We start from the raw sequence: 72,089 nt of genomic DNA, 5'->3' as shown, positions 1-72,089 counted from the left end.
TGGCCTCAGCTAATGCAGCAGAGATCTTGGGCCGTGTCCCTTCTTTAAGGCACAAGTCCCCATTCGAGAACCAGCCTGTTTCCTTCATCAACTTTATATCCACACCCCAGAGTTAGAACAGAATGTTTATCCACTGAGAACTGGAGAAGCAGAGTCTTGTCTTTTTAAAAGTTTTTTCTAATTGTGGTAAATACATACATTAAAATTTATCTTAACCAGTTGTAAGTATAGAGCTCACTGGTGTTAAGTGTATCAACATTCTAGTGCAATAGATCTCTGAAACTTTTTCATCTTGCAAAACTGGAACTCTGTACTCATTGGACAAAATTTCTCCATTACTCCACCCCCAACCCCTAGCAACTGCCATTCTGATTTCCATCTCTGAGCTTGATTTCCCAAAGGTGTCTCATATAAGTGGGATCATACAGTATCTGTCCTTTTTGTGACTGGCATATTTCCCTCAGCATACTGACCTCGAGGTTCATCCACGTTGTAGCCTAAGTCAGAATTTCCCTCTTTTTAAAGGCTGTATAATATCCCATTGTATGTCATGTGTCTACTCCATTTTGTTTATCTGTTCCTCTATTGATGGACACTTGGATTCCATCCACCTGCTGACTATTGTGAATAATGCTACAAAAAAGGTGTGAGTGCAATGTCTCTTCAAGATGATACTTTCAATTCTTTTGCTAAGATGCTCAGAATTGAAATTGCTAGATTACATGGTGATTATATTTTTAAGTATTTGAGGAAATTTCATACTCTTTTCCATATTTTACAATCTCACCAATAGGTTCCAGTTTCTCCACATCCTTACCAACACAAGCCAGTTATTTTCTGGGTTATTTATTTTTATAGTGGCTATCCTAATGGATGTGAGGTGATATCTCACTATGGCTTTGGTTTGCATTTCTCTGATGATTAGTGATGCTGAATATCGTTTTGTATGCTTCCCGGGTATCTGTATATCATCTTTAGAGAAATGTCTATCAAGTCCTTTGCCCATTTTTTAATGGGGTTGTTTTGTTGTTGTTGAGTTGTGGTAGGTCTTTATATATTGTGGGAGTTCTTTATATATTAATCCCTTATTATATATATGGCTTGCAAATATTTTCTCCCATCTTGTATGTTGTCTTTTTGCTCTATTGATTGTTCTCTTTGATGTGCAGAATTTTTCCTTTTTCTTTGGTCTGTCCTTTTGGTGACATGGCCAAGAACTCATTACCTAGTCTAATGTCATTAAGTTTTCTCTCTGTGTATTTTTCTTAGGCAGTTTTAAAGTTTTAGGTCTTAATTTTTGGTCTTTTTATGAGTTAATTTTTGTATATTGTGTAAGGTATGGGTCTAACACCTGCATTCTACTGCATACAGATATTCAGTTTTCCCATTACCATGTTTTTGAGGAGATTGTCCTTTCCCCTTGGTGTGTTCTTGCTATCCTCACCGTCAGGTAGGGGCTCTTGTTTGAGTCTAACATTCATTATTTTTGTTGTCAGGGGGAAAAGTCCTACCCTCTCAGGATGCATTTACTTTGCTGATTTGGCTGTTCTGCTGGTATTCCTAGGCCTCTGTCTATAGAAATATTTGATACATGTTTTTTTTGAGAGAGAGTTATAACATGTCACCCTCGGTAGAGTGCTGTGGTGTCAAAGCACACAGCAACCTTGAACTCTTGGGCTTAAGAGATTCTCTTGTCTCAGGCTCCCAAGTAGCTAGGACTGCAGGCACCTACCTCAATGCCCAGCTATTTTTTGTTGCAGTTATCACTGTTGTTCAGCTGGCCCAGGCTGGGTTCAAACCTGCCAGCCTTGGTCTCTGTGGCTGGCGCCATAACCACTGTGCTACGGGCGCCGAGCCATATTTGATACATGTTTCTCATGGTTTCTTACCTGAGATTCAGTTACTGTTCACTCATCTTTTTGTCTTCTGGTCTTTTTAAACCTACATATTTTGAAAATCTTTTCCTATGGATCAATTTATCTTTCCTTATCTAAGCTAATGTCTAAGCAATTGTTCTTTGAAAAAGACAAAACACAGTATTTTAAAGCTCTTAGTTTATTGTAATTTGCATCTTCTTCACCATATTACTTTTACTTCTTTGGAGACAGCCAGCGATCCAATCGGCACTTTTCTGGGATCCTGTAAGTCAGAAAGCACATCATATACTTGCATGAATAGGCGGCTCTAGCTAACCTAGTTAAGTCTCGCATTCTTTCAATGTGTTTAAAATGTCCAGGATAGAGATTGCTAGCAGTTCACCAAAATTAGTTTTCTCTTTCCATAGTAGAGAACTGTTGTCATGTCTTTTGTTGGGGGGGTGCTGTGCAGGTTGGCCAATGGAATGTAAAAGGAATGCAGTGTATCTTTTCCAGGGCCTTTTAGGAGAGCAGGTGTGTCTCTTTCTTGCTTTCTTTGCTGTGCTCAGCATCCAGCTGGCAATAATGTCCACACCTCCTTGTTACTCCAGTATGGTCCCCAGACCAGAGGTTTCAGCACCACCTTGGGGTTTGTTAGCAATGTACTATCTCAGGTCCCATCCAGACCTACAAAGTCATTATCTGCATTTTAACAAGACGCACATTAAAGTTTGGAAAGAAAGGCCAGGTGCAGTGGCTCATGCCTGTAATCCTAGCACTCTGGGAGGCCAAGGCGGGTGGATTGCCTGAGCTTATGAGTTTGAGACCAGCCAGAGCCAGAGCAAGACCCCGTCTGTAAAAAATAGCTGGGTATTGTAGTGGGTGCTTGTAGTCCCAGCTACTTGGGAGGCTGAGGCCAGAGTTTGAGGTTGCTAGGAGCTATGATACCATGACACTCTAGCCAGGGAGTGAAAGTGAGACTCTGTCTCAAAAAAAAAAAAAAAATGTTTTGAAAGAAGTGCTACAATGCTGGTGTCACCAAAAGGAGGGATTTGGATTCCTGAATGACCACAGTGGGAACTGCCCTGCCAACCCAAACACCTCCTCAGGGCTGTTAGATGAGCAGGAACTGGCATTGTATTGCACTGAGCCACCAAAGCATGGGGGTTTGTTACTCAGCCTAGCCAACCCTACCTGATACATCCAGATATTTGTATTTGTTTGTGTCAATTCTCTTGTGAAGTTGCCCCCTGACTCCTCCTTGGATAGGCTGCATTTGTCCCAGGACAGAAATTGGAGAAAACATGATAATGCCATCAAACGCAGGATCATTCTTTATAAACTTTTCCTTCTAAATGATGATTATTATTTTTTTTGTTGAGACAGAGTCTTACTTTGTTGTCCTTGGCAGAGTGCCATGGCGTCACAGCTCACAGCAACCTCCAGCTCTTGGGCTCAGGCGATTCTCTTGCCTCAGCCTCCCAAGTAGCTGGGACTACACAGGAGCCTGGCTATTTTTTTGTTGCAGTTTGGCCAGGGGCCGGGTTTGAACCTGCCACCCTCAGTATATGGGGCTGGCACCCTACTCACTGAGCCACAGGCGCCGCCTTCTAAATTGTTTTTTATTTTAGTATTTCATTTATTCTATAAATCAGGTTTGTCAAAGCATGGCCCAACGGCCAAATTTGGAGCTCTGCCTTTTTTTTTTTTTTCAAAGATTGAGGTGAATGAATCTTTTTTCTTTCTTTTCTTTTTCTTTTGAGACAGAGTCTTAAGCTGTCACCCTAGGTAGAGTGCCGTGGCATCATAGCTCACAGCAACTTCCAACTCCTGGGCTCAAGCAATTCTCCTGCCTCTGCCTCCCAAGTAGCAGGGACCACAGGTGCCTACCACAACACCCAGGTATTTTTTGGTTGCAGCCATCAATCAAAAAATTGGTTGTTTGGTGGGCCCAGGCTGGATTCGAACCCTCCAGTTCAGGTGTATGTGGCTGGTGCCTTAGTTGCTTGATCCACAGGTGCCGAGCCAAGGTGAATTTCATACAACATAAAATTAATCACTTAAAGGTGTCCTGTTAGTGATACATTCACAATGATGTGTAATCACCACCTCTCTCTTTTTTCAAGCACCCCATACTCGTTAAGTAATTATTTCTTGTCCCCTCTCCCCCTCCAGCCAGTGGCAATCATTATCTGCATTTTAACAAGATGCACATTAAAGTTTGGAAAGAAAGGCCAGGTGCAGTGGCTTTCTTTCTGTCCATGTTTACCGAGTCAGGATATAACATATAAATGGAATCATAGAACACGTGACCTTTTGCGTCTAGCTTCTTTCACATCACGTAATGTTTTTGAGATTTGTTCACATTTGTACTAGTACTTCATTTCTTCTTACGGCCGAGTAATATGCTGAGTAATCTCGTTTTTGTAAATAAAGTTTCCTTGGCCATAGCTCATTAATTTACATACCATCTCTGGCTGCTTTGTGCACTTCAGTGACAGAGTTGGGTCTTTGTGACAAAGAATGTAGAGCCTGCAAAAAACAAAATATTCACTGTGTGGTCCTTCACAGAAAAAGTTTGCTTATCCCTGCTGTAAGTAATATTTCTGGGATCTTGATTATAATACTATGCGTGGAAGTTCTAAAGTTTCAGTGAAATTTATTTTCTTATCATGATAGAATTTTAAGGTTCAGTTGGATGAACAAATACGATAGAAAGCCTACACAAATTTTTACAGTAAGAGTAGTTGTGAAAGATTTACCCTGTGACATATTACAATGTGTCATGGAGCTTTAGAAACTAAAGGAGTTGGTGCTAGTGAAGCAGGCAGGTCACAGAACAGAGTGGAAAGCTGGGAAAGGCCCGGTAACATAGGCTAGAGGTGATTTTCCCGACCAGCTGGGAGGAAATGGATTACTCATTGGAGAATGAGGGACAACTCTTATGGAGATGAGCCATGTAGGACACACGAAGCTGGGGGTCCTCCTACTCCTTCGAAATACATTCCAGAAGAATAAAATATGTGAATGTGTAAAGGAAAAATTGTGAATATGTCAAAAGAAAACACTGACAAGTATCCTATTAACTGTGCATAGAGAGATGCTTCTAAGCTCAACAGAAAAACAAATCTAAAGCAAAAAATTGATTCATGTGGCTAAAATGGGACAGAATTGCCTAAAACTTTTGCATGGCAAGAGCGCTACCAGTAAAATTTTAAAAAGATAGAACAAAATGAACTGAAGAAGAATATTTTTTTTTTGTTATGGGCAAAGAGTTAATGTCTCCACCATAATAACCTCTTTCCAGTGAATGTGACTCTGAATAGTGCCAAATAAAGAGGAAATGTAAAAATGGGCTATAATGCAGTGGCTGTAAATGATGGAGCATGGTGGGATGGACTGTCAACCCTGCAATTAATTGATGCAAATGTACTGTAAATTTAAACATGATGTCACTTTGTTGTTGTTGTTTATTTAACTGACAAGATAAAAAAATTGGGAATCTGGGCCTGGCACAGTGGCTCACACCTGTTATCCTAGTACTCTGGGAGGCTGAGGTAGGGGGATTGCTTGAGTTCAGGAGTTTGAGACCAGCCTGAGCAAGTGGGAGACCCTGTCTTTACTAAAATTAAAAAAATTAGCCAGGGGTTGTGGCAGGTACCTGTAGTCCCAGCTACTAGGGAAGCTGAGGCAAGAGGATCTTTTGAGCTTAAGAGTTTGAGGTTGCTGTGAGCTATGACACCATGGCACATGACTGGGGGCAACAGAATCAGAATCTGTCTCAAAAAAGAAAGAAAAAATGGGAATCCCTGGTAGTGGTAAGGTGGTATAGAGGGGGGCTCTTTAATATTGTTGGCATCAATATTTTTGAAAGGAAATCTGGCAACAGAGATCACATTTTAAAATTTACACACATTTTGACCCTGTATCTTTCATATCCTGGACATTTATCCTACAGAAAACTAATGTAAAGATGTTCCTTGCTGCAGCAAAAACCTGGAAACCAGCTCAAGGTCCATCAGTAGGTTTGACAAAACAAGTAGCGGTCTACCCCTACAATGGATCCCTAAGATTCCGTTGCAAAGGAGGTAGAATTTTCAACACCAGTAGAATAGGTTAGAGCAGTGATTACCAAACTTTTTTTGGTCGTTCATCTTTATGAATAAAATATTCCCAATATATACATATTTAGATGCTTATATACTTATACATGCTATTGCATTACTAGATTATACTGGTTCTGACAATTAAGTTTGTGAATTCATCCTAGAAAAAGTGCTACATACCTCATTGTGAATATCACTATAGTCACCTTCTAAGTACTTCCTGGGGGAAGCTCTGCACCCACACCACTGCCTAGTCCACACTTCAAAGCAATTTTGGCACTCTTTTTCTGGAAGGAAACACCATTGGAGCTGTCATTGTATGGCACACAAAACCACACAACAGCAATAATAAATGCCATTCAACAAGATACCACCACATGTTGACATGAAAACAGTTCCTATAGGTACATCTGATATACCAAAGTTATGAAACCTGACCAAGTTGTTTGTACAGTGCTGCCAATGTAAGCACATGGTGGCAAGTTTGAGAACTTAATTGTTGGCCTTGGTATGATGAGAGCTCTGATGGTCATTCGGGAAAAAGCGTTCCAAAATTTATTTCAAGGGTGGACTAGGAGCTGGTGTGGGTACAGAGCTTTCCAAGGGGAGTATTTAGACTATAGTGATATTCAGTGATGGGGTATGCAGCATTTTTTTCTAGGACGAGTTCACAAACTTGTCAGTCCCTTGTATACATTTTAAAATATACGAAAAGGTGAAAACTCAAAGGGATGAGATTTTTAAAAATGTAGAAGTTTTAATATTTTCTTCCCACATCTCACAGAGGTCCTTTGGTGACTGATAGAGTGGAAGTGGAGAGGGAGGGTTTTCTAAGTCTAACTTTGGGTTTCAAAGGCATTATAAACTCTTTGTCTCTCCTCAAAGGTAAGGCTTCTTTCCATAGTGATATGCTAGGTCCAGCTGCCCACTGGGTCCCTGTGAATCATAGGACATTTGCAAATTTACAAATAATTCAAAAAATTTCTCTCTCTCTCTCTTTTTTTTTTTTTGGTAGAGACAGAGTCTCACTTTATTGCCCTCGGTAGAGTGCCGTGGCATCACACAGCTCACAGCAACCTCCAACTCCTGGGCTTAGGCGATTCTCTTGCCTCAGACTCCCGAGTAGCTAGGACTACAGGTGCCCACCACAATGCCCGGCTATTTTTTTTGTTGTTGCAATTTGGCCTGGGTGGGTTTGAACCCACCACCCTTGGTATATGGGGCCAGCGCCCTACTCACCCAGCCACAGGCACTGCCCAATTTTTTTCTCTTGTGGTTTCTTTCACTCCTTCCCTCACTGGCAGGCTTTGCTGTTGCTCTCTGAGCTACCCTTATGTTTATCCGTGTGTGTTCCATGTTTCTTGATTAGGACTTTTACTCAGCTGACCAAGTCCTAAATTACACATGTTAGTTCCAATCCCTCTCCTCTCTCTTGTGGTTCGAGCCTCTGCTTGGATGTCCACCAATTCTGCAGCCATTGGGGCTTGGACTTCTTTGTCCCCAACTGTACAAACACCAGTTTTTTATTGCCAAGGGTGAGTGGTCATGATAGGATGGGCCCAAAGGCATCAGGAATTTACCTTTTATTTTTGCAGACAAAGTCTCACTCTGTTGCCTGGGTAGAGTGCAGTGTCATCATCATTGCTCACTGCAGTCTCAAACTCCTGGGCTGCAGGGAGCCTCCTACCTCAGCCTCCTTCATAGGTAGAACTACAGGCAGGTGATACCACACCTGGACCGACCTTCCTTCCTTCCTTCCTTCCTTCCTTCCTTCCTTCCTTCCTTCCTTCCTTCCTTCCTTCCTTCCTTCCTTCCTTCCTTCCTTCCCTCCCTCCCTCCCTCCCTCCCTCCCTTCCTTCCTTCCTTCCTTCTTTCTTTTTGGACAAGTGGGGTCTCACTCTTGCTCAGGCTGGCCTTGAACTCCTGGCCTCAAGCAATTCTGTGAGGCTGACTTGGCCTCACAAAGTGCTGGGATTATAGGTGTGAGCCACTGCGCCCAGCCAGTTTACCAGTTTTTATAAGTCATGGAAAAGCAAGTAGGTAGAGATACACAAACTACATGGTACCTGTATACCAGAAATGTGTTACAGAACAGAATGCACCTGACGGTGCCTCTAACATGCAATTCCCATGGGGCCAAAGAGTTTTTTAACTAGTCCCTTATTCCCAGCACCCATAGCAGTGCCTGGCAAAGAAGAAAGGTTTGTTGAATGAATGAATGATACACATTTTATCATGGATTGGTACCAATCAGATCTTTTGATTGCTTGCTCTGGTTTGGGGTTGAAAATCGCACATTCTTGCACACTCAAGCTGTTTTTCTTGCAAATTAGAAGAAGTGATGCAGAAAAGCCAAGGCTCAGCTTTTGTGTATAGTTTCATGGACTTATTCAAATTGAAAACTGGAACTCTTGAGCAGGAAACATCTGTATGCCATTTTTAGCAGTTTCTCCATCTAGTGCACTTAGGGTCTTGCTAGTCCCCTATGGGAGGCCTTGTCCTCCTGAGAGGTGATTTCATTTTTGTGCTCCTTCATTGCAGTTTTCCCCCTTTTTTCCATTGCCTCAAAAAAATCTTAGTTCCCCTGACCCCCTGTCCCCTTCCTCCCAACAAATGAACATTCACTTGCCCTGGGCTTCTCTCAACCAACTTTTTCAAAAGAAATTCAAAAATTAAAAAAACAATTATGTGTTCAAAAGCATTTAATGTAAAATTCACCATCTTAACCATTTTTCAGGGTACGGTTTAGTAGTGTTAGTTATATCCACACTACTACGGAATAGACCTCCATCTCGCAAATTTGGAGTCCTGCACTCATCATACAATAACCATCTTTTCCTTACTCCCTCTGGGCTCCAGGAACCACCACTCTACTTTCTGTTCAATGAGTTTGACTACTCTTGGGACCTCACGTAAGTAGAATCATACAGTATTTGTCCTTTAGTGACTGGCTTACTTTAGCATAATGTCTTCAAGGTTTACCCATGTTGAAGCATGTGGGAGGATTCCTTTCCTTTTTAAAGCTGACTAATATCATATGTATATGCCATATTTTCTTTATCCATTCATCTTTCGATGAACATCCGGGATGCTTCCACTTCTTGGCTATTGTGAATAATGGTTCAGTGAATATGGGTGTGCAACTCTCTATTCAAATCTTCCTTTTACCGAAATGTTTTGGATGTATACTCAGAAGTGGTAATTATTATTTTTAAATTTTTGATGAATCTCCATTCTGTTTTTCATGTCTGTTGTACCATTTCATAATCTTACCAATTGTACACAAGAGTTTCTTGCCAACACTTATTTCCTGCCTTCCTCCCTCCTTCCCTCCCTCCCCCCTTCCTGCCTCCTCTCTTTCTCTCTCTCTCTTCTTTCTTCTTTGTAATGGCTATCCTAATGGGTGTGAAGTGAAATTTCATTGTATTTTTAATTTTTCAAGGAACTGCCATATCATTTTTTATAGAAGCTGCACTTTTTTGCACTCCCACTGATGGCACATAAAGTTTCTAATTTCTCCACCCCCTTGCCCATATTTCTTATTGTTTATTTATTTATTTGTAATGGCCATCCTAATGGGTGTGAAGTAGTATCTCATTGTGGTTTTGATTTGCAATTCTTTGATGATTAGTAATGTTGAAAATATTTTCAAATACTTGTTGGCTGTTTGTATATCATCAATGCAGAAATGTCTATTTGAGTCCTTTGTTTTGCAAGTACCATACTCTTTTGATTTCTTTAGCTTTGTAATATGTTTTGAAATCAGGAAATGTGAGTCCACCAACTTTGTCCTTCATTTTCAAAACTGTTTTGGTTTCTTAGGGTCCCTTAGATTCCACTTTAGAATGCTTTTTCCCACTTATGCAAAAAATGTCTTTGGGATTTTGGTAAGGATTATATTGAATATGTAGATTTCTTTGGGTAGCAATGACATTTTCCAATCCATGGACATGCAATGTCTTTTCATCTGTTTGTGTCTTCTTTGATTTTTTTTTTTTTTTTTTAGCAATGTTTTTGGTTTTTCGTGTATAAGTCTTTCACCTTCTTGTTTAGGTTCTTTCCTAAATATTTTATCCTTTTTAATATTGTAAATACAATTGTTTTCTTAATTTTTTTCAGATTTTATATTGTTAGTGTACAAGAAATATAACTGATTTTTGTGTGTTGATTTTGAATCCTGAAATTTTGCTGAAACTGTTTATTAGATATTTCTAACAATATTTTTTTTGGGGGGGTTATGCATAAAATAATATCATCTATGAACAGAGATAATATTGATTCTTCCTTTTCAGTTTGGATGCTTTTAGTTTATTTTTCTTGCTTAATTGCTCTGGCTAGGACGTTTGGTACTATCTTGCACAGAAGTGGCAATAGTAGGCATCCTTGTCTCATTCCTGATCTTAGAGGAAAAGGCTTAAGTTTTTTACCATTGAGATACTATTAGCTATGGGCATTTCAAATATGGCTTTTATTATGTTGAGGTAGTTTCCTTCTATTCCTAGTTTGTTGAATATTTTTTTTTAACCAGAAGCCACTGTGCCCAGCCAGTCTTATCTTCTCTAATACATGTGACCTCTAAGTGCTGCTTTCTAGAAGGCTGTGTGTGAGCAAAGAGAGTGGGAGTAGCCCACAGTCCACCAAAAGATGCTATCTCACAAGTATTTTCTAAACACTGTCATAATTATACTTCACTATTATTAGTTATGTATCACAGTGGTATTAATGAAAATGCCATGTCTAAAAGTAAAAATTCACATAAATCTTTCTATTGGAGGGTCATAAAAGCTAGTTGAAAAAATTCAAAACTCTAGTTTGGACATTTTCTTTTTTTTTTTCTTTTTTTTGTAGAGACAGAGTCTCACTGTACCACCCTTGGGTAGAGTGCCGTGGCGTCACACGGCTCACAGCAACCTCTAACTCTTGGGCTTACGCGATTCTGTTGCCTCAGCCTCCCGAGCAGCTGGGACTACAGGCGCCCGCCACAATGCCCGGCTATTTTTTGTTGCAGTTTGGCCGGGGCTGGGTTTGAACTCGCCACCCTCGGCATATGGGGCTGGCGCCCTACTCACTGAGCCACAGGCACTGCCCTAGTTTGGACATTTTCTAATTAAATATATTGGCAGTTGGATCTTGTTCTACCTTTTGCTTTAGAAGAGTGGGGGTTTTTTTTTTTGATCAAAAGCCTTTTCCTCCTCATTAATATCAAAGTACATAAATAAGTGTCTGCCTACAACTCTTACTTTATGGGTAAAATAGTTTAGTCTTTGTACTAGTATTATGAAATGTTGGTTTTAATAATTCAATGTTATGGGGCTTACATAGAATTTCTTATGAGAAACACACAACAGAAATCTGGTATCTTAGAAAATGATTTATATTTCATTCATGTTTTAATTCCATTTTTAGTAAAACTTGATCATGATTAGACACAAATCGTCTGCAAAACCTCGGTCAGTATATAATAAGTACTATGTCATCACTGACTGCACTAGAATCTCCTTATGTTTTGAAAATTGGGATTGAAAAATGAAATATACAGAATAACCCCAAGCTTCTCTCTTTTTAGAGATTGCCAAGCAAACGTGAACCTTCTGAGTCTGCTGCAATACTGTGCTCGGCACATTCTAATCTCCCTTGTGAACTCAGCTTTCCTGCCCTTCAGAATTAAGTTAGGGCCCGCAGAGGCTCTGCAGACAACTGCAAAGATGACATTCTTTGCCACAAGCTTATTGTGTGCCTTATGCAATAGGAATATCAAAGTTATCTTCAAACTTTTGGCTTTGTGGTTTGAAAAAAAAACCCAAACAGGAATTCTTCTGGAGTTACTCTTTCAAGAATTCTAGCTGGGCTGCTCTGACTCCCAAAGACCAATGTGGCAGAATAATCTTTCATCAGGGTGTTAAGTTCTGTCGTATTTCTCATTAGGCCCAAGCTCTCTTATGGCAATGGTGTGCACTATAGCAGAGCCACTGGGATCACGTCCAAGGAATAGACCGTGGAAGGACAAACTGAAATACATAGGTGTGACCTATAGGGGAAGAACAAGTGCCCCTGTGAAAACAATTACTATATGTGTTATATATAATATAATCAAATTCAGATTCCAATATGAAGTTTCAAAGTGGTACCAACAGCAAATAACACAAATATACAGAGTTCCATCATTACTGAAAATGGTGAGACTCAGAGTCTCTGCTTCCTCAGGTCCATGTATTCTCTGACCCTCACAGTTTGGTAGAGCTGGGCAAAGGAGACCTGGGTCAATCCCTGGTCCATGAACCCAATTCGGGGAGTGGTGTAATGGTCAGCAGGCAGGGGTGTAGCCACGCTGAGGTGGCTCCCTCTCTTCCCAGGGAGTGGGGCTCCCCGAGTGCACGTGCTGCCTGGCTGCCCCCCTGCCAGACAGTGGTGAGTCTGGAGGGAGGGGCACATCTGGGAGATTTCCGGTAGCAATCTCTGGAGGCTGGAGGAGATAATCAGGCTTCATAAATTGGGTTGACTAGACAGTAAAATATTTATTATGAGTCTTCCTCTTTTTTTTTTTTTTCCAAAGTTCAAAAATCCTTGTTATCCCTGGGCTGAAGCCTGTGTACACACGAGAGGAATTCATAATTAGATCAGAAGCAGCTTGCTACCGCTTATCGGTGACCTCAACCTGCAGCAGGCAGAAGACAGTGATCATGTCTGCATATGTGCTCCGTTTAATTGTTTTTATTTTTCCCCTAGTAAAACAGAAAAGGTCCATGAAACAAGAGAAAGCTATCTAAAAAATCCAGCCCGTGTGATGGTTTTTGATTAGTTTTTGGTGTTTATAGGATTTTCATACAAGGGTGAAAAACAGAGGCAAATAACTTGGATGCTGTTTAAAAATAGTATTTTATATGAATAATGTTTAGTGTTGAAGATTCTCATTTTTTTCTTTGCCTTGAGTCTCTGCTAAAAGCAAATGGAAAGTTGCGGGATTATTCAGATAATTCAGACCGAAATTCTGGTTTGCCTTTAATACCAAGATAATGGAATGAAAACAGTCACAGCTCACTTGGGTGGTTAGTGACCTAGTGCTCTCTTTGGGTTAGTATTTTCTTGGGGTCTTGGCTGTGTCCTCAAGCCAAGTTATCTTTTGGTGGAAAAACCTTACAGGCTTATTAGAAAAGAGAGCTTTAGCTTTCTGCCAAAGGCAGACAACTATTTTTCTTAAATGCTCACACCAGTTAGTAATTTAGCATTTAAATGCTTTGGTCAATCAATAATCAACACTGATTACAGAGAAAGAAGAAGATTGTCCAGCTGGGTAGGAGATGACTCCTGCCTTGAGTCTTGCTACCATCTAGCCTGAGCTCCTGCTATCGCCTCTGCGTTCACACTCCACTGAAACCTCTTGGCATTCCCACACCTGTCCAGATCTCTCACACCTCTGCTGCTTTACACCTGCAATGCACGGCCACATTTGCTCGGACAACCTCCTTCACATCCCCTCACGAGATCTCCCTGGTCCCAGCTTCATCTCCTGATGCCTTTCCAATCAATCTACCCCCACCACATCCTATGCTGAGAAAGGGATTTCTCTTTGGTGTACCCATTGCGTCCTATTCACACCTCTCAAACATTGCTATTCTTCTTTCAACAGCCATAGCTATTTACCAAGGGCCTATACTGTGGCAGGTGCTGCTCAGATAGTGAGAATACAGACCCCGTCTCTGCTCTCATGGGGCTTCCATGCCAGGTGAGAAGAACTGTACTAAACACTCATGTGACAGAGTGCCAGGCAGTGCTATGATAAAATAATATAATAGAGGCATTCCATGCCTTACTTTCCCCATAGACTGCAAACTCCTTGAGAGCAAGGACTGAGAGCAAGTAGTTCTGGTGGGGAGTAGAGCATTGGCACTTAACTAGGTGCCAGTAAGAGTTGAATGATGATCAGATGAAAGGCATATTTAGTGGACCTTTCACTCTGTTCCAAATCTTTTCAGCACTGAAGGATATAAAAGAAATAAACACCCATTTTACTTGTTTTTATAGTAGGAGAATTTTCTGTTCTCAAAGAATATCTACGTGACATTTTCAGAGCTAATAAAGAATGTTCCTCCACCTACAAAACAACAACCAGTTCAAATAGACAGGCACATGGCTGTAACCTTCTCTGGCTATCATTGATTCATCATTCAGATAGATCACCCACAAGTCACGTATGAAAAGATGGTTCTGTCTGCAGGTTTTTATTTCTATTAAATTCTCCAGCAAATGATCTTGAACAAACATTTGTTGTCAATATTTGATAAAAAGTCTGATTCAATCAAGTAAATAAAGCATTAGAAAAAATAATTTCATTCCTTTGCTAAACTAAATCCATTAAGACTCTAACACAAGTCGAACTGAGGACAAAGGCTATTTAAAACAAAACAAAACAAAACAAAACAGTGAGACCCATTACTCATTTGCATTTTAAAATTAATTGCTGCTGCCCTAATTATTCATCAGTAGAAACATAAATGAAGCAAATATAACTTTAGAGTAAGATTTTAGACACCCACAGGATTCTCCACTCAAGAGTAAATTGTCAGAGTGGTTCGCTGGGATGGTTTATATTTGATGTCTTTCCATGATTGAAGAAAGAGAGAAGATTGGAAATGGAGCCATGTGGGAATGAAGCAGAGACTCAAGTGAAAGAGAGAGAGAGAGAGAGAGAGAGAGAGAGAGAGAGAGGTGTGTTTTTAGTTTTCACCTGTAAGATTCAACAAATTAATAGGCAATAAAGAATGTTAGGACAAGGGATCTCCCCTAGAAACTACTGAAGCTGCTCCTCTCTTAAAATGTAGTTCAGGGTAGCATGCTATTTGTCTGCTCTTGTGTAAAATGGATTGACAGTCTGAATATTTGGTCCATCTGCCTTCCCTCCACCTTATTTTGGGCTGTAATGGCAGACACCACAGGCTGGATGGCTCACCGTTCTTCAGGCTGAGAAGTCCAAGATCAGGGGGCAGCTGTGATCAAGGTTTCTGGGGCGGGTGCTCCTCCCAATTGGCAGGTGGGTGCCTTCTCTCTGTATGCTCACATGGCTGGGACAGAAGGGAGCAAGGGAAGGAAAGAGAGAGAAATCTCGGGTCTCTTCCTCTTTTTATTAGATTATTAATCTTATCATGAGGGTGACACCTTCATGACCTTATTTGACCCCAATCACCTTCCAAAGCTCCATCTCTAGATACTATCACATTGAGGGTTAGGATTTCAACATTTGAAATTCTAGGGGACATAAATGTTTAGTCCATAGCACCCTCCTACCATGTCGATAGAGCTGTTAGCACAGCTGGAATAATTTTTCTGGGACATAATCAGGCATTCATTGTTGGTAATCTCTATCAAAAGCTTATGAAGCCACACAGCGATACTGAATAACAAACAACCTTAAATCGCAGTGCATTAAATTAATCATCATTTATGCTCACGCTTCCTGGGCTGGAGGTCAGCTGTGGCCTGGCTGATTTAGGTGGGCACTACTAGGCGACCCTCTCCTGGGTATGCTTTGCAGGTGCATGGCCCAGTTGGGACAACTCTGCAGGCTGAGTTCAGGCCTGTTTCATCTGTCTCTCATTCTGTAAGACACAGGGCTGTCTGGCTCATGATCTTTTTGAGGTGCAAACAGAAGATCTTGAAGGGGTGAGTGGAGACACACCATGCCTTAAGGCTGAGTTCTAAATTGGCATATGGCCATGTCTTCCCACCTTTCATTGGCTAAAGGAAGGCCCATGACCAAGCTCAAAATCAATAGGGTAAAAAATTCAACTCTCCCCATGAAGGACAGAGTATGTACGTGATATGCGTGGAGGGGCAGTGACTAACTGCTGATTGGTAATCTTTTTTTACCAGCTACATTTAAAGTCCTTTATTTTCTGCTTTAGGCTTTTACACATGAATCATTTAAAGTTTGTCATTCTTTTTTTGTTTTCTTCTGAGTCTGTTCATTGTCAGTATGTTAGAGTAGCCAGAAAGATCTCTCCCTAAGACAGACGTGGAAGATTTAGAAAAACTTGACTTTGGATGAGCCTCCTGTAGAAACGGCCTGAGGTGGTCTAGGTGATTCCTTTCCCTGCCATGTGAGGTAGGAGACCATGGGGGATGCGGGTCTGCAGGTCTGATTTGGTTTTGAGGCCATGCACTGAGGCTCCTGGCATAGAGCAGACGGGCAGAATTCTGCCTCTGCAGATGTTGCCCAACTTTACAACAGACTACTGCTCTGACTACAGAATCACCTCTCCCCTGTCACCAAATGGCAGCCCACAGCAAAGGATGTTTTTCTGATCATTTTGCACTCATTAAATGCAGCTGTCACAACAGTGGTTGCGAGGATGCATGTGAAACTTTTCTGCCACATCAAAATAAAGCTGAAACGCCTTTTAGAGAAAAAGAGCCGAAGCCTTTGAAGCCTCTTCTCAAGGAGTATTGGAACTATCGCCTTTTGTCATTGACAATCGAAAAGTGTTCTGTTGCAACACAAATTAAATCTCCATCCAGGCTGAAGAAGGATCATCCATCAAAATTTTGCAGCAGAAAGCATTTGGCCTACCAGTTGGGCTCCAGTCCTGCTATTCCTGGGTCAGAATGACTCAGACTCATGGTGCCAGCTGATCCCAGCTAAGGGTTATAGTAGGGTGGGGTGATCTCCAACTTTCAAAGGAAACATTATACAAGAATAAGGTAAGTGGACATCTACTACGTTTAAGTACCCTATTAGCGAATGAAAACAAACAAATTCTCGCAACACAACCCGGCCCCTCTGGATGGGGGCAGGAAGCCTCCCATGATTCTTATGCAGTCATCAGAATCCATTTCATTGTCCCCAGGCCTGCCTGGGAACTGGCAAGGACTATCTATACATTCCAGCAGCGTGTCTGTTCATGGGGCACCTTTTAAACTTTCCTATTGCTTACAGTGTAGGTCTTACTTCTTGGCCAGATCAAAAGTTGCCCCCGGCCTCTCCTTTTCTACGAAGGCTCCATCCCCTCCCCCTGGGCTGGGCCCTGGGATCCGTCTGTGTTTCCTTCACGCCCTTCACCCCCCTCACTTGCAGAAGTTATCACCTCTGTGCCTGTCCTGGAATCTTCTGCCCACGCACCCCACAAGACCTGGATTTGAGAGTAAGGAATGTGACTACCCTTATATACGTGACCCTAACTGCAACACAGGGCTTGGCACACAGAAGGTATCCAGAGTAGTTGGCAACGGAGCAGGAAGGAAGGAAGGGAGGCAGGAGGGCAATGGTGCTGGAGGTGACTGTTGGGTTGGCGGGCACCTCCTTCCACCAGATGTTGCTTGTGCAGAGCAGGTAACTCAGGGGTCTCAGTCTTGTTCAGCCTCCTCTCTTCCATGCCAGGGTCTACATTACTGGTTCCTTCACACACGGGCAGAAGTTACTGCCTAAGCATCAAGAAAAGCACTCATTTTCTGGGTGTTAGTGAGGGGTCAGTTGGGGGCCACCTCACTAGATGTTTGACACTAGATGCTTCCTACCTCATCGTCATCTGCCCTAAGCTCCCTTCCCAGGAAACCTACAGAAGCCAGGAGAAGGGGGTGCCTGCCCTCTGAAAGCCAAGTATGTTGGAGCTAAAGTTGCTCAGAAGATAGGACACACATCTCAGGGACCCAACACAGGCAGCACAAACTGTGGTTGGTGTCTGATGGTTCTGTCCCCCTGGGTCTGTGCTCTTGTGATGTGTGATAATTCTACTGGCTACCTCAAGGAAGAAACTAAAAAATGGGGTCATTGCCTCTACTGTGATGCCACAGTGGGGAGAAAAATCCAAGGACTAGATAGAAATAGTGACCCTAAAGGAACCATGGCTGAAGACCTAGCATCCTGTAGTGTTGCAGTGAACTTCCTGGGAGCACGTCTGGTGCCGACTGAGATCTGAGAGAAGATGAAAAGGAAAAGGCTCCCAGTTGGGTGTGTTTCTGTGTCTTAGGGGACCCACAAGAGAGAAGGAACCCCTTGCCTGTGCTAGGCTCTGCTCCCTCCAGGCATGGAAGAATTCACTCACTGGTGACTTTGTCTGTACACAAGGGTGTTTTGGCTAGAGTTTGTCAGTAATTTGAGTTTATTAGCCCTCCTTTCTAAAGTTTTGCCAACAAAACAAGAATGGTTGATTGTGTGTCTGCTGTGCGTGGAAGGCAATGCTGCCAGGGATGTTCTCCTGGCCTGCTGCATCACTGGTTTCTCCTCTTCCTTCCAAGACTCACCTTGATCATCCTGTCTCCAGGGGTGGTCTCTGGCCTCTGGTTGGAAATCGGTGTCCTCTTTTCCATCAATCCCTCTCCCAGGCCCTTGCCCCTACCTAACCATCATTATAATTGATAATTGGCTTATTTATCTGTCATATGCTTGTCTCCTCCAGAAGGGGAGGGCAGCATTTAAATCCTTGATGCTTGACATGATGTCTGGCACAAAATAGAAAGGAAATAAAATATGTAGCATGATGAAATAGATATCCAGAAGGAATAAAACAAAATTAAATGACATTGTTCCTTTTTATCAAAACGGGATGATATTTGGAAGAGCCATGTACACAGATAAGTAATCGAACAAGGCATTACAGGGTACAGTCACTAATAGAAAGGGCTGCAGGTAATCTTGGTGCAGGTGCAGGGAGCTTCCATAATTTTCTGGAGGAGAAGAAGGAGAGCAGAGAGGCAGAGTGGGTTTGTGGTAGAAATGGGAGCATCACCCAGACCCTGATGAACGACTTTTCCTGTTCATTGTGTTTCCCAACCTCTAGGTGAAAGTGAGTGACTCTGTGTGTGTGCGTGTATGAATCAGCAGGTGCCCAGGTGTCATGGCGGGCTGCCCTGTTTGCACCAAGTTGCACTGGATTTCTTCTGTTCTGCCCCTCACAGTCTCCTTCCCTATCTCTGTTGCTCTCTAGTGTCAGGCTGACTTCACTGTCCCTCCTTGATGGTGGCCCATGTGCTTCTGCCATTCTCGGGGGGGAGGGATAGTAGCTTACAACTATCCATTGAGTAACATAGACTGGTATTTAATTACATTGTTCCTGTGTCTCTTATAAGTATTGTCTTTATACCTTTTATTTTAACAATAGGGAATTCATAATTCAATATAGTTGGAAGCATTTCTGAGTATTTCTGAAAACTCTTAAGGATTATTTAGGACCCCCTCCCCGGCATAGGGCAAAACCAAGACTAGCTCTTAGAAGGTTAAAAAGGCTTGCCTGGAAAGGGACCCTAAAACATTGTAGCTCAGTTAAGGAACTGGCCCAACCCTGAGAATTAGACCAGGCAAACACCTAGCATGGTAAGGACCACCCCGAACTCAGGAGGCTTTAGAATTTATTTTTTCATTAATGAATGCTTCAGAAAGTGCACTGTCCCTAATTCCCTTCTTTGAAAGATGGAAACTTTAATGTGCAGTTAATTAAATGTTGTGTTAATTTGCAAGCCCTGAGCTCTTGGAGGCCTCAGGGAGGTAGAGGCACGCTTAGAAATCAAATAACAGGAGGACTGGCTGTGCCTGGTCTGACCACAGTGCAGGCGGCACTGTTTGCTACAGACTCCCGGGAGGCCATCACGGGCGCCCCTGTGGCCAGGCCCAACATCCTGGGCCTCAGAGGTTCCCATGTAGCTCTGTTTACTGTTGAGAGGAGCAAAGCCCAGTCAACAGGCCCAGGCCCAGGCCCAGGCAGGGAGGAGGCTGGCCCGAGCCTGAGTCTATCTCCTGGATGCCTTGCTTTCAGAAGCATTCCTTTTTTATTTTTCTCCGCATTTTCTTAGTGCTTCAGCACATCTGACACAGTACTGAGAGGAGCTGTGTCATGCTGGAATTCTTTTCACAGTGAACTGAAGAACCCAGTTGTGGCGCTGGATGCATCCTGCGAACCTGCAGGCTGTCCATGTACAGTTACTTACCCGGAGAGCAGAGATTTTACTTCTGCAAAATCTGATGCTGGCAGGTTGGGGTGGGGGCTGCAGTCATCCACACAGGACAGGGCAGGGTGGAAATGCAAAGGTACTTAGGATTTCAGATGGGGTAGGACGGGGCCACAGAGCTGTCTCCCCTTGCTCCCATTTTATCAGTGAGGAAAACATCATCAGCAAACTGATGAGCTTGATTTTGGAAGAGAAAGTGTGGTTTGCTCTAAATAACTAGCACCTGTTAACAGTGACAAGCTTATCATCCACTTGGCCCTGGCTAAAGGCACAACTTAGGTAGTTACCAAATGACAACTTACAGGTTTATTACCATCAGAGAACACTTCCTTTAACCCCACTCACGGCAAGAAAAAAGCGCCGATACCTGGAGAAAATACACTCACTGATGGTTTTGGCACCGGAATCGCTTTCTTTGCAATTCTCCCATCTTGGTCGGTGCCCCAGAGAACTGACAAGGATCCGAGGTTCCACTTTGGAGAGTTTTGGCAGCGCTGCTGTATTCTTATTATGAATAAAAAATTTTAAACCCAAGCTGATAAACATATTTTTTTCACACTGAATTCATCAGGAATACATTAACATTTTCTAAAAGGTAAAGACAGAAAAAATGAAAGAATTGAGAGGAGAACATTAGGATGTATTTGGCCACTAGGATCTGTTTTCATCAGCTCCTGTTCATGAGGCAGAGCTTCACCCCATGTAGCTAATGTGCAGGGAATTAGCCTATGGAATAATGATCATTCCTGATGAACAGGATAAGAGCCCGTTCCCGTGTGTGCACAGAGCCATTCATCCTGAGGAAGAAATCTGGAGTGAAAGCGCACAGCATATTTTGCATAGGTTCTGTAAAAGGATCCAGGCAAAACAGGCTTTGCAACATTAGTTATGATCATATATGGAAAAAACAGTTACTTTCTGGGGTGACATATGGCTGAATTGGTGCAATGCCCAGGAATCTTAATGTCCCCCCTAGAAGGGTGAGCCCTGGCTTCATCCTTCACCCACCTCATCAGTGGGACAAAAGGCACAGGCAGCTCATGGCCAGATCACAGCTAAAGAAAATCTCACCCACCTGCACTGGCATCAAAGCTGCTGTCAGGCTCGGGCAGTTGGCAAGTGCTAAGGTCCCCTTCTGTGATAATGACTTTTTCCAAATCAGGGAAATTATGAATGGGGCCCAAACCCATCTGCTTAAGATTCAAGCATGGTGACATTCCATAGTAAACAACAACAGTGACAACCCTGATGACAAAGATAACAAGAACATTTTTATTGTAAGAGTGATTCTGCCCTGAAGTGGGAGACATAGCCCTGTTCAGTTACTGTTCTATAGCTAGTAAACTCACTCCCAGGGTTCTAACATAGTCAAGCAGATAAACTGAGCTTCAGCATGGAGGAGATGGGAGAATGTGATCATTTGAGTGCATGATATTCATTCATCCGCTCATTCGTTTAGCTGACCAGTAATTAATTCAATTAACCCTCCTGAGTGCCAGCTCTGTGCTCAGCATTGGGGACACAGAATGATCCTTCTCTTTAGGGCTTTCCGTCTGGTGCAGAGGGCAGAGACTGAGAGCTAAGGCGCAGAGTGATACGTGCTTTAGTTAGGCGGATATCTCAATGGGAGTGAGAAACCCCTTGCCATTAGCCCTGGGCAGTTGGGAAGGACTTGAAACTTTTTTTTTTTTTGAGACAGAGTCTCACTATGTTGCCTCCGGTAGAGTGCTATGGTGTCACAACTCTTGGGCTTAAGAAATTCTCTTGCCTCAGCCTCTCAAGTAGCTGGGACTACAGGCCCCTGCCACAATGCCCAGCTATGTTTTTGTTGCAGTTATCGTTGTTGTTTAAACAGCCTGGGCCGGGTTCGAACCCACCAGCCCAGTATATGTGGCTGGTACCCTAACCACTGAGCTACGGGCACTGAGCCAAAACTCGAAACTTCTAAGTGATCTTGAATGAATGCAGAGGGCAAGTGCCCTGGGATTCTGGTGTGGCTACTCACCAGCTGTCTACAAAAATAATGGAGGCCTTTGAGTCTAGGCTTCCTCACAAGCATATAAAGACTGCAACTTCTCGTCCTGGTGATGCTGTGAGGATTTGCTGGGAAATTTGGTAAAAGAGCTCAGCAGGGTCCTGGCAACAGGTGGTACCTGGGGAATAGGAACCTGGGCTATAGCAGGCAGCTTTGCAGGCCATGGGAAATCTTTCATGGTCTTCAGCATAGATTTATGGATTAGAAGAAGGAAGGATAGAGGATGGTAAGCTGTGGGTTGCAGGGTCAGTAGGGAGGTTCTGATATAGTCCAGAGTTGTGAAGGTGATCTTGAGATGGGGGAGAGAGAGGGAGGAGTGGTTTGGAGACAGACGGATGGCATTGGGGGCAAGCGGCAATTTTGATGGTAAAGTTGATGGTGACAACATTAATGAAGACAAACGATAAACCTAGGAGTAGACCGTGGGGAAAGGGTGTGACTCCTTTTAGAAGAGGAGTTGCCTCTCAGCAGTGGGCAAATGTGTACAAGAACATTTTCTTGCCCCAGTCCTGAAAGTCTTCCAGGTTCCCTGACACCTGCCTGCTCTCCAGCTGTCACTCCGTGGTGCTGTTTCTGAGCCGTGTGCCCAGCTGCCAGGACCCAGAGGATGCATACAGGCTGTAGACTCTGTCCCTGGAACAGGAGAGTAAGAAGGCATGTCGTGGGGCTGGCCCAAGTCCAGGCAGTAAGCGGATTTCCCAGTAGTGCCATGCCTGGCATTTCATATTGCTTTAGCCAGGCCTGCCTGTTCCCTGACATGACTGAGCAAGGGCAGCCACAGAGGCTATTGCCCCAGCCCCCTCCGGCCAGTTCTCTCCCCTGGGGGCCCTCTGCCTCCACCTCCAGCCCTTCCATCAAGGGGTGCTCCCCACCTTGCCTGCCCCTTCCAGCGGTGCCCTGGGGCTCACACATGTGGTATGTCCTCCGTCCTGGTGCATTCACACACTCACCAATACATAGTGAGCAGGTCCTCATGCCAAGCTCTGTCCCAGCCACGGGGAACAGTGAGGATCCAGAGGTGAGGTCCTGGTCCTCTTGTGCTTGGGTTGGGGAGGAGCTCCTGTTTAATCGTTTGCCCCAGCTGTGCCCTGAGAGGCTTACTCTGCCTTGCTAAGGCCTTCCAGGCAGGTGCACTTCTCAATTTGTGAATCAGGGGCTCCTTCGCCTCCTTCTTTCCACAGCTGCCCTGCCTTCCGGTAATCCAGAAGTGCTTCCCTGGGCTCTGGCTTCCAAGGCCACTGTCTTCCAGAGACCAGCTCCAGGAGCATGCTGTGCCAAGGGCGTGGCTTAAAGCAAAGTCCAGGGTGTTGCTGTCCCCTTCACAGGGTGGTGTGGATGATTCAGCAGTGCCAAACCCCTGATTCTGTGGGTTTAGCAGATGCTCCCTCAACATTTCATGATGACTTCTCACTGAGCACTTTGTGCAGGGACAGAGCCTGGGCTGGGGTCTGTCTGGTGCTCTGTCTGCGCTAATCTGCCAGTCCCTCGGAGGCTGCGGTGTGGCTGTGGGAATCCAGACAGGGGTAAATGGCTGGCTCCTGGCCACACAGGTAGTTGTGGGTAGATGGGGTTTTTGAGCCCTGATTCTTGGATTCCGAGTACAGAGCCTGCTATACGGTGGCCCATGGCATAGGCCCTTCTTAGTTCTTGATTTTGAATGATTTTATTTTTCACTCTTTCTGGGCACTTTGGCAAAGGAGTGGGGGTTTTAGGAGTACCAGGAAGAAGTACCAGATAGAGAGTGTGGCTAGGGCAGAATTCACGGGCTCTCTGTAAATCCAATGAATCCTTGCCTCCTGTTTAGGTAGAGTAGTCCATGTGTCTGGAATATCTTTTCTCGAAAACAACAATGAGCAACACACAGTCCTTAAGCTTCAGAAATCCAAACCTTGACCTCTTTGTTTCAGGAGCAGAGACCCTTGTTCAGGTGACTTTGAAGGCACCTCACTCATTCAGGTCAGGCAGTAGCTCTCAGCTGGGCTCTCCCTGCCAGATAGGGGACAAGGAATGGACAGTGGCTGACCCAGAGATGTGGCATCTGCGCCCTTGCGTGTGTAGGGTCTGCCCAGACTGGGGTCAGGGAGAGTCAGTCCCCTCCTCCTCCTAGGCATATTCTCAAGGTAGAATCTAACAAGATGTTCCCTTTTTGCAATTTTATGAGTAGTTAGTGTACAAGGTAATCCCATCAAGAAAGCATGTTGCATTTCTTCCTTCCTATGTACTGAAAAATATTCTGATATTTGTACATCAGACACATAAGTCATTTTATAATAACTCCTAAGACTGTGTAGACCACATACATTTTTATGGTATGTATTTTTTATGCAAAAAAGACACTGCATTTTAAATTCTTTTTTTTTTTTTTACATTTTGGATTAATATGAGAATCCTTACAATTAGATTACATTGTGTATATAAGGTAAGGTCCAAGTTGAAGTTGAGTCTTTAATCCAGAAGGTATGCCATATACCCTTACTGTGTACCCATGAGGTGGGAACTTACCAAGCTCCTCCCCTTTTCTTGAATGTAACTGTGTTTTTCTGTCACCTAGGCCTGGAGTTGTTCATCTACTAGTTTTTATAGTGTTGAGTACATGGGATGCTTGGATTTATATTCTTGAGATACTTTACTTATTTCCAAATTCTTCCAGGTAAATACATAAGATGCAAAGTCTTCCTCTTTCTCATGGCTGAATGGTACTCCGTAGTATACATATGCCACAGTTTGTTAATCCATTCATGGGTTGAAGGGCACTTGCATTGTTTCCACATCTTTGCAGTTATAAATTGGACTGCTATAAACATCTGCGGGCATATGTACTTTAAATTCTTAATGACAAGAGCAAGACATTTTAAATGGCTCTGGCAGAGGATGGTAGGCTTCTCTGTGTTGGATTCTGGAAACCAAGGCCTGCCTGGGCCCCTGGATTGGCAAACAGCGTGTGTTTGTTCTACCTGGTGTGGGAAGTGTGGGTCCCCTACTCTGCTCCATTCTGAAGATGGGTGGGGCAGAAACAGGCTCCTCCCCTTTCTAATGAGTTCTGTATAAGATTATACCCCTGGAAATAGTCTTATGTACAAACTCCTGCCACCTTGTACCATTTCCGACATTAGGATAATTATTTCAGCTTGATATGAAGTCAAATCCTGAGGCATTCTCGTTATGAGTGTGGCTTTCTATCACCTAAACATGTGCTGTGGAGGAGAAATGTAAAAGGGCAAATTACTGTGGTCACAAGGTCTTCATGCTGGGCTGGCTTCATCTCCTTCAGATTTTGGGGGGTTGGCGCATTTGAGTTGGCCACTTGAGCCAGGAATTCACGAAGCTCTATCTTTTCAGGCCTGAAGACCTCTAAGGTTTTCCTTAATGTTACTGAGGGTTTTGCCTGGGTGAAGTTCATTGATATGGTTAGAGTGAGTGACACTCTGGGGTCTTTGGCCTTCTGTATGGATGGACACCAGGTCTGTGGTCAGCTGGACACTTTTGCCTTCCTTAATAGCCTGGGGTGGCGGGACACAGTGTGACTTAGTCACCTTATATAGGTGCTGCGTTGGCCTTTGATTTGCTTATTTGAGCAAGTTAATACTTTCTTTTTTTAGTATGTGGGGAAAGAACCCTGAAATGTAGACTGTAAGACAGAACCGCAAGCTGTGTTATTAGCGTCTCTACAGGTTTTTCATCCCCTTGAGGGCAGGACCCTGACCTTCAGTTTGTGAATTTCATGCAGGAACTAATAGGGACCTCCACTCTAGGAAGCTGTACCTTAATGGGCATGTTCACAACTGTTTTTACCCATCCTATAAGCCCAGGAGGGTCGTATGGTTATTGTGTTTATTGTGTAAATGAAAAATAGAGGCTGAGCGTGACTTGCTCAATATCCCAAATCAGCAAGTGGCTGAGCTGGCCTTTGGCCTTAATGCACTTGTTGAACCATCCTACCTGTGTGGTTTGGAAGTTGAGGTGGTCCTGGGAGGTGTGTGGGATGGGTGACCTTGGGAAATTGCCTTCTTGTTTTTCTCTTAAATTGATTCCCTTTGAGAGGAAGCAAGCTCAGGCCCTCCCAGAGAGAGAGGAGTGGACCGAAATGGTACTGGGCCCGCCAGGGAGGGAGGGTCCTGTCCTCTGGCAATTCTTTTCGTCAGGAACTACTTTTTCCCCATTGAACTTAAACCCTTCTTATTCAAAGTTAAGCCGAGAGCTTCTCACTGCCTACTAGACAGGGATGAAGAACAGCTGGTTACAATATTCTGTGTATAAATCTACAGTTCTTTGAGAAACAAACACACACACACAGCCACCCAATTCCTCTACCCTCCTTCACTGCACCATCATAAAAAGCTCAAAGTCTTGCCTTTAGGATTATGTTTTTCCATTGGAAAATATTCCCCAGATTAAATATAAATTAACTTTCAATTTCCCCCAAATAATATTTCCTAGCTGATACAGTTTGGGTGTGTATATTTTATAGTGAAATAGTGGATGACCTTAAATTACAGAGTTTTAGAAGTCCTGGCTTCAGTAAATGTTTAAAATTATGAACTAGACCATCTTCCTAAGGAAATACATACCATACACAATAAATTCTTGGAAAGAAAGTGTCCACAAACTTAAGAGTTATAGGATACTGTCTCCCTAGATCTGAAGGTATTAAACCCCAGGGATTTTAAACTTGGAACAGCATGCGTACTGTGGCAATTTGTACCACCCGGGAGGCAGAGCTGTAGTGCTGGGCTCTGCCCTGTCTCTGTTGCCCTTAGGGATTGTAGAAAGCAGCCGGGATGCTCCAAGTCAGCAGTTGACTTCTAGCTGGCCAACAGCACCCAACACAAGGTGCATGGGGGTGAACAGAGGCAGGAGGGAGGTGTGGGAGCTGCCCAGAGACCTGCAGACTGCCTCCTTCTTGGCCTGGGAGGGTCACAATCCCTCCCCCAACCCTCAGAGATGTGAGGATGGAGGATGGGTGGGGAATCACTTCTGAGTTTGTTCCAAGGGAGAGAAGGTGAGAATGCTGAAGGGAAGGAGAGAAGAAAGGAGAGCAGGACAGCGAGGGGAAGGAGGGAAGAAAGAGCGAGAGGTGCAGAGGCAGCCATCCCTCGGGAGAAGCACCAGAAGCAGCAGTTCCAGCTCAGGGCTGCTAGGAACTCCCTCCCTGGGTTAGCCCTGAAAGAGCTAGCAGCCAGGCATCCCCACCCACTTGCCTGGCAGGCGCCACAGTCTGTCCCCACGTCACCAGCTGCCTCTCCTGCTGCCCCTGGCCAGATCCCTGTGGCCCTGAATTGTTGGCAGTTTCCCACACACACACTAAGCTTCGGCACCATGCTGCTTCCCAAGTCTGGGATGACAGAAACAACAGTTATGCCACAAGCTCACGCGAGGGCCAGGCGCCGGCTCAGCCCTGAATGGGCACAGCCCTACCAGGTGGGTACAGTGTTTTTTCCGCCTTCCAGAGGAGTGAGCTGAAGTCTGGGGAGGTTAGGAGACACTCGGCCTCCATTTTTCAGCTGCCTGTTTTTCTTAGAACCAATATGCATTTAGCACCTACTATGTACTGGGCTATGCTAGGCATAAGCATGTCTTCCGGATCTAAGACGCTATGATTTGAACAGCAAGCTGTCGTATTTTTCTAGAATAGACATTTTTGATCACTGTTCAGTTAGAAGAGAGACATTTCATCTTCGCAGACTTTATTTTTTTGTTGTTGTTTTCTAAGCCGCGGCATTTGCGGGTTTGATAAGGTAAAGGAGTCTCTCTCACCTGCTCCCTTTCCCATTGTCAATCTTCTTTTTTGTTCCTTTGCTTGCCCTGTTGTCTGCCTTTGAGTCACACAGAAGCTCTTGCAGGAACAGCTCTGGAGGATTTGGGAGGAAGGGGGAGAGAGGAGAGACAAAAGGTGCATTTCTTTTTAAGAAGCCGGAAAACATAAGGAAAATAAAGGTGTTCTCAAGTGTGTCGGCCACAGCCTGACACAGGTACCATTTCTTCTGATGGCTCTGCTTCCCCTCCCTCGTGCCTAGCCGGCCTTCATCATTTTTTAACATCTCTTTGGGGACAGGGACATGAAAGTGAACCGAAGGTCAAAGGCAGGGATTGGGGGTCCTGGGGCCCTTTGTTGGGTGGCCTCTCCTTGCCTTTGTGCCTGTGCCTTCCTGGGCACAGGCACTGTGCTCAATACTCCAGTCATGTCACCTCTCCTGGAAGACAGGCACACACCTTTCTCCTTCCCATTTACATTTCAAACTGCTACCCGCCTGCTCTTGATTAATTATTTAGTAACCTTGGCCACTTGTGAGCGTTTCTGAGCTCATCTTTCACGTCAAAGTTCCCATCCTTTTTTATCCAAATCTTTTTCCACGGAATCCACGTGTAGTTTTCTAAATGAAGCCCACGGTATTCCTTTTGCAGCCCTCAGCCCCCGAGGCACTGTCTCCCTCCTTTGCACAGCACCTGGATGTCTGTCACCGGGAGTTGGCAGGACCAGCATCCATCACCAAGCTCATTCCCTATCCACCTCTTACCTTGGCCAACTCTATTAATATCATTTTTTTTTTTTAAAGACAAAGTTTTAAGCCAGACTTGGTGGCTCACGACTGTAATCCTAGCACTTTGGGAGGCTAAGGGAGGTGGATTGCTGGAGCTCATGAGTTCAAGACCAGCCTGTTCAAGAGCAAGAACCCTATCTCTTAAAAAAAAAAAAAAGCTGGGCACTGTGGTGAACACTGAGGCAAGAGAATGGCTTGAGTCCAAGAGTTTGAGGTTGCTGTGGGCTAAGACGCCATGGCACTCTACCAAGAGTAACGAAGTGAGACTCTGTCTCCAAAAAAGAAAGAAAGAGAAAGGAAGGAAGGAAGGAAGGTAGGAAGGAAGGAAGGAAGGGAGGCAGGGAGGGAGGGAGGGAGGGTCTCCTATGTTGCCCAGGCTGGAGTGGAGGGCAGTGGCTATTCACAGGTGCAGTCAAGGCTCAATGGATGGATGGAATCTGTGTGAGGCAGGGGAAGGGATATGTAGGCTCTAGAATTGGAGAGAATTTTGGGTAAGATCCTGGGTAAGTTATATCTTCTGAGCTCTTTTACCTCGAGGAGTGGAAAGAAACTGTATAGGTGTCAGAAAAGGCACGCAGTGGTAACTTTTGGTAACAAGACAGTACATATGGAGTTCAAACTGTGAGGCGGATCGTGAAATCAGGGTTTAATGATTCTCAATAGTGCGAGCAAAACTGTTGGCACAGTATCAATCCTCGGTTAGGAAGTTTATTGAGGCCCTGGAAGTTGCCTTCTACAACTGAGGGAAGATGTGGGCTGCCCTCCGACCTAGCCCCAGGAGGGTGTGCTTGGGAGCCGCGACGTGGATAGGGACAGCCCCTGAGTGAGGAGGCTGTAAACAGTTAGGAAGTTTATTAGGGGGAGTCCTTTATCCCGTGTAAAATTCTTACCAACACTGACATGAGGTAGTTTGAGAATTCCATGGTGAATGGTAACTTTCCAGATTGTGTCTTTCAGACTGTTGAATTCCATTTCTAACACTGATTTGTTGTATGATTTTGGAAAGTGTATTTCACTTTCCCGGGCCTCAGTTTAACATCTGCAAAATGGTCCTCATTAAACCCACTTTGGAAATATGTGAAAAAATTACAGAGCTTACATCAGCAAACACATAGTACATAGGAATGCACTCAAGAAATGATTTTGCTTTCTTAACATCATGATTAATTAATGTCTGTTCATAGATAAATTTTTTTTTTTTGCAGTTTTTGGCCAGGGCTGGGTTTGAACCCACCACCTCCAGTATATGGGGCCGGCGACTATTCCTTTGAGCCACAGGCACCACCCTGTTCATAGATAAACTTATCCATTCTCAAAAAAAGGACAGATGGAAGGTTTTTTCTATTTTGTTACAAAAAGTATTAATAAACTTTAAAGAAAACAGCCCTGTGCACATCTATACCAAATGAGAATAAGGAATACACTCTTTTTTTCAGCAAGCAAAAAAAAAAAAAAAGAAATAAAAAAGCCACACTACTGACATCAATCCTCTGTGCATGTTGCATCATGCCTCCCCTGTTTTGCAATTATCAGAAGCTAAATGTCTATCTGTCTCTGAAGACCTATTCTAGATTCTAGAAAATAAAACATCATCTAGATATGATCTGGTAGTGCTGTTGGTTTTGGTTGACTTGAAGCCCCTTGTATGATTTCCTCCTTCTGGAAGGTGGGCAAGGCCAGGACGTGATTTACGGCTGCCTCTGCCCTGCAGGTCAGCCCCGTGGCAGGTCACCCTGCTCTGTGATTGCATCACAGTGGAGGAGGATGAGCAACTCGATGCGCATTGATTGGTATCCACGACACCTGCGGCTCCCCCGGCCCTGCCAGCTGCTGACCTACTGAGCAGACTGTCGGCTGGATGGTGCGGGGGCTTTGCTGGAGGATGCTCAGATCTTGACTGACCTCCCCAGTCCAGGCTTTCCTTGCTTGCCCGAGCTTATTCATTTCCCACGATCCACTTCCTATGTCAGTTTGAATGTGTGATGTAAGAGGCAGAGGGAGTGAACGCCTGTGCCTCTTGGCAGTAAGTGGCATTTACTACTCTGGCTATAGTGAAAGAATGAAAGAAGAAATCGCATCTATTTTGCATTTTTAGTAAAAAATCGATCAAAATCTCAAGTCATTCCCGGCCCCTTGGAGGCTCAGGGAAGGTGGTGTGTGAGGCCCCAGGTCTCTGTCTTGCGTGAGGTGTGTGGGGCTGACACTGCTGGCGGGACTGTAAGCAGAGGCTGGGCTTGGGGAGGGCAGGGCCATGGGGAGACTGGGAGCCCTCTGCCACCCTCCTCACTCAGGGGCTGTCCCCACACTGTCCTGGCGCCAGGTCAGAGGGCAGCCCAGATCTTCCTTCAGTTGTAGAAGGCAAGAATCCTATGTACTCAATTCTGATATGAGGACAATTAAGGTCCTAGTACATGGATGGGGGTGGGAAATGAGGAGAGCTGAGAAAGGGAAGGAGGGAGGGTGTGGGGGACAAGGGCTATGGCACACCTTTTGGGGATGGGACACAATTATAAAGGGCCCTTATCTATAAAAACATGTAACCCGGTTCTGTGTACCCTCAATGAATCCCCAATAATAAAAAAAGAAGAAGGCAACTTTCAGGGCCTCAGTTACCTCCATTTGAAATACCACAAACCAGAGCTCCTGTGCCTACTTTCTAAAAACTGTTATGAAGATTATGTGGAATAATACCTGCTAGGGCTGGTGAAAGAATAAAACAGCCTGAACACACATGACGTTAAACAACAGTCCTGCCAACTGCATACTAGAGGGTTTGCATTCCATGGTTAAACTCGCTGCATGCAGCCAAGGGGTGGGGGCCTGGCCCGGTCAGGTGACTTCCTATCTGTCGGAGGATAATGGCAAGTGGCAGGGCAGAGAGCTCCCAGGCTGGGGCCCCTTTGCACCGCTTGCTTTTTCATCCTCTGGCCTGGCTCAGTAGCACCAGCCCCTGTGCCGGCAGGCGGTGTCTCGGAGACCTGGCATCTGGGACAGAGGAGCTGTCTGAAGGTGCTGAGTGGCTGCTGCCAACCTGGCCATTATAAGGAACTGCCCTGATCTCAGAATCTTTGTAAATCAACTCTCACTTAGAATGAAGACTGATTTACATCGGGTGAATAACAGTCAATACCAAGTTTGTGTTTGGAGATCACTCTTCTGAATAAAGGAAGGCCAGAAGCTTTCTCAAATAAATTTTTTTTTTCTTTTCCTTCTTTTTTTTTTCGAGACAGAGTCTCAAAAAAGAGCCTCTGATGGCCTAGGCTGGAGGGCTGTGGCATCAGCCTAGCTCACAGCAACCTCACACTCCAGGGCTAAAGCAATCCTCCTGCCTCAGCCTCCTGAGTAGCTGGAACTACTGGTGCCTGCCACCATGCCCAGCTAATTTTTCTATTTCTAGCATAGAGGGGGATTGCGCTCTTGCTCAGGCTGGTCTCCCAACTCTTAAGATCAAGGGATTCTCCCCACTCTGCCTCCCAGAGCTCTAGGATTATAGGCCTGAGGCACTGTGCCTGGCCTCAAATAATGTTTTTTTCTTTTGGTATGGATTCCCATAGCTGAATAAGGTGTTTGTTAGGCAGCTTTAGGCAAAATTGTGAAGCTTCCTCTCGGTGCCTTCACCCCCCTCTTTTATTAAATAGGTCTGTGAAAACTGCTATAATATCCAGGCAAGATGGACAATGGAAGGGGTGACATTCAATCTTCATTTTGAAGAGCAGTTAAATGGGAGTGAGATTATAACACTGCTAAAATAAGATTAATGTTATAATAAATGCTGGCATCCCAGAACAATTGAATAGAAATATAATGAACAGCCAAGGCTGGTAAGTGGAAATGTCATCAACGGCCACACAGGTAGTGTAAGTTACTACCTTTGAGGATTGGGTTGGACTATGTATAAAATGAGATCCAGAATAACTGTAGCTTCAGCAAGAGAGAGGTTTAATTCTCTCGTCCATAAAAACCTGGACATAGATGGCCAAAGGCTCTGATAGTCTGACCCTCCCCCTCTTTTCCCTCTCTCTTCTGGCATGGCAGTGATTTCACCTTTCTAACACATTAGTCTCCAGGGGTGGACAGCCTCATGCCTCGTTGCTTCTTCTTTCTCGTTGTTCCATACAGGCTTCCCTTCCCAAAGATACCTCCTGGGTCCAAGATGACTGCGCCAGCACTGTCCATCACATCTGCATTCCTGCCAGCAAGAAGGGGGTGAGGAGGAAGTTGCAAAGGGCAGGTGCCTGCCATCTCTTAAAGAATATTCCTAGAGGCTGTGGCACACAGTTTCATTTATGTCCCACTGGCCAGGTCTCAGTCTGTGTCTCTACTCTGTCTCTCTGTCTCTACTCTGTTGGCCAATGCCTGCAAATACCAAATACTGTAGAAGGGAACTTACTGGGCACCACTGATGGTCTCTGCCATTGTGTAATTTCCAGGTTTCTGGGAAGTGCCTCCTCCTGTCTCCAACCTTTCCACACCCCCAATCCACTTAACTGATGCTAAAATTTCTCAACAGTTGTTAAACCTTTCATCAAGATAAACCACACTGTCTCATGCTGTGACCTTCCCCAGGTCACCTGGAGGGTTTCTGGTGCTGGTTCTTTTTTTCCTTCAATATTTCCTTGGCCCAGCTAAACTGATGTCCTAGTGGTTCGCCCCCAAGATGCCACTGTTTCTGTCATCCATATTTGTAGAGGGCAGTGGGTTTCGTAGCAGCCAACATTCACTGAGGCTTGCCATACACCGTCTCTTACATTCAGTTTTGTATTGTTTTTCTCTTTTGGTCAACAGCACAGCCCTAAGAGATGAGTGTTCTTCACAGAGTTGAAGAATGAAACCGGGACCCAAGAGAGTGTGAACCTGGTGCTGACCAGACTCCTTCATCCTGTGTGATCTCTGTCGCCAACCTCACCTAATAGGGTGGAGAAGGGGCTGAGTAAGTCTTGGCACTAGGCCAGGCTCCATGCTGAAGCTGTGGAGGACTCACATTTCTCTAGGTCCTAGTTCTCACGGTCTGTGTGGGGTGGTGGACCGGTGAGGTGGAGGAAGCTAAAGAAAATTTCTAAATGGTGTGGGGGCATCTGAGAAGGTCTCCAAGAATGAAAGTAGGTGTGCTTTCACTGTGATGGGTGCTCAGGATATGTAAGTTTATGGCATCTGAAGGGGCAACATCCAATGAGTTAACTGCTTTACCCCACTGTACCTCCTTTCCAGTGGAGGAGATGGAGGGCTTCACCTGTCCATGTCCTATAAAGTGTCACTTCCCTGTATGAGCTGGGTGCCAGCAGGGCTCCTGCCCTAGAGTGGCTGGCTGAGCTGGGCTGGGATCCTCGCTCTGTGGCCTTGGGCCAACACAGAGTCTTCCCTTCCTATAGCATGTCCTCTTTATTGCCTCGGTCCTTACACTTCCCTTTGCTTCGGTGTTTGAACATCACCATTCTAGCCCACACCCTTGTTTTCGTAAAAGGTCACTCTCATGCATGCCATTTCTGAGTAGTAGCTTTATCAAACACCTAGGGAGGGAGGCACCCTCTCTCAGGGAGTAAGGCTTTCTCCTGGGCCACCCTCCTGGGCTTTCCTCTCTCTCCTCTGGAATAATTTCAGCTCTCCTTGCCTAACACGCAGGTCCTCAGCATTTTTGAATTTTATACCTAGCCACTAATGAAAGTATTTTTCTCACCCAAATCTGACTTCTTTGCGGTACGTGTAAGAAATTCTGGAGAATTACATTTCCCTTCTCTTGTTACTCTCGATGTTTTGCTGGCTATGTTGGTATAGTAGAAATTAATCTATGTTTCCAAATGAGAAAGCTATGTCATGATGCTCGTGGATGTGGTGATGAGAAACCCTAGCCTTTCATGTAGGTCTGGAAGGCAGGGGCTTAGAATCATGGTGAGTTCATTGTCCCTGAATCACTGGGACTTGCCACTCTTCAGATATGGCAGTCACTAGCACTTGTGAAGATTGTTGTACTGAAAACAGCCCACATTGTATGAGTTTGGCCATCGGAAGTGATAGAGAGACCTAATGCATACCAATTTGGGTCTCCATTCCTGAACACATGGGAAGGCTCAACTGCCCTGAAAGTAGTTCAAGTTCATCTTACTAATATATCCCAGTGGACTTTGACTAAAGGCACATATCATTTTTTTTCTGAGACAGCTGAGTTTCTCATGCTTTCTCTTCCCATGGGAGCCACATCTTGCAATGACAGCATCACAAAATGAAAGGAACCTAGATCCCTGTGACACCAGATGGAGGAGAGTGCTGCTGATCTGCCAGCACTGGACATTGCACGAGCAAGATATAAATATCTAGTAGGCTGAACCCCTGCTATTTGGCCCTTATTTGTTACTATAGCATAGCATAGTGTATCCTCCCAAATATAGATAATATGGAAATTAGTATAGATTTTACTCAGCTCTGTCACTGGGATACTCCTGGGTGTCTAGTAGATTCCAAAGGTTGATGATCAGGGAACGTTTTGAAAGGAAAAAAAAGGGATGATTTTCTGTATTCTTCAATTTCTCTCTTAAGTGGCCATCATTTCAAAGAGACTAGGCAATAAGGTGACAGGTACCAAATAGAAACACCAACAGACGGAACTGTAGAGAAGCATTTGGTAGGATGGTTCCCAAGAAACCCCTCCAGACTCTGCTTGCCTAATTGATATGCTGTTACTGGAACAGTTCAGCCTGACATGGGTGCTCCCGCAGGTCAGTTAAAAGGAGAGTGCAGTGCTGAATCTGTATGGTACTGTCCCACCTTTCGAAGTGGGCTCTGTCTCCATTAGTAATAACCAAACATAACAATTAAGCACATTTCCACACCAAGCTTGAAAATCCCTGGAGGATAGCCCATGTCCCTTGTGTTCTAGTCTGAAATCTGTTCTGATTATTGGTGAAATGGGAGTGTTGGTTGGGGAATAAGGAGGGGGAAGGCCACCCCAAAGGTCATTCAGATAGCAGGGAGCTCACACATTCTGCAAGGAAAGCTTAAAGAGTGTTGCAAAGCATGAGGTGAATATTTACTGATCTAATGGTGACTATGGGTTGAGAGTGAACATGTTGTTAGAAAGAGAGATTGTTATTTAGAAACTCATTCTGGCTATGAAGTAAGATGGTCAATACCATCTTCCCCAGGATAGCTTACTGCCCGGCACAGAGATGGCAAGGCCTGTCCCCCTGTATACTTCGCTGTCCCATATCCTTTGATCCCATTCCTGTGGGTGTGGCGATTCCAGCTGCAGCAACAGCTGAACATCTGGAGGCTCTTGCTGAACTAAAACTACTAGTGCAAGTGCATGTGAAAAGTGCTGCTCCAGAGTATCACCTGTATTGCTTCTTAAAAAGCCCCTTATTAGAAGGAAGAACAAAACTAACGCCGGGATATAAGATGATGCACTTTGTTAAAAAGAAAAGCTCTTTCTACTACTCTCAACCAAAGAGCCACGCCTGTCTACATGCCACTCTTCTAATCTGACTCTTAGAGTTTCATCCTGATAGACAGAGAGCACGCTCCTTAACCTGATACCTCTCAGGAAGGGAAAGGTTTGCTCCATGGGGAGATTTAGACACTGCCAGCTGTGTTCAGCAACTTGTCTCTGGAAGTTTCTCTCCAAGGTTCCTGGGGCGATCAGGCCAGGTTTTTAGAGGGTGGGTGGCCAACATGTATTTGTCTTACCAAGAAAGGAGAGACAGAGCAAATGAAGTCTTTCTTTTTCTCTCCAGAATGCTCTCTAGGAAGACCCCCATTATCCTGACTCAGACGAGCTGCAGCCGGTGTGTGAGAATGCCCTCTTCCTTCTGTAATATCTCATGATGACCATATTTTCCAACTTCTGTGACTTCCTAACAGTTCTCCAAATGCCAGACTAGAAATTAAAGTTATTCTAGTGTTGACTATATGGTCTTAGGATTCCCACAACTGGCTTTCCTCCAGATGAATACTGGGAAGAGTTTGGCAACAAGCTGTGTGATAAGAAGGAGTGCTGGGGAGGGTGTCAAAAGGCATTGCAACCTGGGCAAGGGAGTTCACATGTCTCCAAAACTCCTTCTTGTCCCTATAAGGAGAGGGAGCTTTGAGGATGCTTCTAATTCAAATCCTGTAAGTCATGTGAGCCTGGCCCGTGCTTTCAGAGAAGAACATACATGTTAGCAAGTACGCACTTATACATCCTTCGCTATACCTTTGCAGGCTAGTCTGAAAGAGTTCTGAAGTCACCTAGCAATTGCACTATCTTGACTTTACATGGAAGACACAGTCCCAAGAAATTAACCACAAGCCTTGCACACTGGTTGACTTCCAGCCTTCTCCTAACAAGGAAATCAATCCAGATAATTACTGCCAAGAAAAGGAGAAGGTTGGAAATTCTTGAATAAATTTGGGTTTTGTACAACCGATGTGGTTCCTTTGGGAGACCTCAAATGAATTTTTTTTTTCATGAGTGATTGAAGGAATTATTCTATTTATTTAGTGCTTGTGGTGTGTAAATATATTAAAATTATAAAGTTTGGGTCAATTGACCAATTTGAAGGTTTGGCATTATTCTAGCTTTCTTTTTCTTTCTCTCCCTCTACTCCCAGAACTATAGAAATGAGAAGAATTATATCATGAGTTTGAGGAAATAATTCACCCAATCCCAGCCCAAAAGTAATTGAAAAGCACAGGATTCGAAACTCTCCTACTTCAAACAGAGGCTTAAGGGCAAGCAGTGTGTGAATATAACACATCTTATAAAATAATATAGGTGTGATATAAAATTTCTGTATACAAAATTCCTCAAGTAAGACTTTCCCCATGTGTGTGTCACTGCCTTGACAAAATTGAGAGCTGACCAATGGCTCACTAAATTTGGAGCAAATAAGGAAAATAAGGTTCTCACTTTAGACTCACAATTTTTGAATTTTCCTTTATATTTTCAAGATTATGGTCCTTAGAAGAGGCTGGGTACTGCGTCTTGTTGGTAGAATCTGAAAAGAGTCATAGTTCTAGATCCTGTAAATTCTTATAGACCGTAGACATATCTTAATTTTAACTAGGATTACTGTCTGCACGGTCAAGCTCTTTGGACAGAATGTACATTTTATTGAATGGTCAGTCCCCCAAATCCCTGTTGTCGAAGTGCTTTTCCAATGTCCAAATTATAGATGGTTTAGTGTATACCCTTTACCCCAAAATGAAAATGCTGGCATTCTCATTACTCTTCTCACAAAGCAAGTCTTTAAAGCTTCCCCAACACATGTGAAAACCAAATTTTATGAGGATCTAAGACCAGCCAGGAAACTTTAGCAAAGACTAGATTTCAGAACAGCAGATCTTTAGTTGTGCAAAGGACATTGCTAAACTTCTGGGTTGGAAGGTATCCCGATATACCTAATTCTATTTATGAAACTGCATATGTGCTTTAAACTCCGTTTAGATCCAGCTCTTTCAGCTAGAGATGGAAACCATATGTGTGTCTAAGGCCCTTATGTTTTGCCTTGGAGAGTCTTGGATTTTGTTTTGATTTCTAACTCGGCATCATTTTCAGATCTGGAGACATCCTGGGCACATCCTTGACCCTTGGTGTCATGTGGAAATATTTTTGTTATCCATTCTTACTCTTCTTAGATGAGTCTCATGTCCCTATGTGTAGAGAGGTATTGTACTTTTCATTCTTAGAAAGTTGCCCTAAGTAAAACAGAGATCTGAGGAAAATATGTGGAAAATTCAGGCTTACAAACTTTTACATAGGTAAAATTAGTATTTGGTTTATTATTTATTTGAATTCATCAGGTTTTCTTTTCCTTTGATTCACTATTGCTTTTGTATGGTGTGGACTAAAGCTTCTGATATACCAGGAACCCATGAATCACGGACATGTCCCGGTGTGAAGATGGCTGGTTGCCCATCAAATCTATTTTCTCATTCTTCCAAGGTAATAATCCTATGGTCGCCCAACATGGGGCCTCTCAAAGAGGGACTGTGTTTCAAGAGCTCCTTGCAGGCGTGTGCCTAAGTTCCCACCTATAGAGTGGTAGGAAGAGATGGGAAGTATTTCTAGGTCCAGGTTCTAATACACAGCCTTTTCCCTTGCTTGGTGCTAAATTCCCCAGAATAGCTTACAACTGACCAGCTTTGAGCATACAGATGAGGGTCCTCCTGGAGGACGATGGAATCCACATGGAAGGAACCAAGGTTCTCCAATGGCTGCAAGGAGAGGAGCTGCCTATCTACCCACCCTGGACTACGGTACAGGAGAGGAAAGAAAAGCTTCTTTGTCCTTGAAATTAGCTTTCCTTCTAACATCGCATGTAGACTTTGGGGATCCTGATTATGATTAAAGAATTTTTTTTTTTTAAATCATAGAACCAAGGCAGATTCCTAGGCTGTGCTGGCATGGATCATCAGGAAATCAGCTTTCTGTCCATAGAAAAATACAGATCTATTGAGGAAAGATTGTTCAGTCTGGCATCATTTAGAGGCTGAAGGAACGTTCAAGTTTATTCTATGTAGAAACTCCTCATTCCTGTCCACTGTGGAGTGGTCATTTAATCTCTACTCATGAAATTAAAACAATTATGTTAATGATGGCACTAAACACTGTTTAAAAGCTTCCTTTGAGTGAACACATAGATAAAAATGAGGAGTGAAATCTACCAGGACTATTCTGCAGGGAGATCGTCAGGGGTAGTCCTCTCACAAGATTGCCTCCCCAGGGTGGTGGCTTTGGTGGGCAGTGCAGATGTTTTTGCAGATGACATTCTGTGGATCCTGTCTGTGGTTTAACTTGGCTTAGTGTCAATTCCCTCAACTATAAAGTGGCAAAGATGATACCTCCCTCATTCATTTTTGCTTTTGGTATAGTATGTGAGATAATTCTCATAGGTCATCTGAGACACAGGGCATGTTCAAGAAGCAACAGCTGTTTCCGAGGCTGGTTCTCATTGCTGATTGCAGGTACCTGGCAGAGGCAAAGATCTGTGGTGCAGAAAGTGAGGGAGGCCCCACCAGACTTCTAGATTGGCTTCCTCTGATTTACTCAAAATGGGGGAAAAACCACCAAGATGTGCTGAGATCTTGAAAAGTTAAGATATTAAATATAGTTTTCAATGTTTTATATTATTTCGAGATTTGTATTTGACTCTAGTCATTATATTTGATTGATGTGTACTATAGTCCATGGAGAAGTTTGACTAGCAGATCCTCTTTGCACTTGGACTGTGTCAGTAATGTTGTATGATATTTGATGGTATTGAATAGGGAGAGAAAAAGCATTGTTTTGGTGCTTTGTAGAAAGATTCCTTGTACCTTTTTTCACATTTTATGGTTTATTAAGATGGTGCAGTGAAGGGATTTATGCAAAGCCTGGTAAGTACTCAGAGACAATAACGTGAGCTACAGTGATAAGGACAGTGACAGTTGTGATGGAATTTCTATTTAGTCATCTATGTACTTCTGTTTTGAAGACATGCCTAGGCGTAAGCCTGTTTTAAAACCTGCCTCAGGAGTGGTTATCAGTGACAGTCTCCAGACCTTCTGAGAATCCCAGAATTATGTTTGTCCTGTCACGATGTTGGGTGTGGTTTTAGGAAATCAGTTGATTGGGAAGATTTGGCAAGAGCTGAAATGAGCATCTTCAGAACACCATGGGTTTGATCGTTGATTTTGGCAGTTAAATGACCAAGGCAGAGAAGTTCGTGATTGATTTACCATCGTGATCAGTACCAATAAAAAGCTGATCAAACAGCAGGGCATCTGGATGACAGGGCTCATCATGCTGGTTGTATGTAGATATTTTCACTCCTGTGACCCTTTGTTTTCACGGAGTCATATGCATGAGCAGTAGGTATGTTTATATATTTAAAAAGTCAACAGTTGAAGCAATTATTCATAGTATCCAAATTCCCACACTTCACTGATAACCTGAGTGATTTTTATTAAAAATTCGGAATATGAAATAAAATTGTGAGCACTGAATTATCTGAGAACATAAATGAGTATTACATGGGTTTGTGAAGCTATGAGCACATGAAGGCAGCGGCTTATTTATTCATTTTACGAGTAAGGCAAACTTTGTAGGTTTATCACCTCGTGGACAGATTGGTTTCTGCATCTCCCTTGTGGCTGTAAGGAAGAACAGGAGCGTGGGATGCGGCGGTGCACAGGGATATAATTCCAGGAGAGCTCATCTGCGGCACGTGCTCTCCTGATCCAGGTGGGGAATGTCAGGATCATATTGAAGGATACATTCTCTGTTCTCCACTCATTTCTCAGGCTGCCCCTTCGGAATGTCCTGGTCCTTTGTATATTTGGTTTCCTCATGATCCCCTAAGGGCCACTGCAGTTTTTGCTACATTTCTGTCTGGAAAATCTCATAACTTCTTGTAGGGTCTGCTTCTTTTACAGCTCATGTCTGCACCCTCTAATGTGGAGCTTTCTCCTCGACTTCATTTGCACCTTCAGAGTCACTGATTTACTAATGTCACCACTGGAATGTTTCAGGGCACTCGGATTCCAATGTCTACATCTGACTTTGTCACTTCACCTTTGCCTCTCCTGTCTAAACCTGCACCTCCACTGTGTGTCCCTCTTTCCTGCTCCCCAAGACTTGACTTCTTTCACGATCACTTATCAGTCAAATCTCCATCTCCCCAGCATAGCTTTCTTTTAAGGCACTGGTGTTTCCCACTGGGTCTGCCCTTCAAACGCCCCATTTTCCCTCCTAACAGAGGATTCATGCCATTCCTCAGACATGCTTTTCCCTCATAGCATCTATCTTGCTTTGTAATTACGGTAGAACCTCTGTGAGTTGACCACCCAAGGCACTGTAGCAAACTGGTCAACATATGCAGGTAGTGAACATAAGGAAGTAGGCCTACCATGCTAATATACATACATGTAGTGCATGTCTGGTCTGCAAAAATTAGGTCAGCATAACGGAGTGGTCAGGGTAGGGATGGGGTCAACTGTGGAGGTCCTTCTGTATATATTTATGCACCAGTGTTGGGCTTACCCCTTTCTGTAAAGGTGAGCTCTGTGAGAGCTTGGACTGGGTCATTTTGGTTTATATTGCTGCCTTATCCCGCGGATCATAGAAGTTCAATTCGTATTCTTTGAATGGATAGTTGAATCACACTGGCTTCTTACTGTGGCCTAGTCACCCATCTCTCTCTTGGGTCTTACTCTTCTGTGCTCTGTTTGCCATCTTGCAGAGAACAATGTGACCGTTAAGAAACTCATCTAAGCATGAAACCCATGTAAGTATGCCACGTCCCTGGGCAGCATCCTTCAGTGGATGGCAGAGTCTGAATCTCTCCACAGCACTTAGGCAAGATCTGGCCCCACTCATGCCTCCGGCCTCGTTTCTTTTACTTTTGTTACTTCCTTCTCTGAGGCCTTCCATCCTGTCCTTTTTCTGCTCCACATCCTTTCAACTAACTCCTTATTCTTCATCTAGATGTCACCATTCAGGTGGCCCTCTGAGGTGTTTCAAGACCCTGATTGCACCTGCACACTAATTTGGGACCTGAGTGATGACATCGATCTGTGATGCACTTTTCTCCTACCAAGCAGTAGCTTCTTGAGGGTAGGGCCTGGGAGAAAGGAGCTAAGTGACATGCGTCTCTGCTCACGGGGATGGTGCTTTGTGGCCCAGAGCTCTGTCTCAGAGTGATGGTGAGTGGGGTTGTTGTGGATTTGGGCTACCTTGGGTCAGTTGGCCTGGGGAAAGTTCCCCTCAACCTAACTGCCTTCTGCTGATTCTTCTTCACCCCAGATTTTAATAGTTGATAAGATAGCCAGGTGAGTAGCGAGCAGAAAGGTAATCAATGTGCAATGATCTCACAGTGAAAAAGATATGGGCAAACAGTTAGTTCTGCTAGCTCTTGCTATAGTCTCAGTGATTTGCAATCTACATTGTTCCATAGTGACAACATTACTATGTGACATGTTTCCTGACTTTATTTTACTGGGATATGCTTGCTGTACAGAAATGGCAAAGTCCTTGTGTAACCTAAGGATAGGGTCCCAATTCTAATTATTATTTTAATTCTGGCAAGTCACAAAACTGCCTGTTGTTTCTGTTCCTTTTCTCTCTCTCTTTTTTCCCCATTTGGCTTAATTAGAGTTGGGTGTTAGTGGGATAACCTGGTTCTTTTGCATGTTCATTTTTAGAGAATCTGAAGCTTGGCTGGCATTTAAAAATTTGAAGTAATATCCAGTAGAACTCCTGTTTTCACCTATTTGAAACTTTCAGAAAATGGTGCCACTTAACTGAGACTTCCCATGCTTAATCACAGCCCAAATGAAAACTATTTTTAGCAAAGTAACAGTTAACTTATTTTAGAGCTTTTTCAGCTAAGTTGGAGATGCATAGTATTTGTAACTGATGTGTCATGTTTTAAGGTTTTACTAATTATTAGTGAGTTACAAATATCTAAATCTAAAAGCCCAGAAGTACGTAGATATAAAGGCAAGAGAATTTAAAAACAGACTTAACAAAGAAGAGAATGTTGTTAATTTACCAGTTAGTAAATGCTGAATGAGTTTTAGCTGTGAATCCCTCTATCTTGAAAACCTATCATTCTTACAACATTTAATAGTGAGGGATACAGTAAAGCAATAAAAATCAGTTGCACAATTATGTTCACTTTAGTTCAATTCGGCAAACCTTTCTGGAGCACGTACTCTTTGCCAGATACTGAGAGAGTTTCTGGGATAATAAATACCACAACCTGTCGTTGCTTTTGAAAAACTCAGATCCTCTCAAGGAGGAGATGCGTGTGTTACTCTTCTCTGGCTGCTCTGGCAAACCACCACAGATCGAGTGGTTTACTTAAAACAACACAAATCTAGTATCCCACAGCCCTAAAATTCAGCCGGAGAGCAAGGGCCAGGTGTGAGCGGGCCGCCCCCTCTCTGGAAGCTCCAGGGCAGAGTGTGGTGCTGTCTTACTGGCTGCTGGAGGCTGCCTGCAGTCCCTGGCTTCTGGCTGCATGGCCTGATCTCTGCTTCCGGTTGCCATCTCCTTCTCTGACTGAACCACTGCCTCCCTCTTCCATCGCCCTATGATAATGCTGGGCCCACTTGACAATCCAGGATTCTCTCCCCACCTCAGGTTTGTTAATAATATCTGCAAAGTCCTTTTTGCCATGGAAAGGAGTAACCTTCTTCATAGGTTCCAGACACCGGGATGGGGACATCTCTGGAGGGCCATCATTCAGCGTGTCACAACTACTGACCCCCCCATACCCGTCTGTACTTATGTAGTCGCCCCTTCCTTTTTGGTAAGTGGTGCAGGTGGCTCATGTTATTCTGTAAACAATGTTGGACCACCCTGGCCAAAGCAGGACGTGAGAAGCACAGAAGATCAGTGCTGCAAGGTATTATTATGGAGGCAATGTGGAAGCAAAGGTTTAGATTGTAGGAGCCATTGAAACCTAGCCTTGGAATAGAATGCAAGTCCATCACTTAGAGAGCTGGATGTGCATGCCAAGGCACGGAGGAGGGTGGTGTGTTGGGGACACAGCAGGTGGCTGGGTTTGGCTGGAATGAGTGTGTGGGTGAGTATGTGTGAGGTTGGGCCTCTGATTGTGTGTGTTTGTATGTATTATCCAAACACGCTGGGTTATGATTGCTGTACAGAAATGGAAAAATTCTTATACTCTTAGGGTGGCGCCTGTGGCTCAAGGAGTAGGGCGCCAGCCCCATATGCCGGAGGTGGCAGGTTCAAAGCCGGCCCTGGCCAAAAAAAAAAAAAAACCAAACTTAGACTCTTATAAAGTGTGTGTGAATATGGTGTATGTGTGCCTGTGTGAGTAAAGTGAGTGTGTGCATGTGATGTGTGGCAGTGTGCCCGTGTATATGAGTGTGTGAGTGTGAGTGTGTATGAGCCTGTGTAGGGGGCTGTGAGCCAGGACTAGGGGGCATGGAACAGGGGCGATCTGTCAGTGAACAAGGAAAGAACAGGCACTGGGTCAGATCTGGGGCACCCGTATCTGAGGGATGATCAGGGAAAGTGTAAGAGAGTTAGGTACAGAAAATAGGAGGTCAGAGGGACCCCAGGGGTATGGATGTCCAGTATCCCAGGGAGATGTTTCCACTCAACACAGAAATTTGCTACTGCTGCATTCCCCACTTTTGAGATAGCAATCATGCTTATTTTTCTTCTGTAAAAATTTTTCTTATAAAATGAGAAATTTTCAAAGAGAACTCAATGGAAACAATATACTAATTTATTCTTTGGCCCCACAGCTTGTCCAGGGGTGGGGAACTGGCAGCCTTAAGACTGAATCCAAATTTTACAGAACAAATCCTTTTAATAAGAGGATTTAGACTCACAAGAAACCACACTGTGTACATGGTGCTACCCACCGAGGCCCACTTGCTCCAGAATATTGGCTCCACCCCTTTGAGTGGCACTTTCTCCAAGCTGCTTTCGAGTTCTAATCTTTGTAATAATTTGTCCTTGTTGAGAAGGTGGTAGACTATCAGGCAAAGGAGAGAAACAGACCTATGGAGCCAAAGAGAAGAGAAATAAGGGGGAAATTGGATGATTTAGCACGAGTTGTAATTTTTCTAAATTACCTGAAGATTTTAGATGAATGGAAAACTTTACAGTGGAGTGATTCAGAAAATTGACTCAAGACTTTGGAAGGTATGGATTAGGATATCCAGAAATGAAGTCTGTGTTTCTCCAAATTGTCCTGTCTGATTTGAATAACCAAGCATTGTGGGAAGAGTAAAGATTTGAAAGTCAGGTTGCCTGGAGTCACAGTCCTGCTCAGCCCTAATCACTAGCTGTGTGACTTGGATCAAGTTAGTCAGCTTCTCTGTGCCACAGTTTTTTCATCTGCCGAATGGGGATAAGGACAGAACCTGTCATAGCCTGGATGCTCCCCGATGCTGAGTGTGAACAAGGGGATATGTTCGAGGTGCTTATGGGGGAAAGGGGGAGGAAGAGAGGAGGTGAGCCAGGATGGAGGGAAGGCCAACCCAAGGATGTGCCTTAGGACGGCCACTGCTGGGGGTGCAGAGTGTTCCAATGTCAGGGACTTGATCTTGGGAAGACACCATATGTGGCACCAGACTGTTCACTTTAACGCATGTCCCGTTGTAATGCAGGTCATTATGTCATCCTAACTCCAAGAAACCGTGGAAAGCAGATATGGGGACTCAGGTGTGACTGCTCATGTCAACAATTCCTCCACAGTCAGCCTTAGGCCCTGCTCACCTCCTGGCCCGACATTCTGGTTTCTGCTGGTACACATATGGCTCACTACAAAAGTTTTGAGACAGACTGTATTATGGTCTATTGTTTCTCTCACAAGAAACACAGTTGACAGCGTCCTTTCTGATTCACCCATTCGAGTTTTAGCCTGCTCTTAATGGTGTTGCTGCGAGGGCTTCATTTGTTTCTATCTATGCAGATTTTATGTTTCTTAATATTGTGTATCTCAAAACTTTCGTAATGACCCATGTATGAGCCAGGTCCTGTCGTGCTTCGTATGAGCAACTTCTGTTCATATCAGGGGCATTATTTCTCCACACAGGCTCTGTTGGGATGAAGAGGATTGGAGTGGGAGCAGATCATGAGGATGCCCCAGGTGCCATCTCCGCAGCTGGTGTCCAGGGGGAATGTGAGGGGGAGGGCTGCCCAGCCCAGTCCTGGAGTAGGGAGTCATTTCTGCCAGTGCATGGGCCTCAGAGGACTGGGCTTCATGGTTCTCAGACTCTGTCCACCCATCAGACCACCCCCATCCCCACAGGTCTCGGGGATTGATTGTGCCCCATGAGCCTCCTGAAATCATCACAGGAGACCTGGGCTGGCTGCACACTCAGTCTCCTTTGCATTCTTGTCACTTTTAATAAGTCTTTGGCTATGATTTTGAGCCTGCATTGAAGTGAGCCTTGACTGATCTGAGCCTGTGGGTCCCTCATAACCCCCCTTTTTGAGCTTCCTCATATTCAAATTATTTTATTTTTAAAATTCATAGATTTTATTTTTTGGAGTTATTTTAAATTTACAAAAAAACTGAGAGCAAAGTACAGAGTTCCCCTATGCCCCTCCCCTCCCCCCAGCTCCCCTATTATTCACATCTCATATCCATGGGACATGTCCGCTACAACTAAGGAGCCAGTACGAATGTGTTATTGCTGACGGAGTCCATATTTACATCAGGATTCACTCTTGCTGTGGTGCATTTTGTGGGTTTAGCACATGCGGAGTAAAGGACATATGTGGCTTCCTTTTTCCAAGATTTCCGAAGCAATGAACAAAGCCCAGCTTCCTCTGTGATATTTACAGGGACTGCTGCCCCTGTGCCATTTAAGTGCCCTGGCCGCCCCTGTCCTGACATTCCCCCTTTCACCTGCCCAGCATCCCAGTTAATCACAGGCCAGAGTCTGACTGCGCAACCCTCTAACCCGCAGCATCTTCACGGCCATCTGGTCAGTGACCCAGACCCAATATTTTAACTTGATCATCCTGTGTCCAGGGCTGCCCTTTTACCAATGGGATGCTCTGCTATTTTTCACAGAGCTGCAAACCCAAGACCAAGGTGCTACCAGTGTTGGTTTCTGGTGAGGCCTCTCTTCCTGTGACTGCTGGCTTCTAGCTGTGTCTTTACCTGACCTCTCCTTTGTGGGAAAGAAGAGAGAGAGATAGAGAGGTGGGGGGGGGGGTCCTCTTGTTATAAGAACACGATGCTATCAGAAGATCAGGGCCACACTCCCATGACTTTATTTAATCTGAATTACTTCGATAAAGGCCATATCTTTAAATATAGCCACATTGGGAGTCAGGATTTCGGCATATGAATTTGGGGTAACTCTAAGTCCAGAACAAGAAGTATTCTAGTTTCAGAGGTTCTGAAAGCAGAGGCCAAGACAAATGCTAATATGTGAATGGTCTACAGGAGGGAGATCTTAGGACACAGCAGCAGGAGCTGGGAGAGAAGTCTGGAAGGAGGGAGAGACACCTGGGAGACTTACTGAGGTGGCTTCGGGGCATGGTTGGGCTGTCTGCTCCTAGGACCTTATTAAGACATGTCTCAGAGCTGTGCACCTTCTCTCCTGGGTGTGCAATCCTTCTGCATTTTCCAGGTGCATGGGTGGGAGTGCTGGGTAGGATTCCGTGGGCTCACTTGCTACCTTCTGAGGGCAGGAGATAAGGGGTGCTAGGAACAGTGGTGAGGTGAAGCCCTGCCATGAACCTTTGTACCTACTCAGAAATGTTTGCAGCCCACGCGGAGCCAGGCACTGTAGCAATGGTTAGAAAGAGGCAGGAGTTCGGTTAGCACGCCAGGTTAGTGTGTACTCAGAAGGAGTATGTGTAAGTGCCCAGAACACTGCTGGTGTATGTGGTGGCTGTGAGGATGGTGACCACAATGATGATGTAATTATATGGAGAAAAAAGCACCAAGCAGCTGTCTACAGCTTAAGTGTGCCTGTCTCTATTGGGAGGGTATCATATACCATAGATGGGTCCTTGACATTGTCCCCTGAAGCTAGCTAGGTTGGGGAAGTCCCTAGTCTGAATCTTGTCCCTATACAGTTTAGATTTTAAAAAAGACATGACCTTGGCTCAGCACCTGTAGCTCAGCAGCTAGGCCGCAGGACACATACACTGGGGCAGGTGGGTTTGAACCTGGCCTGGGCCTGCCAAAGAACAATAACAAATACAACAAAAAAATAGCCGAGCATTGTGGCGGGCACCTGTGGTCCCAGCTACTTGGGAGGCTGAGGCAAGAGAATTGCTTAAGCCCAAGAGTTGGAGGTTGCTGTGAGCTGTGATGTAACTGCACTCTACAGAGGGCGACATAGTGAGACTCTGTTTAAAAAAAAAAAGACATAACCTTGAATGCCTGAGTCAAGAACTTCACTGTCCTTTCTGGCTGTGGCTCCCAGCATGCTCTCTAGGTCTGCTGTCTGCTTTCTGAGTTCATCCTGGAAGGTGACATCTGCTCGGCAGTCCTGATATTTGTCATGGGGAAGTTGCTGGTAGCATAGAAAAGCTAGAAGATTCTATCATCTAAGGTAGACAGCCACCATTTTATTCTAAATGAATAGGTAACCCAAATGAATTTAAAAGGGTCAGAACAATCCTCTTTCCTTGGCTTGTATTTAGACTCTTGTGGAGGTGAACCTGAGGGAACAGACTAGTGGGCTGTCCAACACCTCTGAGGACTCGGGTCATGTATTTGGTAGGTCGTATTTGATAGGTCATCCCTGTACTGTGCTCCAGGAGGTGCTGTTTACACCAGACTCAAGGTGAATAGGGTTCCTGTGGATGAGCAGAGGCAGCTCGGTCTGGTGCCAGGTCGCAGGGCAGACATGCCCTCTCCTGGTTCCTCTAGCCTTGCTTCTAGGACCTGGCCGTGTGTCTCTGGGCTGTGGTCATTCTTTCAAGTTCTTCACACAGATGGCCAAGCAGTTTCTTCTGACCCTCAATTGTAGATGGTATTTTGTTCCTTTTGAGTGTGTGTTCTGATATAGTATGCACAGTGTGCTTGCAAACTGTGCCGTCAAATTACTCCAAGTACGGAGAGCTACACTGTCACGAACAAGGAAGGAACTTTCATCCAGTCTATTTATCTTTGCTTAATGACATGTAAACAGACAATTTATTAAATATTTTTTAAAGGGTATTTCCTGGGCCAGGCACAGTGGCTCATGCCTATAATCCCAGCACTTGGGAAGCTGAGGTGGGTGGATTGCCTGAGCTCACAGTTTCGAAAGCAGCCTGAGCCAGAGCGAGACCTCATCTCTAAAAATAGCTGGGTGCTGTAGCAGGCGCCTGTTGTCCCAGCTACTTGGGAGGCTGAGCCAAGAGAATCATTTAAGCCCAGGAGTTTGAGGTTGCTGTGAGCTTTGATGCCACAGCACTCTACCAAGGGTGACAAAGTGAGACTCTGTCTCAAAAAAAAAAAGGATGTTTCCCAATATTTCCAATATTTTGAAACATTTCAGACATCTTTAAATATTTCTATCATTATCATATTATACTAGTTGATAGCTTTTTAAAGGTTTACTCAGAAGTAAAAACACATGGTTAACCACCAAATAGACTAAGACTAGATTGAATATAAATTGCAGGGGTTTAAGGATTGCATACCAATTACAAAGACTTAAAACCTATGTGCTCATGTGTTCTTTAATATAAGAATATATGATTCATGTTTGTATCAAGCCTCTATAGGTGTCAGATAAATTTTCTTTGTGATAAGCAAGTGATTCCAACAGTCACCAGAATAATAAGTGTCTTCTGCCTATTTCACCAAAATTCTGTTTTTTTCTTCTGTTAAAGAAAGGAAAGAAATACCTTTGTCATCCACAAAGAGTTTTAAAGATGTCCTGTACATGCGGGTATGCCTCAAATTAAGGCCAGATATTTAAATAGTTGACCTTACAGAGAACATAAATTAGAGGGTAATTACTTAAATGTTTCTCAGTTTGTGAAAGAATTTACAACAGGGTTCTTCTAAATAGCTAACTCTCTAGTCAATTTAAATTACTAGTGTGTGCGTCTTAAAATTAACTCCTTTTTTTTTTTTTTAAAGAAACACACGCATTGCCTAAAACAAGGTGTGTCAGAGTTAAGAAAAGCTGGGGATTTTCCCCTTTGTTAAGCACATTTTTGGGTTACATTAGAACCTTCTTTTAAGAAAAAGGATTAGGGTGGTGCCTGTGGCTCAAAGGGGTAGGGCACTGGCCCCATGTGTTGGAGGTGGCAGATTCAAACCCAGCCCTGGCCAAAAACTGCAAAAAAAAAGAAAACAACAACAACAAAAAAACATTAGTTAGTTGTTTTTTTCTTCTGAGCTTACATTTGCCTCTGGCTCCTTTTCCTGTCTGAATAAAGTGAGGCAGGGCCTCCAGGAGAGCCCTAGTGGTAGGGCTTTCTTGGTTTTCTCCTAGGAGTGGGGCCCAGGAGAAGTCAAATGCTTTGTGGAGTCCAGGCCTGCCCTGGGCTGAGCCCTTCTGTCTTGGGGTTGGATGATCTCAAACGGTGAGGACTGCTGAGGAACAAGGAGGAGGGGAAACTACCATTTTTGATTGGAATCCAGGTCTGTGACCCCGTGGAAGAATGTAAACTTATCCTACCCACAATTGTACCATCTGCCATGGATAGTCAGCCAATGAAAAGAAACTGTCATTTCCAATATCTCCACCTATAACTGACCTAATGTTCTCTCTAAAGTCCAAAACTCCAGAATATTATTCCTTTTTTTTATTTAGGAATTGGCTATTTTATTTATTTATTTATTTATTTTTATTGTTAAATCATAGCTGTGTACATTAGTGCAATCAAGGGGTACAATGTGCTGGTTTCAAAGGGGTTTGAGCTTTTGAAGTCATGGAAAAATTCCTGCCTCTTATTACCTAGCTGATGGCTTTTCTGTCTGCCTAAGCTGTAGTGTGTCTCACTAACTTGAGGCTCTTTGAGGTGATTTGGTCCTGAGTGTTCATATTCAGCTGGACCAGTTCTGTCCTTTGGGGTGAAAAGTCAACTTCAGGATTGGGTCCCAAGATCTTTATTCCCAAGCTTTGTTCTGTAATTAATTACTCATCAAAGGTAAAGTGTTCAGCATTCATTTATTTCACAAGTTTGGGGGTTTTTTTTTGCAGTTTTTGGCTGGGGCCAGGTTTGAACCCGCCACCTCTGGTATATGGGGCTGGCACCCTACTTGCTGAGCCGCACGCACCGCTCCACAAGTATTTATGTGATTCACTTTATGACAGTGACTGCTATAGTCACAAGAGGATTTAGAAGTCAGTGACATGGGCAAAATATGTGTCCTAGTTGAGAGAGAGCGGCAATGGTAAAAATAGATATATAATTGTTCTTGGTGAAATGAAAAAACTCAAGAATATACAGAGAGTGCCAAAAAATATATATACATTTCAGGAAAGGAAAAAACTGTATTAAAATTTTAATACTCAAGTTACGTTTGACTTCTATAATTACAAGAGATAAAAGATACAATATGAAGTCCCATTTGTTTATTTTTGTTGTTGTTGCAATTGCCGTGGCAGACTGTTTATTGCAGCTCAATTTACAATCGCCAAAATGTGGAAACAGCCTAAATGCCCACCGACCCAGGAATGGATTAACAAGCTGTGGTATATGTATACCATGGAATACTATTCAGCCATTAAAAAAAAATGGAGACTTTACATCCTTCGTATTAACCTGGATGGACGTGGAAGACATTATTCTTAGTAAAGCATCACAAGAATGGAGAAGCATGAATCCTATGTACTCAATTTTGATATGAGGACAATTAATGACAATTATGTTTATGGGGGGGGAAACAGAAAGAGGGAAGAAGGGAGGGGGGTGGGGCCTTGGTGTGTGTCACACTTTATGGGGGCAAGACATGATTGTAAGAGGGACTTTACCTAACAATTGCAATCAGTGTAACCTGGCTTATTGTACCCTCAATGAATCCCCAACAATAAAAAAAAAAAAAAAAAAGAAAGAAAAAAAGATACAATATACAAGGTAATAAATGGTATTGGTGTATATTGACCATTACAATTTTAATATAGTTTTTCCTTTTTTTTTCTTTTTTGAGACAGAGTCTCTCTGGCACCCTGGGTAGAGTGCCATGGTGTTGTAGATCACAGCAACTTCATCCTCTTGGGCTCAGGTGATCCTCTTGCCTCAGCCTCCCGAGTACCTGGGATTACAGGCACTCAGATGGTTAGTTTTTTCCTTTATTAAAATGTGTATATATACTTTTGGGATCTTCTTCTATTATGCTTTTCCTACATTCATATGAATTTAAAGTATGATTGCTCTTATACCAATATTACATTTCTCTTAGTATTTTAGAATAAATATTTTACATGTATTTATGAAATAATTATTATACAAGATAGTGATTTAAAAACATAGCACATTTAATAGTTGCTGTGGTAGGTGGGCTCTGAGATTGCTCCCAGTGATCGTCATTTGTGCTATTCATGTGCATGAATAGGGCTACTAGGACCAGGGTGGGTCTGTGTGAACAGTAGAGTACAGCAGAAGTGATAGCAGCCAGTCCTGAGACTGGCTTCTAAAGATATTGTGGCTTCTATGGAGGTCACTTTTTCTCTTGGATCATTGGATCTGGGAGAAATCAGCTGCCATTTTGTGAACAGTCCTATGAAGAAGTCCAGGTGGTGAGGAACTGAGGCTTCTGTCAGTGGGTGTGGAGCTGTCTCACCAGCCCCAGTCGAGCCTTCAAATGATGTAGCCCCAGCTGATGTGTCCACAGAAACCTCACAGGAGGCCATGTGCCAGAACCACCCAGAACCACTAGAACCAGAGCCAGAACCAGCTGAGTTACTCCTAACTTCCTTACCTTTAGAAAGTATAAAATAATAGACATTTGTGTTTTAAGCCATTAAGGTCTGGGGCAGTTTTTTTATGTACTGATAGATAGCTGAGACAGTTAGCAAACCTACTGCTGAATTATGTTCAAATGAGGAAAACTCAAAAGTGTAGCAACCAGGATCTCATATGAAAGTTGGCTCTTTTTGCAAAGGAATCTGGGAAAAATTATACTTTTTTGTATGATGCGACACTGATCATTCTGTGTTTTCTGTTCTTCGAACTTCAGTGTATTTGAATTTAGGAATCAGTGTGGTTGCTTCTTTCAACTGACCTATCCTCTTTTCTCCATTTCCTTTACTTAAATCCTACACCCTCTTTAAGTCACAAATTTAGTAGCAGTTTATTAGTTATTGGTGGCCCACTAATAAGCTTATTGAATGCCATTTTTCCTAGAGAATCTGACAGGTAGAAGGAAGATTATTTGACACCTGTTGACCCAGTGTGTTTATTTATTCCACCTCCTTCCCCCTTAGATTTGTCCAGGTTTGGATAAACCTCATGACCTCCCTAGTTAAAAGCAAAAATCCCACCCACTGATCTTAGGTTCTGTCATTTTGTAGGTTCTCAGGATTGGGACTAAAGCTCATTTTTGAGAGTGAATGACAGGATGACTAAACTTGTCTACATTTCCTCTATGCAATAATAGTTTCCCTCATGACACCAATGTGGGCAGAGATGAGGCTCCCTTGAGCCATGCAGCTCCTAGGAAAACATCTGTATTATGGCCCGAAATGGTATCTGGGTGCCTAGCACTGCCCTGAGGAGGTCGACCATAGCCACAGTCATCAAGCAGTTCCTTTGCGTCCTTACATTCCCTGGGAGATGCAGTCATAGTGATTCTTCTCTTGTAGTTTAGAGGCTAAAGAGGAAGAGGTGGGGCTTGTATACCCTCAGTTTCCCCAGTGAGCTTGGAGGAGCAAGTGAGCCCTAGAAAACCAGCCAGCCACCTCACCTCATCAGCAGGTGTGTATCCTGCAGAGTCTACCCTTGCACTATCCGGGCAGAAGACAGACTCCCATCATGTGGGCAGACCCAGGCCTTTCTATGAAATTAGGGTGGTTTTTATTTCAGCTATGACAGCTAAGAAAGATTTCTTCCACACATGGATTTAATAACATGGAAAGTTAGGCTGCCACTGGAGAGGCCGGAAGGAGGAAAAAATAACCCAGGGTTTGGAATGAGACCAATTTGGATTTTGGTTCTGACTTTAGCACTTATTGGCTGTAGACTTTGGCCAAGCTGCTTAACGGCTCTGAGCCTCAGTTTCTTCCTCTTGTACTCATGCCAATTTTCAAATGTTGTTATGAGGATTATTTAGGGCAAGTGTAAAACAGAACGCAGGGACTGCCATAATTACTGTACACTGGCTGTTTCTGTATAATGAACTTGGATGACAAAAGTCTTGAAAAAGCTTTTCAATGTGTTTCCCAGCTCCCTGCCTTGGTCTCAGCTCAGGGTCCTCTGAGGTTTCTCTGCCTTTCTCTGCCTGGGATGTCTCTCTTCTCTTTGCCCACCTAGGCCTTGTCTGTCCTACAAGCCCCTTTTCCTCCCTTTTCTAGTGATTTCTCAGTCTCTCTTCCCATCTTTCCATTTCTATCTGTGTGTCTTTTTTTTTTTTTTTTTTTAATAGAGACAGAGTCTCACTTTATAGCCCTCGGTAGAGTGCTGTGGCATCACACAGCTCACAGCAACCTCCAACTCCTGGGCTTCAGTGATTCTCTTGCCTCAGCCTCCCGAGTAGCTGGGACTACAGGCGCCCGCCACAACACCCGGCTATTTTTTTTTGGTTGCAGTTAAGCCGGGGCCGGGTTTGAACCCCCCACACTCGGTATATGGGGCCGGCACCTTACCAACTGAGCCACAGGCGCCGCCCTCTATCTGTGTGTCTTATCTAGATTGGGCTGCCTTAGCCTAGAAATTAATAATTATTACATACAGAATGTTCCCATCTGAGACTCTTCTTTATCCTGGTGGAGTGTATTTGAACTTAGGAATCATGTCTTGGATGGGGCAGGACTCAGGTTATGTGAAAAATGAATACTCAAATTCTCTTTTTAAAAAATAGAACTATGAAAATAGAGGAAACACTTTCATTTCCGGAAGCACCCAAATTCGTACAGGGAGAACATGGAGGGTGGTACCAGTGATTTCCTTGGTACATCCTGACTGTGAGTGTTGTCTTCTTAAATGCACAGTCAATGACAATGTTCTTTAATTCATCTCACAAAAATTTGGTTACCAATCAATGACTAAGGAAATCTGACCCAAGGGGGTTTTAATGCCTGAACATGGTGGCTGGGTAAAGAAAGACTCACGTTTAGCAGTCCTCTACTCTTTCAAAGACACAGGTAGACTTTGTGTCTCTGGGCTCAGCTCCAGGCATGTGAAGATGTTGAGACTTGTGCTACTGAATACAACTTTGGAGACTTCAATCAACTGAAACTAACTTGCTTGGACCAAAGGTGCACAACTGGGTGTGTGGCCAAGCAGCCCTGGCATTTACTCTGTGTCAAGGAAGCCACCTTTTGGTGTTAGATAAAATGGGGGCTGTGGGGGATAAACGTGTGAATAAAATCCTGAGCTATACAAATAAAGAGTAAATAATGATGAGGAAAATATTTAAATATTCATTGATAAAGATAGATAAAGATAATACGACAACACCCTTGGATCTAAACTGTAGCAGAAGGAAAATAATTGAAGACACTTGACATTCGTTATAATAGAACTGTGACCATGTCCAGTATCACTGCGGGCTTCTTCATAACATGCGTAATGGGCAAAAAAGGCGAGAGCGGGAGAGAACAGTGTAGCTAGGACCAACTTTTTTTTTTATTATTATTTTTTATTTTATTTTATTTTTTTATTGTTGGGGATTCATTGAGGGTACAATAAGCCAGGTTACTCTGATTGCAATTAACTAGGACCAACTTTTGAAATTTAACTATTAAGTTTAGTTCTCCCTACTTTACCAAAAGCTGCTCCAAGGCAGGGCTGTGTCTTTTTTGTCTTGGTCTCACCAGCATTATAGGATGTGGTGGGCACTAAAAAAGTGGTTGTGAAACAGCTAATCACCAAAATGTGTGCTAGGATTTTAGTTCCTGATTTAAATGGTAAAAAAAAAAAAAAAAGTACATATTTCACTTTTTAATTGGAAATCCAGCAAGTTATATTCAAAGACTGTTAGAATCTTCTCTGCTATTCATTACTTCTTCTCCTTGTCTCCAGATTCAAAACAAAGGAATAACCATTTCTGGAAAGTTAAATGTTAAACTGTCTGTCTTCACAGATACCATTTTCTTTGTGAAACACATATTCACTACATTCCATGAGACATTCCCTCTTTATCATTCTGAAATGTTGGGGATGATCATGATCATATTGGTTGCTCTTGTTCATTTATGAATCACCATTTGTTAGTGATTGGAGTTAACTTTTGATTTCTGGGATTAGAAAAAAGATACAGTGGTGCCTATGAATTTTGTGCCCTTGTCCATTTTATTGTCTTTGGGTAAGTTCCTAACAGAGAATTCTGTATGAAAAAGCACACATATTTTGCAAGTTTTTGGGATACATTTTCCTTAAATGTACTTCTACCATTTGATTGGTTATCTATCACTTGTAAGCCACAGAAACCAGCATGACAGATAGGACTTTATCATGAATTTTTTGGTGCTTGTAAATTATTGGCGGGCTGGCAGCCTACCTTTAGGCTAAGCTTGTAGGGGAACAACTAACCCTGGGACTTGATTAACTGGACCACAATTAGGAAAGCAGCCAGTCTTGCCATAGGAAATTGTGGAATCAGGAGGCTGCTGGTGTAAACCCTGACTTCCTCCACTAACACCTATACTTCAAACAGAGGGGCCGTGAAGGTGCATAGAGACCCCTGAAGATGTGGCCAGGTGCAAGTTTCAAGTTCCACCTTACTGTACCACTGCTGTGTTCCCGCTGGCAGCATGCATTTCTTGTGTCAGAGCCTTTGGAGAAGTAAAGCCCAAAGCTGTTGGCTCAGGAAGCAGACAGATTTTGTGGGTACATTCTTTTTTTTTTTTTTTTTGTAGAGACACAGTCTCACTTTATGGCCCTTGGTAGAGTGCTGTGGCTTCACACAGCTCACAGCAACCTCCAACTCCTGGGCTTCAGCGATTCTCCTGCCTCAGCCTCCTGAGTAGCTGGGACTACAGGCGCCCGCCACAACGCCCGGCTATTTTTTGGTTGCAGTTCAGCTGTGGCCGGGTTTGAACCCATCACCCTTGGTATATGGGGCCGGCGCCTTACCGACTGAGCCACAGGCGCCACCCGATGGGTACATTCTTTTTTTTTTTTTTTTTTGTAGAGACAGAGTCTCACTTTCTGGCCCTCGGTAGAGTGCCGTGGCCTCACACAGCTCACAGCAACCTCCAACTCCTGGGCTTAAGTGATTCTCTTGCCTCAGCCTCCCGAGTAGCTGGGACTACAGGCGCCCGCCACAACGCCCGGCTACGGATGGGTACATTCTTAAGTGGAAAAGCAAGAATGTCATCCTCTCTTTCATCCCCTGGATACTGGACCAATGTTTTATAGCAATAAAGTAGCAGTGAGCATCCTGTATTGGTTGCTGGTTCAGAGCCTTGTACCTTAACTTTGCAGTTGTCATGTATCCGTTGGTGCCACCACTGAGGATTCAGCAGGCCGTTCTGGCATTCTTCAAGGCCAGCTACTTTCAGGGATGTAGTGCATGGTAAACTTGAGTGGTATCTTCCCTTCTCATTTTCTATAAAATCAGTTCCTTGATCAGAAGCAATATATTAAATACTGTGAGTGTGAGTGAATATTGCACTCATTAAATCCTGGAGAGTTGTTGGCAGAAACAAGGTGGGCAGCAAAGGAAACATCCACATCCACAGGTCTCCCTGCCAGGGAAGACATTTTTGTCCCTGACTTTGCGAAAGGGGTCCAATTTGAGCTAATCTGCCACTCGTGGCTGGCTGGATCCTTTGAGTTACAAGTCTTGAGAAAAGCAATTCATCTATTACTTTCATTTGTGCAACGGTGGCTACTTAATTCATCCGCCTATTGAAAAATCATTAGGGTGGTTGGGGAAAGGGGCTGATGGAAACTCACAGGATATTCATCCTATTCCCCCGATTGTTGAGAGGCTTTTCCACAAGAAGACCTTACGATGAGGACTCACTCTCCACACTCCGAGGCTGTCCTAATAGATGTGCTCATATCCCTAGGGTCAAAACCTCATCACCCATCCTTCACTCTTGGTTTTTCCAAACTTTTGACGACATGCTAAACCATTAACCATCTCCTGTGAATCAATGTAGATCTATACTTTCAGTTGTCACGCTTTATAGACAAAATAAAACAAAAATCAACAATGAAAAACTCTAAAAAATAGATTTACTGTTTGAAATTCTGTCAAATAGAAGACTCCATTGTCTTTCAGAGTGTTGTGATAAAGGTTGTTACCAGCATCATTTGTAGGTCAGTCTATAAACCAAGTTCCCCCTTGGTGGCATTTTGTTTTTTAGCCACGTGTCCATGAAGAACTTTGTCAGGTTTGAGCCTGACATGTCTGCAGGCTGGCACATGCTATTCCATGGCCTGGTGACTCAGATAACACTCAGTTCTGGATGGTCAACTCAGAACACAAAGTGACTTTTTGTCCCAGGGTCAGGCATTTCTTCTACCAGGGTCCAGAAGTAAGCCAGGCTTTGTTTCTCAAAAAGTCAATAATTATATCCTTGGAGGCATAACCTTGCCTCAAAGCCCTATGAGCCTGGACTGGCATTTTCCCGTCAGGGTTGGCCGTGGGCTTTGTGTAGTATCCCACTCTGTGGGATTCAGATTCTTCAAGCACAACTGGGTCTGCAGCATCTATTGCCTCTGAAGTTCAAAAATTTATACTATATCCAAAGTTCAGCAGTTCGTTTTCTCTGTGACATATCAGGAGAGCCTCCCCAAAGTTCAAGAACACATACAGCATTATGAACCTGTGCCCCCTTAGTTGTAGCAGGTTCATAATGCTGTATGTGTTCTTGAACTTTGGGGAGGCTCTCCTGATATGTCACAGAGAAAACGAACTGCTGAACTTTGGATATAGTATAAATTTTTGAATTTTTATGCCCTACTCACTAGTGCACTTATGTATCATCAACAGATTGAGGTTAACTGCTATCAATATTCCGTCTTATGCCATGGTGAGGTGATTCCATTCACAATCATATCTCTAATATTTATAAGAAGACATTATGAGGGTGTCAATTGCTATAATTTAACATCACCCAGACCCAGATCCCGCTCCAGTTTTGGATTATTCTAGTCTGCTACAAGAAGAGGGATTGTTTTGTGATCATGTCCTGAACTTGGTATGTCTTTCTTTAAGCTTTAGAAAACCTATTGCCTGGCGGCCCTGGAATTCCCATTTTTTACTGTAACAGTTCACAGTTCATATGAGCAGTCAGAGCTTCACCCTCAAAAGGCTCTCAAGTGACCACAGTAACAATTTACATGACTGTTTTGTCACTGCACATGGGGAACTATCATGTCCTGTCCCCTTATGTTAATAGCATCTAAAACCAGATTCCAATTTTCAGAAGTGTTACATTCAGTGCTTAGCTGGGACCAGTTACCGGAAAGATTAACATCTAGTTCCAGATGAAGGAAGCCATCTCAGGTAGATGAACCAGAAGGGTACTGGATTGATGCTAAAGATCAGGTGGCTTTCATTAAAATAGTGGAGGATGAGGCTTTAGCTAAACTCCTGGGAATAATTCCCGAGTTTCAGGATCACCAGCTCTCTTCCATGATTGAGGAAGCCCCCTTTGCCATTGCAGAAAATGTTTTGTCAACAGCCAGATGGATGCAACATAGGTCAATGTCTCTCCTTCTTTACTTGGTGGGGGCATGTGATTGGTGGATGCTAAATCTCATTCAAACCTGAGCACCAGAAAGTCTGGGTGACACAATTTTAAGCTTCCAGCCTTTGCAGTATAGGGAGCCACACCAAGGGGAAGCTGATATGGGTTCTTAAGGAGACAGTCAGTAGGAGCAACCACAAATATGGGAATGCAGGTTTCCCCAACATCACTTCATTCAGTCTTAGCATCCTCTTATTCTCGGTCAGTTTAATACATGAGGCTACTTTCCCGCTACTTTAACTTGCACTTCATTAGTTGAATACTTTATTCAATTCTACTGCTTCTTTTTTTAAATGACCATCCTTTAAAAGAAGAAAAAATTCTTCTTTTAAATGACCATCCTTCTAAAAGGATGATCATAACATTTACGTTTTTTATGAATTCAAACATTTTACTTTACTTCTGTCAAGACTAATGCTTTTGGAGTTTAATTTTAAAGGTTCTTTTCTACTTTATGATTATATAAATATTCAACAATTTTCTGGGTAGAGCTTTTGGCTTTATTTTTATATCAAGTTTTTAATCCATCTGTAATGTGTTTTGGTCTTTTGGTATATAATATGGATTAGGAGTCCAACTTTGTATTTTCCAAACAGCGATCCAACTGTCCTCACGCTGCTGGGATAATCTGCTCTCTTACCACCGATGTAAGATCTGACTGTATCATATAAGATTCCCATAGTTCCTGGGTCGCATTACCTATTCTCCTCCACAGATCTTCCTGTTTCTGCATCAGTGTCACACTTCAGCATTCTTATCTTTAAAATGTGTCCTCCTCATAATAATAGATGAACATGTATCAATAAAATTTAGGGATTTTTTTTGGTCGAGATTTCAAATGTTCCATTGGTATTTGGATTGGATATGAACCCAAACTAGCATTCATCTGCACGGGTAGATGGCTCCCAATCCGGGAGTCAGGGAAGTGGCCTTGCCTGATTATGCAGGGTCAGAGCTGCTTGAGAAACTCGTCATTCAGACTCCAGCTCCGCTGGGGTTTTCACTGTGAAGCCTCCAGCCACCACTGCATCCTTCTACTTTTCAGCTTCCTCATCTGTCACATGGGAAAAAAAATACTGTGGCTTCTAAAAGGTTTGTGGCGAGGATAATGAGAGGGCACAAGCAAAGCTCTCAGCATACCTGGCACAGGTTTTGGCTGCAAATGCAGTGCTAGCACATCCTACCACCATGCTCGGCGGTGAAGGCGATGATGTTGCTTTTTAAGGCAACGTGTTAGAATTTTGTGTCTCTCTTCATTCATGTGATGAAAAATTCTTCATTACATCTTTTTTCTTGGTGTTCCATTGGTTTTGTTTTTGCTACTGTATGACAAATGGCAGAGAAAACAGCACACTTTGGAAGATGCGTACTATTAAAAGTTTGACAAATTATATCTTTTTCTTTGGTTCAGACAATTCTCGGGTCCATTTTTCTTCCATTACGAAGCCTTACCATAATAGAGCATGACAATGCTGTTCAGAACCCAGCAGTATGGCCAATGCTCCATTGTGTCTTTAAAGCCTGATGTCTCCACCAGGCTGCAAGTTCCCTGGGGCTGGCGTCACCTCTGTCTCTTCCCTGCCACATGTCCACTATGTCCCTGGCTCTAATCTGAGCATGGACATGCTCATTGCTTCTTATTTCCATCCTTACAGACTTCCAGCTACATCAGACTTCTTGCTCTTCCTCCAATGCTATGACTGTCCTGCGCCTTTTCTATGCTAACGTTTTCTTGGTGTCATGTCTTTTCAACTCTCCACTAGAAACTGACATGTAAAGGACTTTCTACAAGAAACCTTTCCAGAGGGCTCACCAGCAGTGAGTCCCTCCCTCACCTATGCTAAAGATAACATTGCATATTTGTTCTCCAGGTGATTTTGAACCTGATTTACATGTGTAAACATCTGCCTTCCCATGTAGACTCTGCCCAGGAAGGTTCCTGGCATGCAGACATGGGTGAATGTATGAGGCTCAGTCCTGCCCTTTGGGTGAGGGAGAACAGTGGTGATGCCTTTACTGGTTTGGAGAGGGGCAAACATTCCCAATTACTACTCTTCTATGATCTCTTCTCGCCTCTCAACTGTCAGGACAGGACTCTTTCTGCACAGTTGAACCCCTACAACAACAGATCCCACCACGTGGCAATGGGAAAGAAGAACGCCTTCCGATTTCCAGCGATTGTGTTGCCTTGTGGAAAAGCCTAAGTTGCAAATAGAGTGTTTGTAGGCATAACTTAAATTCAAAGGAAGCAACTTCTATATTGGAAGACTGTGGACTAACTATGCAAAAGATGAAATGGTTTAAAAGAAAAGAGTGGGTGGAGGAACAAAAAAATCATTTGCAGCACTGAAGAGTTGATTTGGTCATTTGCTTTGTCACATTCAGATAATGGAATCAGAGGATAAGCATCTTGATGCATCATAGAGAGTCTCCTTTCAAAGAAAGTTATGAAATGGGGTAGCATTTCATTTCCTGAAATGCATCAAGGCAGGTCAGATGACTCATTAAGTAGAAATTCAGTTTTCAGGAAAAGGTTTTAGAGAGCAAGACAATCCAACGTATAATTTTATTAATTTTGAAAGTTTCTTTTTCTCCAATAGAAGTGAATACATGATTTAAGGAAGTCAATAGAAAAAAATTCCAGCTGCCAATAATAGGCAGGTTATTTAAAGACATAGGAGAAATTGCTTAGCTGTGTTCCTCTCACGGGGAGCTGAGAACATTGACGTAAGTTAAAAAGCAGAATGTGTTTTGGGGTAGGTATTTGGAGGGGCAGTGGTTGATAGAGAATTAGAAGAGATTGCTTAAAGGGACCTGGGAAGGTCTTAGGCTGACAGAATAGTCAAGGTGACTCAGGTGTAGGAGAGGCGGCTGAGGCACAGGAAGAAGCTAGTGTCCCTACCGTCCAGTCAAGATCGGATTAACCAGGGTGGTCCCTGTGGCTCAAAGGAGTAGGGCACTGACCCCACATGCTGCAGGTGGTGGGTTCAAACCAAGCCCCAGCCAAAAACTGCAAAAAAAAAAAAGATTAGATTAACTGATCCAATCACATTTTTATTATTGCTATTTCTATCTGGCTGCGAGGCACCACAGTGTATTGTCCAGACTATGGAGTCCACTGCCAGGTTTCAAATTCTGGCCACACCTCTTCCTTGAACGAATTACTAAATCTTTCTGTCTCTGTTGTCTCCTGGGTGCAATGGGACTGTAAAATCAGGGCTAGGACAAGAATTAAATGAATTAATATTCGTAAAACACTGAGCTCGTATAACTGCTATTAATATTATTATTATTATATAACATGGAATTAAATATTAATGGATGAGGCATCATATTTGTCATTAATTTTGTGCTCTATCTCACTACTGGGGTATGATCACAGAAGGATTTTTTACAGATCCAGAACGCTGACACTGGCCCTTCCTGCTAACTTTGCTGTGAAATTCCATACCCTAGGGTCTAAGTATAGCTAGTGTTTAAATGCTGAAATATGAATTTCATAATGAAGTAATAGCTGATGTTATTCATTTAATTTTGTAACACTATCTTAGAAGACTTTTTGTATTCCTTCAGCTCTTTTTTTTTTTTATTTTTAATTTCAGTGTGCTTGTTCATTCTTCTTTGTTTGAAGTTCTCCTTTTTTGTTGATTTTCTTCTTCCTTTGGCGGTGCTGGCTGTTTTTGATGTTGTTAGTAGAGACGGGGTCTTACTCTGGCTCACTGCTGCTCATCTGGGTCTTGAACCTCTGAGCTCAGGCAATCCACCTGCCTTGGCCTCCCACAGCGCTGGGACTACAGGTGTGAGCCACCACGCCCGGCCTCCTTCTGCTCTTATTCAATAAGTGTTCATTGAGTGTCTACTCTCTGCCAGGCACTGTTTTAGATGCTTGTGGGACAAAGATTCCTGCCTTACTAAAAGATTTCTGAAAACTCAAACAAAAATTTGGTACCTTATATTTTTTATAAGCAATTTTCCAAACATTGAGGCCCATAACCATAAAGAAGAATTCGGCGGTGGGGGGGGGAGTTAAATATTTCAAAAGCTATGACGTGAAGTCAAAATTCCCATCTCCCAAATGAGATGAAGATGTGGGATGAACAAAACCAGATCCTCATGTCGTATTTTATGTCATGAAAGTTACCCACATGTACGGACTATTATCAGATGCCAGCATTTAGGATCTATTGTTGTGGCAATAAAAGTGCAGACATGGAAGGGTATTAAAATAAGGAAGGCAAAAAATGATCCTGAAAGATTGCCCAAGAAACAAACCAAATAATTAAAAACTATAAAACTTAAAATTCATTACAAATAAGAATGAGCCATTTTAATGAAGTCTAAGTTTCTCATTCCTAAAACTCAACTATAAGGCAAGCTAAAAACTAAATGAAGTAGTACTTGCAGCCTGCTAAGCACTGTTTGTATTCAATTTTATTTTATCTTCACAATCAGCCCTAAGAAGGATTTTATTTTCTTCACTTAATCAGAGATAACAAGGATTTAGAAAGGGTCAGTATGTTTCCCTCTGTTCTAAGGTTAGAATACATGGTATGCTGGAGTGAGGGTGTGAACTTGCCCTATTTGGTTGTAGATATGAAACATGTTTTTTAGCAAATAATATTCATTCCCATGGACTGTCCAAAAGTGGTATTTGCCTTTGAAAATGATTCATTCCTAGTTTATCATAGTTTCATCTTTTGACACAATGGCCTACCATAATGAAAAATTTCCCACTCTGCTCCAGGTAGGTCCTGAAGTAGCAATGGAGCTGGCACATTCTTCATGCACTAATGCGTACACATTCCTCACAGAGCTGCCTGGAACTTTGGTGTTGGGCAGTTTTTTAGAGGCTGTGGTTGAGATGAACCTGACAGAATTCCTGCTCTCAAAAGGCTTACTATATAATATGGTCAGGAACCAGTTATGTTAGCAAATAATTATGAAATAGAAAAATATGCCAAAGTAATAATTACACTCTTTTAATTTAGCTTTTTTCAATTAAATGCAGACAGAATACTTAACTAAGTGCTGACCGTGTGTGAAGGACTATAGTTGTAGCAATGCCCATGCTTTGGACACGGAGTCTACTACCTATGAAACAGCACAATGAGGAGAAACGTGTTGATGCCTGCACACTTGGTATTTTCTCAAGGACAAAACTGGCTTCTCCTGACACGATGTTTTAGGAAAACTTACCTAAGGCATTTGTCCATGTAGTTTTTTTTTTTTTTTGTAGAGACAGAGTCTCACTGTACCACCCTCGCTAGAGTGCCGTGGCATCACACAGCTCACAGCAACCTCTAACTCTTGGGCTTACGTGATTCTCTTGCCTCAGCCTCCCGAGCAGCTGGGACTACAGGTGCCCGCCACAACGCCCGGCTATTTTTTTTGTTGCAGTTTGGCCGGGGCTGGGTCCGAACCCGCCACCCTCAGCATATGGGGCCGGCGCCCTACTCACTGAGCCACAGGCGCCACTCTGTCCATGTAGTTTTTAACACAGTGGTTCTCAACCTTCCTAATGCCATGACCCTTTAATACAATTCCTCATGTTGTGGTGACCCCCAACCATAAAATTATTTTCGTTGCTACGTCATAACTGTAATTTTGCTACTGTTATGGATTGTAATGTAAATATCTGATAGGCAGGATGTATTTTCATTGTTACAAAGGGGTTGCGACCCATAGGTTGAGAATTGCTGTACAAGAACACAGTTTTCACCCTAGCTAACTAGGGACTCAAGACTCCGCCCCAGGGTGTGCTCAGGTTGAGAAATCAATGGACATATTTTCAATTAGAACAAAAGTGCAATTTGTTTGGCTCAACTCAGAATTGTTGGAGTGTTATAACAAGTTGAATTCAAAGTCACCAATTTCGCATATCATTCTGCCATGTTTTTTTTTAAGCATAAGTTGTTCTAACAAGGCTGTCTAAAGGCGTTAAAGGACATTAAAACAATAATTAGTTATAAATTGATGTATTTTGAATCAGGAGACCAAGTGATATCTGAAACTGTTAAATTAGATAAAAACTTGCATGAGGCTAAATGTAGCTAATATTAGGTTATTGCTCTAAGTTTGTAGTTTTTTCCTGGAAGATCAGTTCTTTGCATCTACAGTTCTGTCTTTCATTTTGATTTGGTTTTAACTTGTGTAAACCTGTGTATTAGGCACTTGAGATCATCCACAGAATTCCAAGTCACATTTCTTCATGAGTTCACCAAATAAGAATCCTAGAATGTGTTATATTATAAGTCTAGAAAATAGACGTATAAATGCCCAGATGTTCTAAATAAAGTTATAAGTACTTTCCATAGGGTTCAAAGAATTAATTAAAAGAAACTATTGAAGCACAGAAAATTCTATTGCATCTTCCTTTCTACTAAAATGGAGACCTTAAATTCTATTGAAATCAAATTGGACACCATTTTGGTCAGATTAGCTAGCACCGCCACCCTGTACTCTGTGACATATCTGTCCAATTAAGGGACTTCCTTCATTAGTCACCCTGTATCCAGCTAGCCAGATCCAAATCCGTGAAGGAAAAGCAATTAGATATCTTAAGCACTGATAAGGACATCACAAGTAATCGATAATCTATGGCATTACCAGCTACCTGGCCCAGGAAAAGTCTATAAATGCAAGAGTTTATTGCAGAAGACCAGCCAGTCTACGCAGCCTTGATTCTTCACTGTGTGGGTAGATGACTAGGTTTCAAGAGAGATCTCTGATGATGCTCATCTTTAATTTTTCCACTCAAATAAAAAGAAAGTGAGTTGCCACAAAGGCCTCAGTATAAGCAAATGAGTGTCTTTATGGGTTATAAAGATGTATTGTGAGAATTTTCACAAAAATAGGAAACCAGCAACCTGCTCGGGAGTAATTAGAAGTAATCTGATGCAGGCGACCTCATAAAGGAGGAAGAGCTAATTACAATTACAATACACTGTGCTTAGAAACATATTTATTGTACTTATTTTTAAGATGTTTACTTCGCCCGAAAGAAAAAAGACTATAAAAGCATTTCCATGTAATCAAAACAGAGATCTTCTTTCACCGGCCATGCTTACTTCAATTTCTGAAGTTCAAGGCAGGCAGAGTGTTAATCCATATTAACTTTTGGGTTCCTGACATGTTTAAAACTAGCATTGCTTAAGAAAAGACACATATATTCACCTTAGTTCTCCCCAACTCTCCATCCTTCCCATACTGGAGACAGAATGCAATAATATCATTTGACACAATAATTTAACTGTAGTTTCCTTGAGAAAGGGCACCGGTGGACTTATGCGAGTATATTCATGAAAAGACTGAACATGTATCTAATCCTTAAAACTGAAGCAAACCCCAAACATGCAGTGGAAGTTCCCCAGCACACTTTCACACGTGCTGCCCTCACATGGAATATTCATTACTATCATTAAAATAATACCATCTGGAACCTAAATCTGCATTGCAACTTTAAAGTAGAAAGATGGAGATGGATTAATAATACTCTCATTATTCAGGTGTGACTTGGAGTTACTAAGATGCAATATAAGACCAAAAAAAAAAAAAAAGAAAAAGAAAAAGAAAAAATTTCCACCCTGAACCTCTAGTTAATTTCCTTTTAATTCTATCCTGAACGTGACTTCTGTGTTGTATAGAAGATCCCTGAAATTAAAGAAAGTTTAAGTAAAAGAAAAAGGAAATTAAAAGAGTTAAGGGGATAATTGTAACTTTATAAGAATCCCACAGCGATTCATTTGTTTCTCTTTGGGTCATGACTTGCTGAGGTGGGAGGCTGGGCAGGAACTGGGTGGCCTGGTTGGGATTTTGACCACCTCTAACCTTATGCCAGGAAGTGGGGGTTGTGAAAGCAGGTGGGCCCATTGGAGACGGTCTGTCACCTCCAGCTGGAATGATGACAGAGGTCTCAAGCTGTCCCTGGTACTCTGACCACATAGCTTGGGGAGTTCTTTGTACAGTCAGAAGAGGACGTACCTGTGACCCCACAGGCCTTCTCCATGATGCAGCCTCTGTATTGTCAACGGTCTGAATTCAAACCTGCTCCCTGGAGAGGGCAAATCATTGAACATATGTTTAGTCTAAAAATGTAGCTCTCCAAAGATGCAGGTTTGGAATATGCTAAGCTATTTCCTTACACTAGAACCTTCTCTTTGCCTCAAAGATTTGTGCAATGGGATTGAACTCATACACATCAATCTGCACATTGTTGCCAGACTAGGATAATTTCAGTGCGTCCTTGTGTATTTTGGAGAAAATGCCAGCCATGTTGAGAAAAGATGCCTTACGAAAGTTGTGAGTGCATTACTACTCCAGGTTTCTTCCCATGGAAGATTTAAATTTAGAATTCACTGAATTAACATTTTATTTTAAGCCATGGGAAAGATGTGCAATGTGCCTCATCAGTAGTTGCGATGGGGTTGGATAGCATCTCTCGAGTTTATCAATTACTGAACAAAAGGGTGCATACAATTTCTCCGAGATTAAATTCTTAAAGATTTAAGTTGATAGACATATTTTCATAACAAAGAGCTACAATAGAGCATGGGTTGAGTTTAGAACAATGTCAAGATATGCAACAAAGACACTTTTTAAAAATACCATGAGCCTTATTAAAGTATCAGCCGAATTGTTTTTTACGTGGTTTCTTTGGTTTTCTTCAACATTTATATTCTCAAAATGTGAAAATTGGAGGAGCCACTTTGAGAGTGTCAGTGAGTAGGGAGAAAAATGGAGTTTTTTTTTCTTTTTTTATTCCACCTTGTCAACTGAAGACTCTACAACAAATCGGAGAATTCAACGGAACAGCCGAGTATCAGACTGCTGAAACGTACTCTTCTTTCTGCAAAGGGCGGGCTCCCCACCTGACAGATCCCAAGTCGCAGAGAACAAATCAAACGGAGATTCAGACATCACCAGGACACCAGCATCTAGTAGTTTCCTCAGCAAAAGCCACATACATGGGCGGTACCATTATGACACAAACGTGCTCTCTGCCTCTCTCTCCACATGTTCTCACAGTGGAAATAACACACGTGGAATACGACAACCTTGAGAGAGCACAAACTGCTGGGAAACGTTGCCTTCTGGGCTGTGGAGGAGTCATGAGTTTTCACCAGCTGCCTGGATCTGTCCGGACAAGTTCCAGTGCCCATCCTGTTAAGACTGGCAATTAAGCAGTGTTACAGCTAGGAGACCCCGCATTTGATTCCATCCTTCTCTCCTCTCTGCAAAACCCAATTTGATTTTTTTCCCCCACTAAAAAAGAAAAAAATGCATGCACACACACAGAGCTGTACACCTTGTGCCTGATGTGCACGTTCCTGATGCACCTAAAAAATGACAACCCCATAATAATAAAATATGGATTTCCTACTGTGGAAGAAAATAAATGTTACCAAAGTACAAATTCTCCATGGGTATTTTAGACAAGTCTGTGTTTAAAAGTATACCCACTTCAATCTTGTCTTTTGACGGGTCTTGTCTGCTCAGGCTGGCGCAAGAAGTTCCTAGATGGTCAACCACGGTGTGGGTTTTAAAAGATTCAAAGAATAGTAATCTGGAAAGAGGGTAAATGCAAATCAGTAAATATGAAAGTCTTGGGAATCTGTGACATGTTACGAAGAAACAATAGAGGGATAATCTGTAAAATGTTATCAAAACAAGAAAGCAACCTTGAAAAGGAGCACATTGTGTATTTATTGACGACAACTCTGTTTGCTGAAAGGAAGATGCGTTGTAACAAGGGACTGGTGGGCACCGTGGATTGTCAGGGGAGCTGAAAACGGAGCAAGAAGGACCAAAGTTAAGAGACCTAATGACTCATGACATTCTCCCTTACAAATAAATCCAAACGTGGGGGAAGAAATGATAAATTTTAAAATCGTTCACTGATCGGCAATCCCGATGTTGCTTTATTAGCGTGGACAAGTAAATTTTATGTGATAGTTTGTTGTATTTAAAGACAGTGTAAAAACTCTTATTGCAAACAGTTGTTTACAGTGCATTTTTCAGCGCCGAGCTGTTTTAAAGCTCAATTGTGCATTTTGCAGATAAAGTGGGAAAACTAACTGAAGGCTGTATTGTAAGCAGTGGTTGCCGTGGAAACCCCAGTTTCAAGAGCTGGTTCTCCATTACCACTTAATTTAGGCTTCCTAATTGCATTCCACTAAATCGGTAGCGACAATATCTGCAGAGCAAAACTGCATGCCCAGTCTAGCGCAAACCTCTTTGAAACAGGCTTTTTGAAAGCCAGGAGCTATAAAAACTCAGCATGACGTGGAGCATATGAGAAACCTGTAGTTCAAATGTACCACTGCCTGCTTTCTCATCCTTGGTAACTTCAGTGCGCTCCACACCAATCTATTAGTTCAGTCTACCTTAAAGATCATAAAGCTCTGCCATGTGGAAACTCATCTGTCCGGCAACACATCGGTACAAAATAGATTTAATTGTGCTCCCAAGCTGGTATCATGTCCACCTTATTTTACTAGACACCAGCAGGTAGCCGGTGCGCAGTCCCACTTCCCTTGAACTGCCCTTGGCCCACAATACAAGGAGAACAATACTTGCTCAGTTTAAATTGTTTGCCACTGTTGGGCTGAGCGGAGAGCTCGACCGCCCATAGGTGACCTGAAGAAGAGGCTTGTCAGAACCACTAGACATAAAAGCATTCCAATTATCGACCACACTGCTTTCAGAGAGGAGGCACCTAATATGATAGTGTAAGTGACTGCACCGGTGAGGAGCTCTTCGTCACTGTCAGATTAACACTTGAGTTAAACTCTTGTAAATCAGTCGCATTATGCTGCTGGTGGAGAAATAAACACAGACCTATTAGGCTCAGGATTCCGGAGGGCTCTTCCTGCAAAAGGAGTTACACCGGATGCCCTAGTCATCTGAATTTTGTCATGTTTATTATTTTGCAATTATGAACATGGGTAATGTTGGCAAGATTTAAGTTGCTCGTGATTAGATTCCTAAAGGGAAGCGAATGCCTTCAGTAGCCCAGGAGAAGGCCAGCCTGGCTCTGTGGCAGGGCGAGGTAGGCATCCTGTGTGAGCGGCTGGTGGGAGAGGAAGTCCCTGATTGACAATCAAATCCCACAATTCTCATTTTCTCTTAAACAACGAATGCTTTCAAGTCAAATGCCTTGCTATCTTGGAGCACAGGACTGCATGCCAATCCCCAGAGAAGCTCATCATTTCCTCGCTTGGGTCCTGAGGATTTGGCATCTATCTTGTAGGCGAAGAGACTCTTTTGCTCCAGAGAGACGAGTAAACAACTGCAGTGTTTTATCCTCTCCCTGGCGTTGTTGCGTGTTGCTAAAGCAGCCTGGGAGCCGCTGCCAAGCACTCCACCATTGTCTTCTGTCTCCTAAGGTTTTGCACGCCCTCGCCCTCCCAACTGTGGGACTTCTGCAGGGATGAATGAGGCATTTTCCAGGACAAGACTTTATGAATGAGACAGAATGTGTATTACAAGGCAAGAGGCTCCTGTGCATTTCCTGGATTAAGAAAGCAGACGTGAAGGAAGTCTGCTCCCGGTGTCAGCAGCCATGACAAGGCGAGGGAAAATCCACATCCCTGACCAGATTTTGCGAGAAAGCCTCTCCACTGAGTCATGGTACCAAGAAGAGATGGTTGATTCAGAGACCAGGCAGCTATGAGATTCTAATGGCCTAACAGCGGCTCTCCCAAGGCAGTGGGGAGCGGTCCCGCTGTCAGGCGATTTCAGTCTACAAGGAATTAAAACCACTGCTGCAGGTGTGGCAGCCACCTCGCCCTGGTGGGATTGCAGTTGCCTTTGCATTAAACATAGACTCATGGTTCTAGGACTGAGAACAAATGATCTTGGAGACAGAGTTTGAGCAAAAATGATAAATTAAAGTTGTGGGATTTTAGTTACTCTCAGCCATCTAGACCTAATCAAATATTCTTTGCTGTTCTCTTAAGAAGGCCCATGCTTGGCTCCTGGGTGTGCATACACTTTATTTCTGATGCGCCTGCAGGCAGGCCGCTTGGGTGGTTCTTTTCTGTGTGTTTCTTCCTCACTGCGCTGGAGAAGAGAAGAGCGAGTGTGTTTTGTGCAGTCACGCCTGCCTGCTGCCACCCTTCAGCTTTCTTCCCTGGGAAGCTCTCAGAAGCAGCTCCCAGAGGGGCCCACCGGGAAAAGTAGAGGCAACTTTGTGGAAGAATCAGAGCCCTGCTAATTTCCTCTCGGCGGCTCTGATGGAACAGCTTCTGATTTTATCTACCTTCTCCCACATTGCTACTGCTTATCTCTGATCCACCCCTCCAAACTCATAACATAAAAGACCAGTGTCTCCTTCTCATCCTTAACAATT

The sequence above is a fragment of the Nycticebus coucang genome, chromosome 4, assembly GCF_027406575.1.
Source record: "Nycticebus coucang isolate mNycCou1 chromosome 4, mNycCou1.pri, whole genome shotgun sequence".
In the NCBI taxonomy this organism is placed as follows: Eukaryota; Metazoa; Chordata; class Mammalia; order Primates; family Lorisidae; genus Nycticebus; species Nycticebus coucang.
This window is presented reverse-complemented; position numbering follows the sequence as displayed.